The sequence below is a fragment of the Gorilla gorilla genome, chromosome 21, assembly GCF_029281585.2.
Source record: "Gorilla gorilla gorilla isolate KB3781 chromosome 21, NHGRI_mGorGor1-v2.1_pri, whole genome shotgun sequence".
Classification (NCBI taxonomy): Eukaryota; Metazoa; Chordata; class Mammalia; order Primates; family Hominidae; genus Gorilla; species Gorilla gorilla.
This window is the reverse complement of record NC_073245.2, coordinates 10,734,672-10,797,752: the sequence shown is the minus strand read 5'-3', so window position 1 is coordinate 10,797,752 and position 63,081 is coordinate 10,734,672. Positions and strand designations below refer to the sequence as shown.

At 48.5% G+C, this 63,081-nt stretch overlaps 2 protein-coding genes across 5 annotated transcripts; one reads left to right on the top strand and one right to left on the bottom strand.

Moving 5' to 3' along the window:
- Positions 1–23,172: 23,172 nt before the first annotated feature.
- FAM110A (family with sequence similarity 110 member A) lies at positions 23,173–35,769 on the bottom strand. 4 transcript variants are annotated; one of them, XM_004061650.5, is made up of 2 exons: positions 28,163–28,552; positions 23,173–24,742 (listed from the first exon to the last, which is right to left on the bottom strand). In XM_004061650.5, exons 1-2 carry the CDS (start codon positions 28,471–28,473, stop codon positions 23,758–23,760), a joined length of 1,296 nt encoding a protein of 431 aa, XP_004061698.3. In that variant the 5' UTR covers positions 28,474–28,552; the 3' UTR covers positions 23,173–23,757. The 4 variants fall into 4 exon arrangements, with proteins under 4 accessions (XP_004061698.3, XP_004061694.1, XP_063558567.1 ...); XM_004061646.5 differs by lacking the exon at positions 28,163–28,552 and adding an exon at positions 35,528–35,769 and having other exon boundaries at positions 23,758–24,742; XM_063702497.1 differs by lacking the exon at positions 28,163–28,552 and adding an exon at positions 35,528–35,769 and having other exon boundaries at positions 23,758–24,739.
- LOC101152403 (putative ribosomal protein eS10-like) lies at positions 28,485–30,063 on the top strand. Its single transcript, XM_055372381.2, has one exon. It carries the CDS (start codon positions 29,505–29,507, stop codon positions 30,027–30,029), a length of 525 nt encoding a protein of 174 aa, XP_055228356.2. The 5' UTR covers positions 28,485–29,504; the 3' UTR covers positions 30,030–30,063.
- Positions 35,770–63,081: the final 27,312 nt, after the last annotated feature.

Here is a 63,081-nt window from a genome sequence, read left to right as displayed (position 1 = left end):
AGCCTGAGGATCCTGGGCAGCACAAGGCACTGTAGAGGGCATGGCTGGTGTGGTCTCGAGCCTAGACTGGGTCTCCTGGGGGCCACAGCTCATAGGTACCAGCCTCTAGGATACCTGCATCTGCGGGTTCCTATGGAAAACCCTTGTCACCTCTCCCTGCACCAGGTTAGTTTTCTTCCCATTTCAGTGATGAAGAAATTAAGCACTGGGCACAGTGGCTCCTAGTCTATAATCCTAGCACTTTGGGAGGCCAAGGCTGGTGGGTTGCCTGAGCTCAGAAGTTCAAGACCACCCTGGGCAACATGGTGAAACCCCATCTCTACTAAAGATACAAAAACTAGCTGGGCATGGTGACACATGCCTGTAGCCCCAGCTCCTCGGGAGCCTGAGGCAGAAGAATTGCTTGAACCGGGAGGCGGAGGTTGCACTGAGCCGACATCTTGTCACTGCACTCCAGCCTGGGCGATAGAACCAGACTCTGTCTCAAAAAAAAAAAAAAAAGAAGAAGAAAAAGAAAAAAGAAATTAGGGCTCAGAGAGGGAAAGGGTCTCATCCAAGGCAACACAGCCAAGCACCACATCCAGCGTATTTGCATTTGTGAGCTGCCTTCCTCTCCCAGAGCACTCTGGGCATCTGGGCATCTACCACCAAACTCCTATACCGAGGGCAGGAGGAACTTCCTGGAAAGGCCTCCAAGACCACTCAGTCTCTCCCACTGGCCCTTGATGGATCCATCATTTCTGAGGTCTCTGCATTGTTCCCAGCAAAGGCAGTTTCCACACTGGGGAGAGAGTTCCCTGAGTACACCCCAGAGACAACCACCACGGGCGAGGTAGAAAGTGGCCATGTGCGGGGGGTGAGGGATGGTCCCCACCAGGATGGTTTGTCTCTGCGGCCGAGGGATTTGACCCTCTTTTCTGAGTTTTCCTCCCCCTCGATCTGTGTGGGCCTTCGCCTCTCCCATTTAAAGATGCTTCCAAAAGCTGACAGCGTCGCCTTGGCAACACCAGCATCAGCATCCTTAAATGAGAAGATGAGGTGAAGTGACTTGCCATGATTTGTTCACCCTACTTCCCCTCCTTAATAAAGCAGCTCACAAAGCTGTAATAATTAATCCAACATGGCACAGGTATAAGGATTAGCAAACGATGACCACAAATAATCCATGCAATATATGTGTATTATTTTTCTTGATCTCACTTAACCTTGAGAAAGAAAATAATTGACCAGACTTGCTTTCTGATGTGACACAAAGGACAAGCCCACATCAGCCCATAGGCTATAAAAACAACTTACAGATATAATAATGCACAACCACTCGATATCCATGTGACCTTAAACAAGTTGCACAACCTCCCTGTGCCTCAGGTTCCCCTCTGTAGCAAACTGGTAACACTGCTGCTTCATGGGGTCATTGAAGGATTGATCAATGAATTTTTCTTTGCTGTGGCATGGGCGTCTTTGGCATCTGGTGAAGCCATGGACCTCTCCTCAGAATGGTGTCTTCACATGCTTAAAATAAAATTAAATGCATTGGATTATGAATGAAACAAATTATATTAAAAACACAGTCATTGGCTGGGCGCGGTGGCTCATACCTATAATCCCAGCAATTTAGGAGACCGAGGCGGGCGGATCACGAGGTCAGGAGATCGAGACCATCCTGGCTAACACGGTGAAACCCTGTCTCTACTAAAAATACAAAAAAAGATTAGCCAGGCATGGTGGCGGGCAACTGTAGTCCCAGCTACTCGGGAGGCTGAGGCAGGAGAATGGCATGAACCCAGGAGGCAGAGCTTGCAGTGAACTGAGATTGTGCCACTGCACTCCAGCCTGGGTGACAGAGCGAGACTCTGTCTCAAAAAATATATGTATACTGTCATCAAAATATTTTAAGCTGGGCACAGTGGTGTGTACCTGTAGTCCCAGTTACTTGGGAGGCTGAAGTGAGAGGGTCACTTGAGCCCAGGGGTCAAGGCCACCCTGGGCAACATAGCAAGACTTCATCTCAAAAACACACACACACACACACACACACACACATATATATATATATATTTTTTAAAGAACACAGTTTTGATATTGTACTATATATGCTTCTTTGCTAATACATTAAATAACAAGATCAGTGGTAGGTCAAAACAAATGATGAGTGTTAATATTTGAGATATCTATAATCATTATAACAAGATACAAAAATAGCTATGATTTCTAATGGTGACAAAGTTCCAGGCACTCCTGACACTACTGTGGCTTGTGCCCTACATTCACAATTGAAAGAATGAATTTGTGAATTTGTGAATGCCCTACATTCACAAATGAAGAATGAAACAACTGAATTTAATTAAAGGTGAGTGAAGATACACTTCATCCATGGACCCCAAAAAGACACCAGGTTATGTATCCTTAAATTAATACATATATTAATTTAGAACATATGTGCTTAGAATAGTACCTGGCATATATATAGCAAGTACTTGACAAACATTGTTTTTATTAATATATCTTAGGCATAATATAACTCGTATATAGTTAATACTCTAAAATGATTGATTTATTAATATATAAATATGCCATTATGCCATATACATCTATCCTGATATTGCATATATGCACATATATGAACACATATGCACATTTGAAACACTGCATGGTTACCTGAATAGTAGCCACGTACATTGACATGTGCATGAACATGTATGTGCATTTCATACTTGTTGCTACAGATGCAAACATGGAGGTAAAAATACATCTTCCATGTACACATGCAGGTCTGTGAGGCACTTGCTCACGCACACAAGTGCTCACAGGCAGAGAGCCAGATCCACTAGAGATGCTGCCACTCAACTCAGCCTGTCAACAGGCTGACTCTAGAGACCCATTTGGACTCTAGATAGAAACCCCAGAAGTCTTCAGGATCCCTGTTCAAGTCTTGTCCTTGTAGGAGGGGTCCTTTCTAGCGATGGTCAACACCCTGTCTGACCCACATCTCAGAAGAGATGCTACACAGCAAGACCCTGAGCAGTGAGGGACATGAATCATGCCCTTTCCGTTTCCCTTCCTAATATCAGTCCCCAGCTCCAGGGCTAGGTCCTTTAGTCTGAAGGGGTCCCGCAGCCACTGATGTGTTCAGGGACAAAACTGCAGCCAGTCAGCACATGATATTCCCCTGGCCGTGGTTCCTACTGCCAGGGCTGGTCATGTGACTTCAATTAGTTCACTCATACTAAAGAGGAAGACTTAGCATTTCAGGGATACAGAAAAGTTACCTCTTCTGCTGGCTGGGCGTGGTGGCTCACGCCTGTAATCTCAGCACTTTGGGAGGCTGAGGCGGGTGGATCACCTGAGGTCAGGAGTTTGAGACCAGCCTGGTCAACATGATGAAACCCTGTCTCTACTAAAAATACAAAAATCAGCCAGGAGTGGTGGCAGGCACCCATAATCCCAGCTACTTGGGAGACTGAAGCACAAGAATTGCTTGAATACAGGAGGCAGAGGTTATAGTGAGCTGAGATCACACCACTGCACTCCAGCCTAGAAGACAGAGCAAGACTCTGTCTAAAAAAAAAGAAAGAAGAAAGAAAAGAAAAACAAAATTCTCTCTTCTGTTGATGGAGAAGACACTACACAGCATGGATGCTACTCCAGTGTGGACCACCAGGAGAACCACATTTGGGACCAATCTGACAGGGAGGTGGGAGAGTGAGTGGTTGAGTGGAGGGTCAGAAGGGGCCTGGAGCTTTACTGACATCATTGAGGTCCTGAGTCCTGTCATCCCTGAAGCCTATCTCTAGATGATCAATTTCCTTTTCATTTAAGCCAGCAGAGTTGGTGTTCTGTTACTTGCAGCCCAGAGCATTCCGAATGATGCAATGCTTACATTTCTGTTTCCTCACTGAACTCCATCCTTACTCTGAGAGAAGAGAACCATATTATATTGCAGAAAACTGAGTCTTAGAGAGGTCAATCAATTTGCTCAAGGTCACATAGACAGTAAACGGAGAAGACAGGCCTTTTATATCCAAAACATATCTACCTTCGCCTTTCCATCTTCCATCAGCTGGAAGTTATCAGTAAGGGCAGCCAGTTTGGGGTTTGACTCTTGATCCTTTTGTAGCATGCATGTGTTCCTGCTCTGTGCATACAAGCTCTGTGCACAGGTGCCCAGATGCGCACGTGTGTGCTGAGGTTCAACGCTGGAACTTATTCAGCTACAACAGATGTGTCTTCTGGGCCCTCGCAGCAACCTGGTATAACACACGTGCCTACAGAGGATGTGTTTGGCATCGCATTCTGCTGCTTTTCTGCTTCTTCGACCACATGAATTGGCTTAGGATGCTTAATGTAAGATTTTATATTTTCTTCCTTTCCCCAATTTCTACACTCCATCCCACAAAAAAAAAGCCAAACAGTATTTTCTGTCAAACTGGAAGAAAGGGACTCTGCCAGTCAGGTAAGGGAGGGCAGTTGATAATTGGAATGGCACACCTTGGGACCCAACACAGAGCCCTTCCCTCCTGGGTCTCAGTTCCCCCATCTGGATAATGGGGGCTGGACACCCTCTGGTGACCCTTAGGTGTGGCCTTTGGGAATCTTCAAATCCTCACCATCCGAGCCCAGGCCTCAGTGATCCACATGTGCCACCTTTCCCAGGATCCCACTGCGGATCTCTCACCTTCATTACTTCTTCCTGAGACCAGCTCAAGACCAAATAATGGGAAAGGAAAACTTCTGGGAGTAGAAAAGAATCTAAAAATGCCTGCCCAGTTTGAGCAGGAATGAGCTTGTTGCTCCAACTTAATATATGGAGAGCTTTAAAAGGAGGAAGGGATCCTCTCAGACCCACTAATGTTGACTGAAATTGAGAAAGAGGAAAGCAGCCCTGACATCCAGGGGCCATGCTGGATAGTCATCAGCTAGGACTGGGTGTTGCTGCAAGTCAGCCCAGCATGCACAGAGAACAGCTTATGTCCTGTCCAATGTTAATGATTCCCCAGAACACCAACATCAGATGAGGTCCTCAGTGATTGATGAATCAAGACAAAAAGTGGAACACTCTGTAATCGTGTCTGAACAAAGACAAATCATGCACATTTCCAAACCACGAAAATGACCAAACACCCCCCAGTCCCAGCTAATACAAGTGACCGCTGCTTCTTTCCCAATGACAGCATTAGCCTTGCCAGAGTCTGCCTTCTCTATAGACAAGACTTGTTAAGATCGCAACTGCATAATTACCCCCACTTCCTGAGAGCATACAATCTGAAGAAAAACCCCACATCCTCAAACCCTATTCAAGTCACCTAACACGAGACCAATCCTATAATAAGCCTTTTCTAACCCTCTTACTAAGACATTCCAGGGTTCCCCAAGGTGTGCACTTTCTTGTCCCAGTGAGTAATAGAACCACTTGTTTAACTACAGGTGCATTCCTGGTGATCTTAGGCCCTTAGGAGGGCATTGACGGTAAACTACTTATTTGTGTGCATTCATAAAGTGAGCTATCAACTCCTTAGGCTTATAGTTCCCAAACAACTAAAAAGACTGAAACAAAATTATCAATTAAATACTAATGCACTATACAACTAATAATAATAATTATTATTTATTTATAATTAAGTTATTAATAATCATGATTTTTTATTTGAGACAGAGTCTCACTCTGTCACCCAGGCTGGAGTGCAGTGATGCAATCATAGCTCACTGTAACCTCTGCCTTCCAGGCTCAACAGATCCTCCCACCTCAGCCTCCCAAGTAGCTGGGACTAGAGACATGTGCCACCATGCCCAGCTAACTTTTGTATTTTTTGTAGAGACAGGGTTTTGCCAGGTTGCCCAGTCTGGTCTCAAACTCCTGGGCTCAAGTAGTCCACTGGCTTTGGCCTCCCAAAGGGCTGGGATTATAGGCATGAGCCACCACACCTGGCCAACAATGATTATTGTTACTGTGTATTCACCCAAACACTGCTGTAGGTACTGTCCCTGCCTCTCTGATTCAATTATCACAACCTCCCTGAGAAATAAATTCTGCATCCATTTAAAATTGGGTTTGACTGCATGTAATAGAAAACCCAAATAACACAGATCTATGAAACAAAAGGGTTTGTTTATCTGTTAGCTTTTGCTACATAAAAAATACTTAATAGCTTAAGTAGCTTAAGTGCACCACCCTTCAGGAGGTGGAACATAACTCCCACTCCTTAAGCACGGGCTGCATGGAGTGACTTTCTTCCAAAGAGTATGGTGTGGAATGGAGGACAGAAACAGTGGCTTTGCAGTGGAGAAACGTGCCAGCAAGCAAGGTCAACATCCACAGTGAGAAGTCGTATTGATAGAATGTCCCCCCATCTGAAGCGACGACATTGACACTTCACCTCTGCGGTCTTCCTCCCTAAACACATCACCCCTGTCTAATCACAAGAAAATCACCAGAAAAATCCCTATTGAGGAACATGTTACAAAATACCTGACCAGTTGTCCTCAAAACTGTCAGGTTCATCAAAAACAAGGAAAGTCTTTGAAACCGTCACAACCAGGTGGAGCCTAAGGAGACACAACTAAATGTAATGTGGGATCCTGGATGGGATCCTGGAACAGAAAAGGGATATTAGGGAGAAACTGAGGAAATCTGAATGAAATATGGGCTTTTCAGTTAATAATGACAGTATGGCTCATTCATTGCGACATATGTACCATGCCCTAATACAAGATTTTTTGGTTTTAATATGTATCATACCCTAATATAAGATTTTCTGGTTTTGGTTTTTGGGTTTTTTTACAGACAGGGTCTTGCTCTGTCACCCACACTGGAGTACAGTGGTGCGATCATAGCTCACTGAAGCCCCAAACTCCTGGGCTCAAGTAATCCTTCCACCTCAGCCTCCTGAGTAACTAGGACTACTGGTATGCCATGACACCCAGCTAAATTTTTTATTTTTATTTTTGTAGAAAGAGGGCCTTGCTCTGTTGCCCAGGCTGGTCTCAAACTCTTGGCCTTAAGTGATCCTCCTACCTCGGACTCCCAAAGTGCTGGGATTACAGGTGTAAGCCACCTTGCCTGGCCTATAAGATGTTAATAATAGGAGAAACTGGGTGTGGGGTATGCAGGCACTCTCTGTACTATCTTTGCAATGATTCTTACATCTAAAACTGTCCTAAAATAAAAGGCTGACCTTAAAAAAAAAAAAAAAAAAAAAAGTCAGGGAAGAGGCAGCCCAGGGCTGCTGCAGTCTCTATGGTATCATCAATGTTTCAGGTTCCTTCCAGCCTCATGTTGCTTCATCCTTATCATGTGTCTTCATCCTGAAGGTCACCTCTTGATCCTAGATGGCTGCTGGGGCTGCTGCCATAATGCCTGAGTTCCATATAGGAAGAAGGAGAAAGAAGAGCAAATGGGCTTTCCTCCCAGATGCATTGGCCCCCTCTAGGGATAGTCCTCAGAAGTCTCTCACTGAATAACTTCCACTCGCTGGCCACCAGTAGCTGTAAGAGAGGCTGGGAATAAAGTCTTACTTAGCTAGATATATCACCATCGGGAATAAAATCAGGGTTTGGTCAACAAAAAACAGGAAAAGAAGGGAATTGCATAGGCAATCAGCAGTCTATCAGGTGCTATTACAATTCCATTTTAAAGATGAACAAAACTGAGGCTTAGAGAGGTTGAGTGATTTGCCCATAGTCTGAGGACTAGGCCAAGAGGAAAACACATTTGAAGTCAGAAATTATGAGTCTTAAGCCTGCATCCCTAAGCATTAAGCTATGCTGCCATATCATCAATGCAGCAATATTAATTAATTAATGATATGGTTGATGTTGCTTTGCTAAACCAGAGTTGCCACCAGCAGTGTGAATGTGGGACACTCAATTGCGATGCCATTTTGTTTGGGTTTGTCACGCACTTCCACCCAACTCTGCATGCTGATGATGGCTTTGTTCTCCCACCATTTGGCACCGTTTCACCCATGGTGAAATTTCTCCCCACCCTGTACTTCTGCATCACTGGCCTTCACTTAGCAGGAATTCATCTTTACATATCAAAGCCACCTCTGCCATTTTCTCCTCCGATTACAATGGTAAAGTGTAGTGGGCAAGATCACAGGCTCACTGTTAACATTGCTTCAAGTGACTTAACCTTAACCTCTCTGTGCCTTGATGGCCTGATCTGTGAAATGGGGATGCTGATGGCATTTATCTTATAGGGTTGTTGTGAGGATTAAATAAAATTTTAAAAAATAGATAAAAAACGCAAAGCGTAGTGCCTGGGCCATAGTTAGTTCTCGACAAATGCTATTCTTTGCTGCCAGTGTGATCCCAAGTCCAAACGCAAGCTCAGGCAGGACTTACTTGTGGCTCTGCAGATGATTCATGATATGCTTGAGTTACATTTTTAGGATTATCATCAAAATGAAAGCAAACAGTTTAAAAATTCCTCTGGAGAACTCATTAGCCACTACCCCCAATTCACCCTCCTTAAATTTAGAGCAAAAAGCAACAGTTTTTTAGATCTGGCCCAGACTCTAGTTCTGCCATGAACTTGTGGTATGACCCTGCACAAGACTCTGTCCCTCTCTGGGCTCAGTTTACTCAGCCCCCTCCTGGGCCATTGATGCTGTTGCCAAGGCCAAATGTGACAATTGGTTGGGAAAGAAATTTGTGATCTGCCAAATGCCTGGGGACCCTGTTCATCTGGGGTAAACAGATCCTGGTGATAATTAGAAATAAGCTTCCTAACCCGGGAAATTTTCCCTCTGAGGGCTGGGATTTGCAGGGCCCAGCTCTCCCGGGTCTGTCCTAAACCTGTTGTGTGGCTTTAAGTAAAGCCCTTCCTCTCTCTGATCCTTAGTGTCCCCATCTGCTTACTGAGGTGCCCCCTGGCTCCATCCCAGACAGAGAAGTTAAGTGATTTGCCCAAGGTCACACAGCAGTACATCATGGAGAACCAGACTCTGGGTCCAGTGCTCTTTCTGCCCAGAACTACTCCACAGAGGGCCACTGCTCTATTGCACAGTCTCCCCTTAACCCCCAGCAATGCTGTCTCCCTAGCCACCACATTGGCCAAGGTGAACTGGGTGGCAAACACCGAAAAACTGACTAATCAAGGAGCCCGGCAGTGGATTTATTGAAAGGCATTTCCAGGATGAGGGAAGAGCAAACCCCCAAAACGAGTACTCTTGTGGGAAGAACAGGAAAAGGCATCTCTGGGGAGCTCAGGGGCAGGGCCTGTGGCTTTCCTCTCTAGGGTGCTGGCCAGGAATGATGCATCTCCAGCCACTCTCTGTCTGTGTGCCCCATTCAAGTTTCAAATTTCCAGTAGAGACTGTTGAGTGCCCAGCCTGCCGTCAGGTGTCTGTTAACACCAGTGAATCAGCTATGGTCAGAGGATTGCGTGCACAATTCAGACATGGCCAGTGGGAACATCACAGTGATAACCACCCCAGTTTGTGTCCATGACACACATTCCCACCTCCAGGCATGTGCACAAGCCATTGCCTTCCTCTAGAGGGAAACAGGAAGTAGTTCTCAGAACTGGGAACAGAAATAAATGCATATTTTCATTTTCACAAACCTGCCTGTGGGTTTACCACTTATAAGCACTGTGATACTCAGAGCCTGGCTTTAGGTGGTTGCACAGGCAGGGATTTGGAGGGAAATGAACTAATTTTGTTTTCCCAGAAATGCGTGCATGCCTTGCTTAGCCTACAAACGTCTGTCTCTAAGAAAACCAAACTTTCTCACCCTGGGAAGCTCGGCCCTGTTGCCCCTTCCAGCAGGCACAACCAAACTCACACACTAGAAATGGTGATCATGATGATAACACAACTAGCTAACATTTTCTCAGTCACTCTACTAGGTATCTTACCTGCATCTCTCCTGTAATAGGAGGTATTATTAATAGCCCCGTTTTATGGGTGAGAAAACTGGGACTCAGAGAGCTTGAGTAACATATTCAAGGTCACACAGCTAGTGAGAAGCAGAGCCGGAATTTGAATCCTAATATAGTTAGAGCTGCAAGGGCCCCCCCCAAACACATCTAGAACACAAGACCATTTAGCAGATGGGGAAGCTGAGGCCCACGCAGAGGAAGAGGTTGGATACATGCATTTACAGTGCTCCCGCCAAGAGTTTCACTTTCATTAGCTCATTGACCATTGGAGGAAAGCATCCCTACTCCCATCTTACACATGTGGACACTGCAGCTCAGCAAAGGGGAGTCCCTCAACCAGGGTCACATAGCTGGTGAGTGGCAGAGTTGGGATTCTAGCCAGGCCCAAGGTTGTGATTTTTCCTCTCTTCCCTGGGGTCTCAGATTCAGGCCTGGCTCGTGCACCCTTGGCCCACGCTCTGCTGTGGGGGTGAGCACCTGCACCAGTGGGGAGCCTGCCTGAACTCGCTGCTTGGGGAGCTGAGGGTAGATAGTGGGTAGCCAGGAGCTGGCTCTCTGGGAGTCCTGATGAGCAGGGGTTGGCAGAGGGGCAGGTACTACAGCCTCCTAAGAGAGGAAAGGCTGGGACTCGCGAGACCTCCAGAGCTGGGACAGTTTCTGCCTGATGTCGCCTCCCTTCAGGAACCAGGCTTCAAGTCCTCTGTGCTCTCTGAGCCTCAGTTTCCCCACATGTACATGAGGGGGGTGGTGGGCTTAGTGGTTGCCAAGCACTCTTTTAGCTCTCACACTGTAGGATTCTAGTATGCCCATATCAGTCATCTGTTGCTACATAACAAATTATCACAAACTTAGTGACTTAGCACCCATTTATTTTCTTACAGTTTCTGCAGGTCAGAAGTCCTGGCATGAAATGATTGACTTCTCTGCTTAGGTCTCACCAGGCTGAAATCACCGTGTCAGCTAGGCTGTGATCCTTTGTGCGGCTCAGGGTCCACTCTAAGTTCCTTTGGTTGTCAGCACAGTTCAACTTCTTGTGGTTGCCGGTCTGAGGTGCATGTTTCCTTGCCAGCTGGGAGCTGGAGGGCCACTCTCAGTTCCTAGAGGTCACCTCGGGTCCTAGCCTTCTTTCATGTCCCTACTTTCCCCACATCCCACATCCAATACATCCCCTGTTGGCTCCACATTCGGGGTAGATCCAGAAAGATCCAGAATGCCACACCCCTCAGCCCCCACCGCCTCCACCCCAGTCCAGCTCCTTCATCTCCTGCCAGGACTATTACAGTAGCCTCCTCCCTGCAGCCCTGCAGCCCTGCAGCCCGTTCTCCACTTGGTAGCTGGAGATGGGGGAAGGTGTTAAAATGCAAGTCTGATCCTGTCCCACCTCTGCTCAGATTCCTCCCATGGGTTCTCAGAGGAAAAACCAATGTCCTCAGCCAGGTGCAGTGGCTCTCACCTGTAATCCCAACACTTCAGGAGGCTGAGGTGGGCGGATCACCTGATGTCAGGCATTTGAGACCAGCCTGGCCAACATGGCAAAACCCCATCTCTACAAAAATATAAAATGGGCACGGGGGCACGTGCCTGTAGTCCCAGCTACTTGGGAGGCTAAGCCGGGGAATTACTTTAATGCAGGAGGCGGAGGTTGCAGTGCGCCGAGATTGTGTCACTGCACTCCAGCCTGGGTGACAGAGCGAGACTCCATGTCAAAAGAAAAAAAACCCAATGTCCTCATCATGATGTATGTGACCCTATACCCTCTAGCCTCATTCCACATAGAGCACACCTCCTAGCCCTCTCCCCTCACGTCCTTCACTCCCACCCTGATGGCCTCCATGCTGTTCCTCAAACACTCCAGGCACATACTGACTCTGTTTCCTCAGCCCAGAACACTCTTCCCTGCAGACACCCCTTACCTCCTTCTGGCCTCTCCTGAAATAGCACCGAGCCGGTGACGCCTTATCTGACCATCCTGTTTAAAAGCATGAGATCTGCTTCTAATAAAGTTACCCTTACCACGAGGTCCAGCAATTCCACTCCGTGGTAGTTACCCAAGAGAAATGAAAATATGCATCCACACAAAGAGTTGTTCACAAATGTTTATAGTAGCTTTATTTGTAATAGCCAAGAAATGGGAACAACCTGTATGTCCGTCAACAAGTTGAATGAATAAACAAAATACGGTGCATCCACACTGTGGAATACTACTCATCAGTAAAAAGGAACAAGCTACAGATACACTCAGCAACACGGGTGAATCTCAACCAAGTCCATGATGCTGACTGAGAGAAGCCAGATTCCATTTGCATGAACTCTGGGAAAGACAAAGCTGATCTACAGTGAAAGAAAACTGATCTGTAGTTTCTTTGGGTGGGAGCGGGTGGGAGTCAGGGGTTGACTGTCAGGGGGCATGAAGGAACATGGTGGGATGATACAAGAATTCTAGCACTTGTTTGTAGTGCCATACAACTGTCAAAATGCATCCAACTGTACACCTAAAATGGGCCAATTTTATTGTTTATCAATTCAACCTCAATAAAAAAAGGAAAAAAAATCTCTAGTTCCCCGTCCTTCCCTGCTTCATTTTTCTCCTTAGCATTTTCACTCTGGCAAGTATTGTCTGTGTCCCCTCTGGAATGTCAGCTCCTCGAGGGCAGGGATGTTTATCTGTTTTGTTTTCTGTTGCATCTTCAGTTCCTAGAAGAGTGTTTGGCACACAGTAGGTGCTCAATGGATATCGATGAATGAAGGAATGAATTCAGTCCCTGCAGGCTGATTCATTGACAGGGATGGCTGTTTTGGAGTGTCCATACACCCACCTGGAGGCTGCAGAACAAAGGCGAGATGGGAGGGCCTGTGAGACTGTGGGCAGTGGCATCATTCCATCTGAGGCCGTGTCATTGCTCAGGCATTTGGACGACGCCATTCCCGGGGCGGTGTCATACCCACCAACCACCTTGGTGGGTGGCCCAGCCCAGAACCTGATGTGCGTTAGCTGGGATTTCCTTTGGGTGCTGTGCGTGTGGAAACCCAAATATGACCGTAGAGGGTGGAGCCACAAAACCAAGCTGGGCAGAGCCCACAATGTGGCATGAGGTTGCCCGGGGGCGGTAGGTGGCTGGGCCTGCAGGCTTGCTTGTCTGTCTCTGTTTCAGGTTTCTTGTCTACTTTCACTTTACTTTAAATGTATTTTTATTTTTTCTGCACAGATAACACATTCACATGATTCAAAATTCAAAAGGTGTGCAAAGTAAATAGTGAGTCTTGCCTCCCACCCTTGAGCCCAACCCTCGGGTTCCCCTCCCCAGGGGCAGCCAGCATGCAGGGTTCCCAGGATAATTCTCCAGGGTTCTGTGCCAGTACAAGAGTACATGGACATGTGTTCCTGCTTCCACAAGCAGCAGCACACTGTGGGTATCATGCCACAACTTGTTTTGTTCACTGACCTGTGTTGTGTATCTTGTGATTCCACATCAGGTGTTTGCAGGACGTCTTTTGAGGGCTGCCTAGGATTCCCTTGCATACCTGGGCCTGAGTTTCTTTAGCCATTTCTCAAATAATTTCCAATTATTTGCTATTGTAAACAATGATATAATAAATAACTTTATATGCTTGGTATATGGGGGTAATTTTACATGTAAGTTGTTACTTGCCCACATTTAAACGGTGAGAGAATAACATGCCAAACATTTTTTGCAGCCTCACTAATCAGGAGAACTTGGAAGCTTTGGCCCCACTGAGTCCGAGATCCTGGATTACAGCAGACTGGGCAGGGCCTCTCCATTTACCTCCGTCCCACCCTTGATTTGCCAACAGGAACACTGGAGACACAGACAGGGAGTGACACACGTACCCAGGGACACAACACATGCCAGCGGGGCTTGGACCCCAGAGGGGTGAGTGCCGGGGGCCTCTGCCCTCCCTGGCTGTAACCTCAGTCACATGGCTTCCTGCTTCTGAGACTACGCTGGAGGAAATGGGAACCACGCCCACTTCATCATGAGGCCCCCTCCCAGGAACGAACTCCCCTGGAGCAGCTGGCTCTGTACTGGACACCCAGTTGGTGCTTGGGGCTTGGTAGGTGTTCATTAGCTGGTTTATATATACATTATTCTTCCAATGGTTTAGATGTGTAAATATTGACAACAAATTACCTTTTCTTTGAGATGGAGTCTTGCTCTATTGCCCAGGCTGGAGAGCAGTGGCACAATCTCGGCTCAGTGCAACCTCAGCTTCCGGGCTCAAGCGATTCTCCTGCCTCAGCCTCCGGAGTAGCTGGGACTACAGGCGCCCGTCACCATGCCTGATGAATTTTTGGATTTTTAGTAGTGACGGGGTTTCACCATGTTGGCCAGGCTGGTCTTGAACTCCTGACCTCATGATCCACCCACCTGGGCCTCCCAAAATGCTGGGATTACAGGTGTAAGCCACTGTGCCCAGCCTACAAATTACATTTTTTAAAACCTGTGCAATGTATACAATGCTAGTCCTGATAGTGCCCCAGTGCCCAGGATTAAGGGATTTGTCCTATTAGCAGACACTGAGGTGGGGGTGGCCCAGCAATCCACACAGTGCAGAAGTAGCAAAGGTGGGATTTGAACCCAGGCCACCTGGCTCCAGGTGCTCATAATCATCACATCTTATCAGAGACCCGGGGCACTGGTGGTTAAGGGAGGGCACTGTTTGATAGTGAGACCACACACACACACACACACACACACACACACAAACACACACACGTGCACGCGGTGACAGGACAGGGCTGGGCAAGACTTGGGCCTGAATCATAACTGCAATGTAACCTCAGTGAGGCAGTTGTCATCTCTGAGCCTCAGCATCCCCACCAGTAAAGTAGCTACTGAGCAGGGGTGAAATTAGAAACAAACCAAGAAAAAGATTTGCAAGCTGCAAGGGCTGCAGGCCTGTAGAGGATTAAGGGATTTATCCTGCCGGTGGACACTGAGGGAGGAGGGACAGTAGGTGGGGAGGGAGGTCTGGGACATCCAGCAGGCCCTGTTTGCCCTTAAGAACCTTCCAGGACTGCCTGGCCCAGCTGTCAGGTGGCCTTGATCCCAGCCCAGCACCAGGCTGGCAGGCTCCAGACAGAGCCCCCTGGCTCCAGCTTGGCACCCCAGGGAGGGTAGGGGCCCAAGCTAGGGGCTGAGCTAGGCTATTTTCAAACGCCAGAAGGCCAAAGAGAAGGCCCCAGCTCCCTTCTTCCTACATAGGCCCCCTCCACAGCCTGGAGTACTCCTTTTCTGTCCTAGAACCTCCCTAGAGACCACAAATGCCTCACAGCTCAACTGGAGAAACCAAGGAACAGAAAGGATCACCCAGCTAGAACTTGAACCCAGACCTCCTAATTTCCAGGAGCTAGTTCTTTCCAGCATTCACTCACTCATTTTCACTCATTTCTTTATTCACAAATGTTTATGGAATGCCTACTCTTCCCCTGAGGCTGAGGACACAGCCTAGAGCAAGGCCAAGTCCCTGCCTGCTGAGCTGCACTCTAGTGAGAGATCCAGAAGAGAAACAGACAATGTGGCCTCTGGTTAATATAAGCCAGGAGGTGATATGTGCTAGGAAGAGAAATAAACCAGGCCAGGGAAGTAGAGACTGCTGGATGCTGACTGCTTAGCTGGAGGGGCAGGGGGGTTGTGGTGGGTTGGTAGGGAAGGCCCCTTTGAAGAGGCAGAGATGGAAATGAAGTGACAGAATGAGTCATCAGAATATCTGGGTAGGATCAATACTAGTAAAAGCAATGGCAAGTGCAAAGGCCCTGAGTTAGGAATGTGTCCAGGGTGTTCCTGGAACAGGAAGGAGGCAGCATGGCTGCAGCAGAGTAGGTAAAGGGGAGACTGGAGGAGTAACAAGGTCCCAGATCATGAGGGCCTTGTGGAGCAGTTAGGCCTTTCGGTTTTATTTTAGGCTGCCTGGCAAGACAGACCCTCACATTGTTCAAAGGCTCCAGCAGCCCCACACCATCTGGCCCTGGTGCTTCAGGCCCAGCCCCACCCACCTTCTCTGTGTTCCTGGAATCTACTCCTCCCACCACAGGGCCTTTGCACATGCCCTCCATCTAGAATCATTTTCCACTCCTATCTTTCTTCTCCTCGTTGTCTCCTACCTATCCTTCACATCTCAGCTTATATATCTTTGGCTTCTCAGATCAACCCGGCCAGGTCAGCAATCTCTCCTTCCGGAATCTACTCTCAATGGTCATAAAATTATTAGGATGATCAGTTAACGTCTGTCCACAACCTAGGCTGTGAGCTTCACAAGAGCAGGTGTTTTGGTCCATTTTGTTCACTGCAATATCCTCGGGGTGGGACCAGTAGTTGGTACATAGGAGGCCTCAATAAATATGTGCTGCATTTGTAAACAAATGAGTAGCACAAACTCTTTATAAAGATCATCTCGTTTCATTCAATTTTATCCAATTTATGGAAGCTCAGAGAATGAGGCAACTTGACTAAGGTCAGACAGCAAGGACAGAAGAGCTAGGACTGCAGCCCAGATTTTTTTTTATTTCTAAAACTGAGAACTGTCCCTAGTTCTTTACCTGCACACACAGGTAAGTTGTTTGAAAATCAGCTACAATAATTCCTCCATATCTGTACTCATGCTCTGTGTAATGTGACTAAGAGATGGATTCTAAGCCAGGCGCAGTGCCTCACGCCTATAATCCCAGCACTTTGGGAGGCCAAGGCGGGCAGATCACGAGGTCAAGGGATCGAGACCAGTCTGGCCAATATGGTGAAACCCCGTCTCTACTAAAAATACAAAAATTAGCTGGGTGTGGTGACACGCACCTGTAGTCCCAACTACTCAGGAGATTGAGGCAGGAGAATTGCTTGAACCAGGAGGCGGAGGTCACACTGAGCCAAGATTGTGCCAGGCTTGTTTTCAAAGAACAAAAACAAAACCAAGAGAGAGAGAGTCTATTTCTCCATCCTTTGAATCTGACTTGACATGTCACTTGGGCTATTAGGACATTTATAATCTTGACACAAGTAGAGGCTCAAAATGCACTGTGTGTTGGAGCTTATCTTCTCTTGCTGAATGTGGAACCCTGAGGTCACCATAAGAATGAGCCCAAGCCAGCCTCATCAAAGCAAATGGAGGCACCCCAGCAAACAGCCTGCCAACTGCTAAGCGTGTGAGTGAAGCCCTCCCAGAGCCCCCACCCTCAGCTGACTGCAGCAAGGCAAGTGAATCCAGGTAAAACCAGAACTGCCCAGCTAAGCCCAGGCCAGACTGCCACTTCACACAGGCTAATAAGTGGTTTTAGGCTTCTGGGCTTAGAGTGGTTTGTTATGCAGCAGAGCCTCACTGATCCACATACCTGGTGGACACACCCTCTGCAGACAACACACTCTCAAGAGTACACAGATATGCCTTCATAAATGGCCTCCACAGAAAGTCTGTTGCCGCCACACTGACACTCACACACCCCTTGCAGGCCACACACACACACACACACATACACACAGCCATCACTCAACCCCAAACACCCCTTTATTTAGACAACTTTCCTGGCCGCTTGCATGTCAATGTCAATGCCTATCTGGGAATGGGTGAGTCAATACTGCCCAAGCTCTATGTCCCTGGCACTGCCCAGCCCAGGGTTGGGCATGGAAAAGGCGCCCAGTAGATTTGTGTTGAATGAATGGATGAATAAAGCGAAGGGCATGGAATGAGCCAGAGGTTTGCACCAGTGGGTAGACAGGAGAGGACCAGGCAGATACAGGATGAGGTGGGGACAGGAGCTGGGCATCTGGATGTGAGAGACAGTGCAGTGTGTGGTTAAGAACCCAACTGCATGGGTTCAAATATTGCCTCTGCCGCTTATTAGCTGTGTGACCCTGGCCTTGGACTCTCTTGGCCTTAGTTTCCCCATCTATGAAATTGTGATAAAAATATGACCCCTTTCAATGGGTCTTTGGGAGGATTTGATGGGACAATACATGGAAGTTCTTCGCACAGCCCTTGGAACATAACAGCCGTTTACTACTCTTACCCACCAAGACCCTCTTCGTCCTATGATACTTCCTCTGGGAAACCCACTCCCTAGCTCCCCTTGCTCTGCTGCAATCCACAGCCTCCACTCTATCCCACAGCTCTTGTGAGCCCCTCAAGGGATGGGGAGATCATTGCTATATACCCAGCACCCACATCACAGCCCCAGACAACATGGTTAAGGAGTGATTGCAGAATGACAAAATGATCCTCATTTTACAAATAAGTAAATCTGGGCTCCCTGAGGTCCTGAGATTCCTAGAGGTGCTGAGGTGTTCCCCGGTAAATGCAGAGGCTGGGGGTGTGGAGCTTCAGTTTTCATCCCTCTTGGAAACCCACATGGGCAGGGATATCCCCTATTTGGCTATCTTCCCACTGTGCCTAGCACAGCTCCTGGCACATAGTGGATGCTCACAAATCTTTATTTTACAGATTGTATTTGAGATTCTATTTTAAAAATTGGCTCCAATTTTTTTTAAATGGATGGGGATGCTTCTTTAAAAGCACTTGAAGAGTTTCAGGATGTGTAATGTTAACTATGGGGAGACTGAGGGTGTCAACGAATTAAGAGAATTAAGGATGGGTTAAGAGGAAACAGCAAATGAAAAAAAGCAAAGCGAGTAGTAACTCCAGGAAGAACAAAGAGTTGTACAAGAAAGGAAATGTAACCAAAATATATGACTTGGCTTGAAAGGAAACAGTATTTATATAGTCATAATATAAATAACACTAAAATCCACTTCACAAAAAATTGTGATAAATGCCAATTGAAAGGAGGGGACCAAAAGCTAAATCTTTCTTGATAATAATGATTACGAGAAGAAAAAGTTTGACTGCTCACTGGGTGATGTTCATTATTCTCAGCCTTTTACATCTTGAATCCTTATAACAATCCAATAACCTCAGCACTATTATTATCACCCTCATTTTACAAATGAGAAAACTGAGGCCCAAGGAGGTTAAGTTACTGCCCAAGGTCATACAGCCAGAAAGAGGAAGGGCTGGGATCCAAAGCCAGGCAGCCAGGCAGTGGAGGCCACACTATGAAAACATCAGACCAGAAAGTCAGTCAATATGTGCCTAAAATTGGTCAGACACACTGGCTCACGCCTGTAATCCCAGCACTGTGGGAAGCCAAGGTGGGTGGATCACTTGAGGTCAGGAATTCAAGACCAGCCTGGTCAACATGGTGAAACCCCATCTCTATAAAAAATACAAAAATTAGCCAGGCGTGGTGGCACACACCTGTAGTCCCAGCTACTTAGGTGGCTGAGGCAGGAGAATCGCTTGAACCTGGGAGGCAGGGGTTACAGTGACCCAAGATCACACCACTGCGCTCCAGCCGGGGCAACAGAGCAAGATTCTGTCTCAAAAAATAAATAAATAAATAAATAAATATATATATATATATACATACACATGTATTATATATGTATATATATATATACACATATATTATATATATGTGTATATATATATATGCCTAAAATTGATCAAGAAAACAGCAGGAAAAGCAAGTTATTTAAAAATATGGAGGAAAGTACCAGAAGAAATAGTTTAAGAAGTTGTAAGTGGTTGCTTTTGGGGAGCGAGGCTGATGTAGAGGAAAGGACAAGCGATGCTGCTTGTTATTACTGATATATATGGATATAAAAATATGTCCATTTTGGGCAGGCAGGAATCGGCAGGAGAGTGATGCAAGGAAACTTTCTGAGGTGATAATGCTTGATACCCTGATAGGGGTTTGGGGTACAGTATGCATTTGTCTAAATTCAGCAAATGGCACCTTTAAGATCTGTGCATTTCATTCCATGTAAGTGTTACCTAGAGAGGAACAAGACAAACAAATATTGAATTCTAGCTAATGGCGTGCACACTAAAGTGACTGTAAGGGAAGTGTACTGATATGTGCAACTTACTTTGAAAAGCTTTATTAAAAAATAAGTTGTATTAATGGATGGAGAGATGGGTAGATTCCTGATAGAGCAAATATAGTGAAATATTAACAGGTGTGCATTAGTAGGTGGGTATATGAATGTTCACTGTATAATTCTTTCAACTCTACGTTTGAAATTTTTCTTAATAAAATGTTGGAAGAAATATATGAGTGAATTATCTGAAAAATAATATTACCTTTTATTTTATTTTTATTCTACTTTAAGTTCTGAGATACATGCGCAGGATGTGCAGGTTTGTTACATAGATATGTATGTGCCGTGGTGGTTTGCTGTACCCATCAACCAATATTACCTTTTTAAAAACCTGGATGGGGTGTTCACTCCTTTTTTTTTTTTGAGAGGGAGTCTCGCTCTGTCACCCAGGCTGGAGGGCAGTGGTGCGATCTCGGCTCACTGCAACCTCCACCTCCAGGGTTCAAGCGAATCTCATGCCTCAGCCTCCCAAGTAGCTGGGATTATAGGTGTCCGCCACTATGCCTAGCTAATTTTTGTATTTTTAGTAGAGACGGGATTTCACCACGTTGTCCAGGCTGGTCTCAAACTCCTGGCCTCAAGTGATCCACCCGCCTTGGCCTCCCAAAGTGCTGGGATTACAGACGTGAGCCACCGCGCCCGGCCGGGTGTTCAGCCCACCCAGATGGACCAGCCTGGATGGACCAGCACAACTGTAAGCCCTCCTATATGCACATCTAATTGGCAGCCAGCTGCAGCCACGCTCTCACCTATATCCTAGAGTCAAGGACCTATAGCCAAATTCCTCAACCCTTTCCTGGTCCCCTGTACACAGGATATCAGGTAAGATGGGGGGTGGGGGGTCTCCTTAAACGTTTCAGTAGCAGGAACAGAACTATTTAACCAAGGACAGGGAACAGGCCTCTGCAGCTACACTCCATCCTCTGCCAAAAGGGTAAACTGAGGTCTGTGGCGGGGGCGGGGCTGCCTTTCCCAGGGCCCATCCACCTTCATGGTAGAAGTGAGCAGCCAGGTTGCCTGGTTCCCAAATCCACGTGTATATAATTAGCTGGTGGGAAATGGATCAGAGAGCAGATCTCATCTCTGCCTAATTAGGGGCTAGGCAGCTGGGGCCAGGCTGGCCTGGGGGAGCTGCTTCGGAGGGCTGGGCAGCCCCAGGAGACACGGCAGCAGCTGCAGGCCCTCCGAGGGCTCACACTCCAACTGGAGGCAGAACAATAGAGGGGCTGTTTCCACAGATCCCCGAGGCTGCAGGGTTGGGGGAGGGAGGAGTGCAAAAGCCCCCCGCCCTGCTCCCTCCACAGAGGCCTGCAGGGAAGGCGGGAGGCTCCAGAATCCTGGAACAGGGGGAGCCCTCCCAAGACCAAGCCATAACCATTGGAGAAGACTCAATCTGGCACCTTCCCCACTTCCAAGAATCCCTCCCTGCTCTCTCCCCAACAGACCCTCCCAGTGGATTTATGGAAAGGCATTCTCTTTTCAGCTATCCCCTGGTCCAGCTCCTGGGAACAGCTCTGGTTTTAGGGCAGAAGTCCCTAAGTATACCTGCTTTACATTCTATGATTATTTATGTGCTGAATGTTTAGTTGTCCATTCTCTTCTCCAGACTAGGACAGGGGCCATGTCTGTCTTATCCACTGCTGGGCACCCAGTAGATGCTCAGTAATAAAGTGACCAGAAGAAAAGGCTGCCAAGATGAGGAAGAGTGGTGGGGTACATGCTGGGAGAACCAGGAATCCAGACTGCGATGTGTCTGGCAGGCAAGAGTGTGACCCCAGGCTGCCCTGCAGACCTGCTATGTGACAGTCTACAAGTCGCTATCCTTCCCTGAGCTCAACACCCTGCTCTGACAATATATCTGGTCCTCAAAAGGCTACCTTGAGGATTCAAGCACTGTACCCTCCTTCAGAAACAAGGTGTCACCCACCAGTCCTGTGACCTGAACCTCAATTTCTTCACATGTAAAATGCAGCCAGCCCATCCACCTTCCCGGGTTACTCGGAGGCTGCCAGGTCACAGCAAGGGGCAATGACTAGCCCTGAATTCTAGCAGGGTTGCCTAGGAAATCTAGTCTTTGACACCTCAAAGGGCACCACGTCTGCAGATCCTGCCTGGATTCTCTCTCCTGACACCATCACTCCTTCAGCATGGGGACCCTGGAGGCCCAGCTCCTGCATTGTCAAAACTGCTGGGCACCATGGGGGGTTGAGGGTAGGTCACCACCCTCCTCATGCTTGTCTCCCCACCAGTATCATGAGCTCCAGTCTCATGAGCTGGAACACCATCTTCTTCTAGAACCCAATTTTCCCTTCTTTCCCCAAACTGCCCAGGCCCATCCCAGGCCCCTGGGGGCTAGTTGTAGACAGGCAGACAGACAGAGAGATGGACAGCTGGGCTGATCTGGATGTTTGTCAACAGTCCAACGGAAATCTCCTCTTTATGCTTAAAATAAAACCTACATCAAACCTGTCACCAGGGCCCCCATTAGAGCTTCCTGTTTCTGAGTGCTGCAGCCAAGGCAGCCTGTGAAAGGAAGCGCCACCCACCCCCTCTCCACGCCCACCGTGGGGCACCAGAGAGGCCACCCCCGCTTTCGCCCTTTGTAGGCCCAGCCCTAGCCCTAGCTGCTCCACTAGCCAAGGTGGGGTGTCCTAGTAGGTAACTGACCTGGAGGGAGACTGGAAGAAGCTGAGGCCTCGAAGCCCGGTGCCAGCCCCTTCCTTCCCCTCTCCCCAGGTATTGGAATATAGCATGAAGGGCCCAGAATGCACCAGTGCCCCAACCCAAGGAGGACTGTGCTGCCTAACTCTCCCACTGAGGCCCAGAGGGAAACTGGCTTGTCCAAGATCACCAGGCAACGCCACTCATTTTGTGCCGTCCACCCCAAGTCTCTCTTCCTCCAAAACTCCCACTTCTCATCCTCACTCTATGGTCTGTGTGACCTCAAGTTCAGGATTTGCCCTCTCCGAGCTTCCTGCCCCCTTGGGAACTGGGCAGGGCTTGGATGGAACACTCCTGGTTGGGGAGAGTCTATGCACCCCATCGGCCTTTCCCCTGCAGGCTCCCTTTCTGGTGCAGGGGAAAGACCCCATTCCTACTCCCAGCTCTATTCCAGCTCACTCATGGCTGGATCTCAGTTTCCTCCTCGATGAGGCAGGCCTGCTAGCCTTCCAGGAGAGTTATGAGAACCCACCACGGGGACACGTCTCCAGCCAGGCCAGCCGCTATCATCATGCCCCACCACTAGATCTCGGGGTAAACAGTGACTGTTTCGATGGCCCCACCCCAAGACTTCTCTCACCCCTTCTCTTGTGAACACAGAAGAGTCTGGAGGCCCAGCCCTTGAGAAACAAGCATTTGTGTTTATTAACCAAGGAGAGGGAAGTCAAAGCAATGCAGACTCCTAACCAGTCCCTCCTATAGTCTGCCCACCTAGGCCAGCTGCCAAGGACTAGGAAGAGCAGTGGATAGGCCCCTCCCCACTGCCCCGACCCCAGGGTGAGTTCTGCTGGGTAAGGAAGAGGAAGTCAGCAAAGGACAGAGGCCAAGGAAGGAAGGAGGAAACAGAGCCGCTGGGGAGACAGGATTGAGGAGATCCCTTGGCCCCTCACTCACAGTGGGGAAGGCAAAGCACCCCAAATGCAGCCCCACAAGAGGAACTAAGCAGGAGTACACTCATGTCAAAAACTTTGTATTGGGGGAGGGGAGGAGGGGGTTCTCAGGTGTCCAGAGTCAAGAACAAAACCCTTCGAGAGTCAGTCCTTGCCCAAGAATGCCGGTCCAGCCTCTAAGCCTTTGCCTCCATACCAAGTTCACAACGGGGTGGAGCCTCTGACATGGCTGTCTAGAGAATGGATGCAAGAGAGGTCCAGGGACCACTTGCCTCTGTAAGATCTGTCCTGTGGCGAATTCCAGGCCCAGTGGTGCCTAGCCTTCAGCTGCTGGGCTCTCCCGAGCCTGCCTTAACCCATACAGCCACTTGATCACGCGGGCATTGCGCTCCACCACCGACACGCCATAGGGAACGCGCTCCCGGGCCCGCTCCTCAACAGTAACCGAGCTGCGGCGGGAGCAGCCCCCTTCAGAGCTGCCCGGCCCAGCACTGGGCCCTGCCAGGGACACGATATCCGAGCTGGCCCGTGCCAGGTGGGCCACACCCAACCCTCTCGCCTCCTCCGGGTCCAGGCCGCAGAAGTTAAAAAAGCGCTCAAGATCAGCGGCTGCCCTAGAAAAGCGCTCGCTCAAGTCCGACTTAGAGCGTTGCAAACCCGGCGGCCGGGCTGGGCTGGAGGCGGCGGCAGGGCCGGGTGATGGGCAGGGCCGGGCAGGCGAGGCAGGCAGGGGGCGGACGTCCACTCGGCGGACCGCAGAGGTACTGGGCGGCGGTCGTGGAGGGGTGGCTGGGGGAGGACGGCCAGCTCCCTCTGCCCGTCCAGGAGTGCGGCTGGCCTCGGCAGGGGACACGGGACTATCACACAAGTTGATGAGGCTGCTGAGGATGTCCAGGTCCAGCTGGGGCCGTCGGCAGGGGCCAGGCAGGGCTCGGCGGCTGGGCGTGAGCACTGTGCGGCGAGTCTCAGGGCTAAAGAGTGGCTGTTTGGACAGCAGGGGCTGCACAGGCTCCTGGCGGGTGTTGGCCACATGCAGGCTCTTGACGTACTTGGCCTTGTCGGCCTCCAGGCGCTCCACGGCGCTCGGTTTCCGGACTCCACCATCTGCCGGCCTCCGTAGCAGGTAGCCAGGGACCTTGGTCCGCAGGCGGCAAGGTAGGGCGGGGGCGGACGGGGCTCCAGGGCTCAGCGTGTCCACAGGCATGGCTGCTGCATATCCCGAGGGCTTTAGTCTGAGGAGACCGGAGAAATGAGGAGCCACAGATCCGGGCAGAAAGTAGGCAGCTGGACACCGGCAACTGCTGCAGTGAAGGAGAGAAAAAAAAAAAAAAGAAAAAGCCGAGCGCGCTCAGACAAAGAGGCTCAGCCACGGCTGAGAGGATAAGACGCCTTCCCTATTATAAGGTGGAGACCACGCCCCTCCACAAGGAGCCAATCAGCAGGCACAAGGCAACAGGGGCGGGGCTTCAGGCCCCACCCACACCCCCTCCCTCCTGCCCCGGGAGAACCAGGCCCAGCTGAGACTAAGAGAGGAAAAAAGGTGTTAGAGAAAAAAGACCTGGGCAACCTGAGCAGAAAAGACAGGGCAAGGCACGCGCTAAAGGGAGCAAGGGAGGCTCCAGGCTCTGTGCTACGCACCAGTCAACTGAACCTCAGGTCCTCTCAACAGCCCCATTTTTTGGATGGAGAAACTGAAGCCCAGAGAGGCAACCAACTTGCTTAAGTTAACCCAGCGAGTAGGTGGCTCTGCCCTTTACCACCAAAAAGGAAGGTGCTGGCACCGGGGTGTAGGGTTAAATGACCAAGAAAAAGGGCTCCAGCCCCACACCCCACCTGGACTCCCCACAGGGAGCCTGGTACCACCTCTACCCCTCACCCATCCAGGCAGGAAGCTGCCCTGTGCCATCCACCCGCCTAGACATGCCAGGCCCCAGGCAAAGGGCAGAGCTTATAGGGAAGGAGCAAAGAAAATCTCCACCCCCGCCCCAGTGGAGTCCAGACATCCGTCAACTTCCTGCATGGAACTGGATGGCCCACGGTGATCCACAAATGCCTGTCACGTGGAAACATCAGCCCTGAGCTATGCTGTGCTGAGAGAAGCTGGAAATGTCCAAAATCACACAGCCCTGCATGGAGGCATCCGGCAGACCCTCGATCTGCCTGCAGCCATGGAATGGGCACTCACCTGGGGGGAGGGCATACACCTGGATGCACAAGTGTCTACGTGGTCACCCAAGTGTCAGGGCCTGATGCCCCAGACATCAAGCCAACCCTGACCCTGTTTCCAAGGAAGGGCCAAGCCCACAGAGTCACCCCACAAGGCCCCTTGGAGATGGGACAGAAGAAAACCCACATACCAAGTCCCAAACATTCTCATCTGTAAAATGGAGGGGGCAGGTACTTAATCTGGGTGTTCCCCAAGAAGGCTTACAGTTCAAGCCATCTAGACCCGTGCTGTCCAGCTCAACAGCCAGCAGCCACATGTGGCTATTCAACCCTAACTTTAAATTTAAATGAAATAGAAACATAAAATTCAGTTCCTGAGCTACACTAGCGGCATTTCAAGTTCTCAATAGCCACATGTGGCCAGTTGCCACTGTGTTTGGCAGCACAGAGTACAGCATTTCCATCCATGGTAGGAAGCTACATTGGACAGCCCCACCTAGACATCCAAAAATCCAGAAGGGAGTGAGTCTGGATTGGGGTGGGGAGGCAGGGATCTCTGCTGGGTGCCATCCTCCCTATAACCTCCCACAAGCCTGTGGGTCGTTGTGCAGATGGAGAAACTGAGACTCAGAGAAGTGACTTTCCCAGGTCCCAGAATAGATAAATAAGGCACTGATTTCAATACCACATCCTGTTTCTCCCTGGCGCTCCTGACCCCCTCCCGCTCCTGACCCCCTCCCGGCACTATTCCTTTTCTCCTTATCCCCTGCACAAGTACTCTATTTGTGTATGGTTGTTTTACTCTTTGTTGTCCCCATCCCCCTAAAATATCAGCTCCATGAGGGCAGGGGTGTGTGTGTGGGGGCGGGGGTTGGCTATTTTGTTCACTATACCCCAGTTTCAAGATACTGCCCTAGACACATACTAGGGCAGAATATTCAACAAAAATTTATTGAACTGAAATATTTATGGGAGCCAGATGTGAACTGGGTGATCAGGAATGAACTAGAGACATCTAGGTACCCTGCCTGCTGCAGGCATATGGGTCCAAGGTGGTAGGTGTATTGTTCCAGGAAGCTGGAAATCCAGGAGTACATAAAAACTCCAGATTCTTAACTGTCAGCATATTCAATAATAATGATTAAAACATTGCATATACAGCAAACAAAATATGTCTGCAAACATATCTGTCCCCTCCTCCTCCATCTGGCCCCCAACCACCAGCTGGAGACCTCTGCAGCAGCCATGAGTTGGGAACAGATCCTTGGGTGCTGCTCCCAAGGCAGGAGAGATGGAGTGGATGGGAAAGGAAGCCTCGCTCCACCAGGGCCGACCCCCAGGAGACCTCAGGTGGGAAGGACCTGACAGGAAAGGAGCATAGTAGAGGCAGCCAAACTCTGCCCCACCCCCAGGCCGCCACCTCCCAAACCAGTCCAACCCGTCCGCAGTGGCAGTTCCCTTGCGGGCACCATCCGGATAAAGACGGAGAAGGAGGTCAGACGGGCGGGGCCGGGGCAGAAACCCCGTGCACGACCCCGATCGGGCCCCCAGCCCCTCTGGCCCCATCTGCTGGCCCTGGGGTCCCCTCTGGCGGGGCCGGGACAGATGCGAGAGCCAACCCCGGGTTTGGCGCCGCGGGACCGCCGGCCTTCGGCTCGCCCACCCGCCCGCTGTGCGCCTTGCGCAAGCAGCTTCGCCTCTTTACAGACTCGGATACCTTATCCGTGAAATGAGGTTAAAAATAGACCTTCCTGAGCCTCCAGGTCACGATAAGGATGGAGAGATCAAACAGGTCGAGGGCTTTCCTCAGCATCTGGCAAAAAGGCGGAGCCACGAACCAGGTTCCTGGTCTTTAAGAAGATTTCGACTAACCAAGTCCACAGACCACCCCCACGTAGGGGTCTCTAAGCAAGCCCCACGAGGGTCTGTCCCAGCCCACACCGCGGACAAAGCAGGCCCAAGACAGAGGTTGATCAGTGAGCTGACCTCAACAGCCCCATGTCACGGGTGGGCAAACGGAGGTGCAGCGGCTCCCGCCAGGTGAAGCCAGGGTCCCAAGTCCCCAAGCGGGACTCAACGTCCCCTCTGAGGCCTCCTCTCACCGCCCAATGCCCCACCCACGGATTCAAATGCCTCCCATGAATGCCCCCAACCGCCCGCCCTTCTGGCTTGCATCCCGGGGGCTCGCATCCCCCCCTGGCCCCCTCCCCACTAGCTCCCCAGCGTCAGCCTCCAGAGGCCGCGGGGCAGGGTTGGGGGGAACTCAGATCCCCAGTCTGGCTTTTGCTCTCCCTCAATTCCGGAAAAGCTTGAGGACTCCCGGTGGCGGGGGACGGGGGGTCGGCTAGCAGGGCGCTGTGTGACCCTTGCCACTCGCCGCCCCTCTGAGTCCGAGTTGGCCTGGCTCTCAAATGAGGGAGAGAGCGGCACGATCCCCGCGGTCCTCTTGAAGCCGAAAGGTAGATCCCTGCCCCGTTCCCGCCGTCCTGGGGTGGAGGGGTGCTCGGGCCGCCCCCTACCCCGGCTGGGCGCCCCCCGCCCCGGTCCGCACGTACCTGGCTGCGCCCGCGCCGCCGGCCTGCGCTCCTCCGGCCCGGCCCACCTGGGGCTCCGGCAACCTGAGTTTGCGCAACTTCCGGCGGCCGCGGGCAAGTGAACCCGCTGGTCCAGGTATTATCCGAAAAGGGTAAGGAAAGCCAGGCAGGGGCCAGAACCCGAGCCCCGGCCGCTGGCAGTTGGCCTGGCTCAGGAACTGGGTCCGACCCGCTCCAGGACCACCCAGGGAAGTTCTTCCGGGAGCCGAGACCCGCCCACCGCACACCTGGCGCGCGGAGTCCCCGTGGCTCTGGCAGGCAAGCGCACCCATCTTAGAGATGGACAAACTGAGCCCCCCTCCCTGACACTCAGAACGACCGCCAGGTAATGTTCACTGTGCCAGGCACGGAAAAGTGTTTTTCTTGGTATCGGGTAACCCATTTTAATCTTCCCAACAATCACTATCTGGTGAGTTCTATTGTTACCCCATTTGACTAATGGTAAACTGAGGCTGAGAGAGGCTGAGTCACTAGCCCAAAATCACTCTGGGGAGTCCAGCCTGCGCTCTTTCCCTCCAGACCAAGGCTTAACGCCACCACTTTCTAGCTGTGTGTCCCTGACCAGGCTGCGGGACCCTCCTGGTGCTCCATTCTGTCACGTGTAGAGTCCATCCCTCTGGAACAGGCTGAGCCTGAGGATGCCTTGGCTGCCTTGTGAAAACTGTTAACATCGGTAACAACAGCCGTCATAGTAACAACAATAACTAGAATTTTGGGGTGCCAGGCACCATACTCATTTAAATCCCCAGAGCCCCCTCATTTAATCCCATGAGACTGCAGCCCTGCAGGAAGGAATTCCCAGAGGGAGGTGACTGTCACCTCTTCCACCCCAAGTCCTATAACTCACTGCAGGTAGGAACATTTGATAGGCCATTTTTTCATGGGAATCCTGAGGCCCAGAGAAGGAGCTGTCCCCCAGGCCTCAGCCTCAGCCCTCTGCCCCACTCAGGCTGAAGAGGCTCCTGTTCCATGTCTGTGCCTGTGGGAGCTGGGCCAGGACTAGTGTACAGGGCATGAGGAGACCGGCAGTGATGCACATCAGCTTTCCTTCCCCCTCAGCACTGCAGCCTCCTCCAGTCCCTGACTTTACAGGGGACGGGGCAACAAGTCCATCATCCTCCAAGTGGCCTGCTGAGCCCTGCCTAGCCCTCCACTGAGGCAGAAATGGGGGATGGGGAGGGAAGGCTCCTTCAGGCACTAATAGTAACAGCAAAGCAACAATAATGATTTTCATAATAGCAAAGAAAAGAACAGTCCTTCCTTTCCAGCCTCGGCCCCGGACCCTACAGCTGCCAAGACGCTGATGCCTAAGAAGAACCGGATTGCCATTTATGAACTCCTTTTTAAGGAGGGAGTCATGGTGGCCAAGAAGGATGTCCACATGCCTAAGCACCCGGAGCTGGCAGACAAGAATGTGCCCAACCTTCATATCATGAAGGCCATGCAGTCTCTCAAGTCCCGAGGCTGCGTGAAGGAACGGTTTGCCTGGAGACATTTCTACTGTTACCTTACCAATGAGGGTAGCCAGTATCTCCGTGATTACCTTCATCTGCCCCCAGAGATTGTTCCTGCCACCCTACATCTGCCCCCCGAGATTGTTCCTGCCACCCTACACCGCAGCCATCCAGAGACTGGCATGCCTCGGCCTAAAGGTCTGGAGGGTAAGCGACCTGCAAGACTCACAAGACGGGAAGCCGACAGAGATACCTACAGACAGTGTTCTGTGCCCCCTGGTGCTGACAAGAAAGCCGAGGCTGGGGCTGGGTCAGCAACCGAATTCCAGTTTAGAGGCGGATGTGGTCGTGGACGTGGTCAGCCACCTCAATAAAATTGGAGAGGATTATTTCACATTGAATAAACTTACAGCCAAAAAAGAAAAGAACAAATCTCATCTGAGCACTTTCTTTGTACCAGACACTGTTCTAAGCTCTATAAAATGTTAACTAATTTAATCCTCACACCTACCCTGTGAGGGCTACTATTATTATGCCCATTTTCAGATGAGAAAACTGAGGCTCCAAGAGGTAAGGCCACTTGCCCAAAATTACACAGCTGATTAATGGTAGAGCCAGGATTGGAACCCAGGCTCACGTCTGGGGAGGGGAGGTGGAAGAGACGGTGTTTTCAGTGTTGGGCTTTGGCCACTCACCAGATGTGCCCCCCAAGGAAGTCCCAAGGAATCTACTGCCTCGTCGGCTGGACCCCAGAGGGAGAAACCACCTTAGGAAGCACTCCCTGGTTTTGGTTCTGAGTCTCGGTTTCCTCTGCTGTAAAATGGGGGCAATAACGGCAATGTTTTCCCAGCAGAAATAGTCTCATTACTGCTGTGTTTAAACCCTCCTGTGGCTCCCTTACAATAAAATCCAAGCTCCCTGCAGTGAGCTGAGATTGAGCCACTGCACTCCAGCCTGGACAACAGAGCGAGACTCTGTCTCAAAAAAAAAAAAAAAAAAAAATCCAAGCTCCCCACTTGGCCCTCAGGCCTTCCAGGACTCAGTCCTTGTCCAAATCTCCCATCTTATCTCCAACCTCTTTCCTGCTCTGGCCACAAAGCCCTCCCTGCTGTTCCTGAACACAAGGTCTTTCCTGCCTCAGGGCTTTTGCACCAGCTGTTCTCTGTCTGGAACCTCTTCCCTCACCCCCTTCAGATCTCATTTCAAATGTCATCTCCTCCAAGAGACCCCCCTCAGCAATTTCACCCATTTTATTCCCTTCCGAGCACTCATTACATCCTGTCATTTTAGATACTCTTTTATCTAGGACAGGAAATATAACTCGTTTCCTATCTCTCCCACTGGACCATGAGCTCCATCACACCCTTCCAATTTTCTTCCTTCAGGGACCAAACACAAGAGGAAATACCATTGAACAAGTGGCTGTTCTGGACCCAGGCCACCTCAAAGGCCAAGGCCACTCATCAAGAGGTATATATTAAATGTATAAAGCTTTTTCTTATATCAGTAAGAAAGAGAGAAGAAAGAAAGAGAGGAAGAAAGAAAGGAGAGAAAGTTAAACATATCTGTCAAGAATAACACAAAAGTGATGTTGTGTCCTTCTTAGTACATGGTATCAGAAGGCTTCTTTTTTCTTTTTTTAGAAATGAGGTCTCACTGTGTTGCCCAGGTTGGAGTGCACTCCATAGCTCACTGCAGCCTCAAATAGATGGGCTGAAGCAATCCTGCCACCTCAGCCTCCTGAGTGGCTGGGACTATAGGTACATTACCACACCCACTCATAACAACAGTTTGTCTTAATCTTAGTGATCAGCCAATTCCTTGGTTAAGGCAGTATCTGCCAAATTTCTCCACTGTACAGTTATTATTTTCCCTTTGTAATTAATAAATATCTTGTGAGAAGAAAAAAAAAAAAAAGGCCAGGGTCCCTAAGCACCAAGCCTCCTCCCCAAACCCTGACCGTGCTCCTGGCCTTTCCAGACCTGTCCTACTCTTCCTCCAACTTCAAGTCACCCCCATTCAAGCTGGGTTCTGATCACTTCTACCCAAGTCCTGTTCTTTCTCCAAAGCCACCATATACAAACCTCTGCACACACTGGTTCTGCTGCCTGCAGTGGTCTTCACGACTCCATCCCCCTGGCCATATCTGTAAGGTATAGCATGGACTCCAGAACCCATTCAAATCCTAGCTCCACCAATGATTAGCTATGAGACCTTGGATAAAATACTCAACTTCTCCATGTCTCAGTTTCCCTAACTGCAAAACAGGACTCACAACAGTGCCTCCCTCTCTGCATGAGGTCCATGCATGACAAATGTCACCAAAGTGCAGGCTATGATAACTATTCAACCAAATAGATCATCCAGTGCCCAGCTCCTGAGGGAGGCCTTCATCAGCCCAGAATGCTGATCCACTATTCTCAGAGGTTACAAATCTAAGAGAAGCACAGGTAATGGTTAAGAATGCAGAGTCATGGCTGGGTGCGGTGGCTCAAGCCTGTAATCCCAGCACTTTGGAGGCTGAGGCAGGTGGTTCACAAGGTCAGGAGTTCAAGACCAGACTGGCCAAGATGATGAAACCCCGTCTCTACTAAAAATATAAAAATTATCCCAGCATGGTGGCGGGGGCCTGTAATCCCAGCTACTCAGGAGGCTGAAGCAGGAGAATCATTTGAACCCGGGACACAGAGGTTGCAGTGAGCCGAGATGGCGCCACTGCACTCCAGCCTGGGCAACAGAGCGAAACTCTGTCTCAAAAAAAAAAAAAAAAAAAAAAAAAAAAACAATGCAGAGTCACTTGAACAGACATTTCTCCAAAGATATACAAATGGCCAACAGGCACAGGAAAAGATGCTCAACACCATTAGTCATTAGGGAAATGTAAATTAAAACCACAATGAGATACCACATCACACCTCTGAAGATGGCCATTACCAAAAAAAAAATACAAACAGAAAATAACAAGTGTTGGTGAAGATGTTGAGAAATTAGCACTTTGTGCACTGCTGATGGACACATAAAATGGTGCAGTCACTGTGAAACACAGTAAAGTAGTTCCTCAAAAAATTAAACAGAATTACCATAGGATCACCCAGCAATTCCACTTCTGGGTGTATACCCAAAACAATTAAAAACAGGAACTCAAACAGATATTTGTACATTCATGCTCAAAGCAGCATTAATCACAACAGCCAAAAGCAATCCAAGTGTCCATCAAGGAATGAATGGATAAACAGAATGTAGCATATACATAGAATATTAGAATAGATTATTCCGCCATAAAAAAGAAAATTCTAACACATACGACAACATGGGTGAAACTTAAAGGCATTATGCTAAGTGAAATAAGCCAGACACAACAAGACAAATACTGTTATGATTCCATTTATAATACCTAGAGGTACCCAAAGTAGTCAAATTCACTCAAACAGAAAGTAGAATGGTGATTGCCAGGCACTGGGGGGAGAGGCAACGGGGAATGTACTTAATGCCACTGAACTGTATACTTAAAAGTGGTTACAATTGGTAAATTTTATTTTATATACATTTTAATTCACTCACCGCCCCACCCCACCCCCCGAAAAAAATGTAAAATTTAGAGCCAGACTCTCTGGGTTCAAACTCCACCTCTAGGTTATCTTATGCAAATTATTAAACCTCTCTTGTGCTCAGTTTCCCCTCTGCAAGATGGAAATAAGAACAGCAGTAATTACCTTATATCACAGAGTTGAGGGAATTAAATGAGTTCATACTTGTAAAGTACTTAGAACACAGTAAATGCTCAAGAGGTGTTAGTGATTTTTATTCTTTGGTGAGGGGGTGGGAGGTGTGGTTTCCAAAGGTTATAATTTTCATGACATTCTACACCCAACCCGCCCCCTTCCTCCCACCTGCTTCTTTCTTTCCCTTCAGCAGAAGCCTGGCCTAGATTTGGGGAGGCCCTTGCCTGCCCCAGAGGAGATTGGGAAGGCTCCAGGCAGTGGCAAGGGGCCAGCCAGCAGGGCAGCCCCAGCTCAATTTCAGCCCAGCTGTCCAGGTCAGGGACACCCAGCTGGGCCACCTCCAGAGCCACACCAGGCCCTGAGCTATTTCTGGAGGCCTCCCAGACGCTGGTGCCCTGGCCTGCCCAGGAGTCAGCCTTGCTCAGGGTGGCCTTGCACTAACATTAGGAAGGGAGAAGGGAGTAGGCTGTGGAATGGGTGTGGATGTGGACATCTAGGCCCACTGATACCAAGTTGATCTTCTAGGCCTAGGTCTGCACTTGAGGTTGCAAAATGGGGATGAAGGATTTTGCAGTGGGGACAGAATGAAAGGTAACACATGCAAGGTCTTGGGGAGGGGCCTGGCACGCAGGACTAGAAAGGTGAGGGGGAGGCAGATCCACAGCCACGCCCACTTCCTATCCTAGACTGCCCTCTGCCCAGGCCTGAGTGCACCATCATGACTTCTTAGCTCAGCCCAGAGACTGAAGAAACTTACTCAATGTCACAGAGCAGTCAGGGACAGGGCAGTGGTTTCATGATTTATAAATATGCATATATATACACATATATACATATATACATATACATACACATATATACATATACACATATACATATATATACATATATGTGTGTGTGTATATATATATGTATATATATATAGAGAGAGAGAGAGATGGGAGGACTGCACTTCATGAAGGCTGTGTGAGTTAACCTCCTGCCTGCAGAACACACAAATGGTCCATGAACGTTAGTTTCAGTTATCTTGATTACTGAGGTTTTGGGCATCCCTAAATTTTGCACTGGCTCAATTGCCTCAGCCCCTGCCTTGCATCACTGTGGGAGAAGATGATAAATTTGCTAATAAGTAAAAAAACCAAAACATGCAAGAACCAGAGCAGGGCTTATGAAGTCAATAAATAATATTTGTTGAAAGAATAAAGGAAAGCCTTGTTTTCTTTCTGAGTCCTCGGAGATCCTGTCCCCCAAAGCCAGGGGGAGGCTCCAGAGGAGAGAGGATATGGAACTCCCTTATGAAGAGATTCAAGGCTCTCAAAATGCATGATTCTGTGTGTCAAGGATTCTAAGATTGAAGCCAGAGGGACTAGGAGCTAACCACTGCATTGTCCGACTGTGACTTCGAAAAGGGGCTTAACTTCTTAGAAGCTCCGTTTCCCCACCTACAAAAGGAGACTGACAATAGCAACCTAGGGGGCAGGGGGTGTCCCCAGGAGACACAGCAGGGTCTGGCCTAGGTCAAGCTGCTCCACCTGGGGGGATTCCGGCCCCACTCCCAATTCCAAAGTCTCTGGTGACTAGTGGCTTTGGTTTAGGGACTGGCTCTATTCCCTTCCCCAAACTGGGGATGATTCCCAAGAGGCCAGCAGCGACTCTGGGGGCTGGAGAATCTGCTGCCCCTGCATCCAGCCCAGAAATGTCAGTCCCGTCCGATCCCCAAAGAGTGGTCCTCTGTCCCCGTAGACAGAAAGGCGCCAAATGAGCCGAGTCCAACCCCAGACTGCGGAGAAGGAAAGACAGACGCCCAAAAGGGGTATCCCGAGGACAGTGTGGGGCGCGGGGATATGTGATCCAGCCAGGGGTCTACAGGTCCCTGCCGATAAAACGCTGGGAAAAACCAGTTGCCCGTCTGGGCCTCTCAAGGCAAGTCCAGATGTGACTAGACTAGGGGCTGCGAGGTGGGGCAGAAAGACTTGAACTGGATTCTCCGCCAGAGCTCGCCGGGCCGGGACACTTGCCTCTCTGAGCCTCAGAGTCCTCATCTGTGAAATGACACGCAGGTACGACGCGGGGAGAAAGCAGACAGCAGACGCTCGGGGAACGGAGCCCCCCAGACCCGGGGTCGCACCCGGAACCACCCGCGCCCTCACCTGGAGCCCGCGCTAGGCGTGTCCCGGCTCCTCTCGCGCAGGCTTTGGAGAGGCTGACAGCTCGGACCCGGGCCGGTAGTGGCCGCCCCCAACGACGCCCAGGAGGCCCCAGCCCCGCGTGGGCACCTTTGGGGTCCCCTTTGGAGCTGCCCTCCGCAGTCGAGCTGAGCGGGTGGCCCTCACTGTCGAAGGCCCCCACCGCCGGGAGAGTCCGTGGGGCGCCGTGGAAGGGGAAGTGAGCACGCCGCCCCCCTTCACACCAGAATGGTTCGCCCCGGACTTCCTGATTGGTTCCTGGCTTCCGTTCGAACGGCGCGCCGCCAGGGTTGCCAGGCGACCGCTTAGCTTCAGCCGCCCGAAGGAGAGGCGCTGCTCAGCAGCTCCGCCCGCTCCTCCCAGCCGGCCCCACCTTCTTCCTGCCGCCGCTTCAGCCCCGGCGCCTGGTTCTTTCCCTTCCTCCTCCTCCCTCCCGCGTCCAGCTGGGACTTCCTCTAGGACCCCAGCTGGAAGAGCTCCAGTTGGAGGACCCTGGCTGGTTCCTAGTCCTGACTTTGACGCTAACTCCCTATGTGACCCGGTGCAAGCCCCTTCCTTTCTCTGTTCTCCTAACTGCATGATGATGAGTGAGTTAATTTTAAAATGTGCATACCCAGCAGTCCCGAAATTTACAAAGGAAATGACCAAAGATATGAGCAAAGATTAATATTGCTCAGCCTTATTCATCATAGCAAAATAATGGAAACAACTTCAATGCCTCTTGGAAGGGATTGGTTATATAATTCCATCCTGTGGAGGAGCTAACTTAATTGAGCTTTTTACATGCCAGGTAGCTTTACAGAACAACTCTTGTCAAGGCTTATGACATAACCCTCTAAAAGCACTTTTAATTATTAACACTTTATTTATTTCTTTTTCTTTTCTTTTTTCTTTTTTTTTTTTTTTTTTGAGATGGAGTCTCACTCTGTTGCCCAGGCTGGAGTGCAGTGGCAGGATCTCAGCTCACAGCAGCCTCAATCTCCTGGGGTCAAGCAATCTTCCCACCTCAGCCTCCCAAGTAGCTGGGACTACAGGTGTGCACCACCACACCCGGTATTTTCTGTATTTTTTGTAGAGATGGGGTTTTGCCATGTTGCCCAGACTGATCTTAAACTCCTGAGCTCTAGCAATTCTACCAACTCAGCCTCCCAAAGTACTAGGATTACAGGCATGAGCCACGCCACCTAGCCTAATTTTTCCCACTTTCTGATGAGGAATATTATGCAGCCATTAAAAGTGAAGTAGCTACCAGGAGCAGTGGCTCACACCTGTAATCCCAGCACTTTGGGAGGCTGAGGCGACCAGATCACCTGAAGTCAGGAGTTCAAGACCAGCCTGGCCAACGTGGTGAAACCTCGTCTCTACTAAAAATACAAAAATTAGCCAGGCGTGGTGCCACATGCCTGTAATCCCAGCTACTCAGGAGGCTGAGGCAGGAGAATAGATTGAACCTGGGGTGTGGGGGATGCAGTAAGCTGAGATCATGCCACTGCACCCCAACCTGGGCAAGAGATCATCTCAAAAAGATAAAAATAAAAGTGAAGTAGCTAAAAGATATTTAAAGATAGGGGGAAATGCTAAGTATTAAACATTGGTTTATTTATGTTTTTTAGAGACAGGGTCTAGCTCTGTTGCCCAGGGTGGAGTGCAGTGGTGCAATCATAGCTCACTGTAACCTAGGTTGAAGCAATCCTCACACCTCAGCCTCCAGAGTAACTTGGACTACAGGCCCACATCACCATGTCAAGCTACAGGTCTCGCTATGTTGCCCCAGGCCAGTCTAGAACTCCTGGCCTCAAGTGATCCTCCTGCTTTGGCCTCCTGAATTGCTAGGATTACAGGCATAAGCCAATGCACCCCTCCCAAATTTTTTTGAAGTACAGTATGCTTCAAAACACTATGTACAGCATAAATATGTATTAAATACATATGTATATGTGTATAATCATCTATAATCACAGCAGTTAATTTCTTCTTTCTGTTTTTGTGAATTTTCCAAATTTCCAATACTTGAACATGTCAAAAAAGTATATTTTTAGGGGGATTAGAATGAATTAACTCTAAGGGCCTTTAAGGTGAGGAAATTTTATAGCAGTCAGTCTGAATTGCTCAATTTGGAACCAGCTTCTCTGTTTTATTCCAGCTGGTGTCTTTTATTCTTTGTTTGGATTGCCAATAATTGAGAACTTACTGCGTAAACCCCTGGGTGGGCAGGGGAGGGAGCTAATAATATATCAATAGCTAATAATGATTGTACACTCTGGCATGGACACCAACCAAATCAGAGCCAACCACTGTCATAAACAGGGAGTCTGCTGTATCCGTGAGGACCAGCTAAATATCAATCCTGGCCCTGTGCCCTCTGCTACATTGTGTTAGGGCTTTATACACATCATCTCATTGGACTTCATGACTATCTAAGGCGAGAGATCCTGCTATTATTCCCATTATATAGATGAGAAAACTAAGGTCGGTCTGGATCCAGAATGAATTCTCTGATCCACTCTGTTACATTCCCTTGTAAACATGTGAGAACTGTTTGGGAGTAACAGTGAGGAAAGGCAAGGGGGATCCTGTGATCCTGTAAGACACAAGAGAAAATTGAGCAGGTGGCTTCAGCCTAGGGAGACTTCTTTTTTTTTTTTTTTTTTTTGAGACAGAGTTTCACTCTTATCGCCCGGGCTGGAATGCAATGGCACGATCTCAGCTCCCTGCAACCTCTGCCTCCCGAGTTCAAGTGATTTTCCTGTCTTAGCCTCCTGAGTAGCTGGGATTACAGGTGCCCGCCATCATACCCGCTAATTTTTTGTATTTTTAGTAGAGACAGGGTTTCAGTATGTTGGTCAGGCTGGTCTCGAACTCCTGACCTCAGGCGATCCACCCACCTCGGCCTCCCAAAGTGCTGGGATTACAGGCGTGAGCCACCACGTCCAGCCCTAGGGAGACCTCTTTAAGAAAAAATTACAGATATGAAATTAAGTAATAAAGTGAAGATTTGATTAGAAAGAGACAAGAAACCACAATAAGGTGGCTCATGCCTGTAATCCCACCACTTTGGGAGGTTGAGGTGGAAGGATTGCCTGAGCCCAGGGGCTTCAGACCAGCCTGGGCAACAAAGCGAGACCCCCAGCTCTACAAAAAAATTTTAAAAAGAAATTAGCTGGCCAGGCACGGTGGCTCATACCTGTAATCCTAGCACTTTGGGAGGCCAAGGCTGGTGGATCACCTGAGCTCAGGAGTTTGAGACCAATCTAGACAACGTGGCAGAACCTCATCTCTACTGAAAATACAAAAAATTAGCTGGACGTGGTAGTGGGCACCTGTAATCCCAGCTACTTGGGAGGCTCAGCCAGGAGAATCACTTGAATCTGGGAGGCAGAGGTTGCAGTGAGTCAAGATTGCACTACTGCACTCCAAGCTGGACGACAGTGAGACTCCGTCTCAAAAAAAAAAAAAAAAAAAGGAAAAAAGAAATTAGTCAGGCATGGTGGCACGTGCCTATAGGCCTATAGTCCCAGCTACTCAGGAGGCTGAGAGGGAGGATTGCTTGAGACCAGGAGGTTGAGGCTGCAGTAAGCCATGATTTCACCACTGCATTCCAGCCTAGACGACAGAGCAAGACCCTGTCTCAAAAAAAAAAAAAGAGAGAAATTGCACAAACGTTACAAAACCCAGAAAAATAACATTCTTTTTATTAGCTGCCTGTCTGACAAACACATCTGTAATACTTTCCATAAACTAGCTGCTGGCTCCGTGTATACATTCAAACCTCTCCTTCACATTCTTGTGGAACTGAGTGCTGTAGGACCATTCATATATCTTGAGATATAACCTCTGATCCTGAATCTTGACGCCACAACAAGTTGAGTCAGCTCAGTAGGCTCGGTATGGATATATTCCTGGAAGCCATTTCAATACCAGGTCAGTTAGTAATGATTTTTCACAAAAGTGACTGGAAACAATATAAATATATCCCACTAAACCCAAAGTAAATGTTAAGGTCCTTTTAGCAAGATGCCCAAACTGCTCACACCAACCCCAACATCATCTGATGCAAAGGGAAGTTGGAATGAAAGGAGATAGTGGTTTTAACAGAATGCGGTTAAGATGCCTTACATTGGTGAATTTTACAGAAGCACATGGCCATGTGAACACATCACTAGGGTGCTTCCCAGACCTCAACTTCCCTGTTACTAACCAGGAATGACAACAATGGTGTTGACCAAATTCTTCTCTGAGATATGTAACTTTAATCAGGGGTTGGGAGATATTTGAGATACCTGGATAAAGGCCCTGCTCACTGACCCTTGCATCTTCAAGTTTGCCTCTGCCATGCACAGCCCAGAGCTTAAAACTAGACAAAACAAAAACCGAGAGGCCCATTCCTAGATTGAGAAAGTGAGGCAGAGGGCAGAAGGAACTTTGTCAGGATCCCAAATTAGGCCATGTAAAGAGAGATCATCTGGGCGCACTCAGATTCTAGAATTGTAGGCATCTTTACGTGCCAACAGCATATTGGTCTTCTATTTTCAGGACTATATTAAGCACCTGGTGCCAATTCAGAGTATTCAAGTCCTCCCAGTCCTTCTCCTCCCCCACCATGGGGAGTGGTGAGAGAGAAGAAAAAGGTGGATAAACTGTCATTAACTACACCCAGATCAGAGAGAACTGGGCGGTCTGTATGGCCTTATCCTGACCCAGCACATGAGCAATGATAACATCTCGCCTTGTTGACAGGCCTATGGCTGGTTCCGTGTGTGGGTTTTGCCTCCTTCAGAACGTTGACCTTAGCAGTATTTTTGCCACTCAGCTCGAAACCAAGATGAAATCAGCCCCAGATGTCAGCTCTCTGTCTCCTGTGCACCTATGGCTCTGTTTTCTTTAGTTTCATTTAATTTAAAGGGTGTTGTCTCTCTATGAGTTTACTTGCACCTGAACTTTTCTGGATTTATCCACCAGAAACTGGTCCCAGTGGTGGCTACTTGTGCTGACTGAGGGCAAAGGGGCGGGGGAAAGACTTTTATAAAATATTTTTGGCCGGGCGTGGTGGCTCATGCCTGTAATCCCAGTACTTTGGGAGGCCAAGGTGGGTGGATCACCTGAAGTCAGGAGGTCAAAACCAGCGTGGCCAACATGGTGAAACCCCATCTCTACTAATAATACAAAATTAGCAGGGCATGGTGGTGGGCACCTGTAATTCCAGCTACTCGGGAGGCTGAGGCAGGAGAATCACCTAAACCCGGGAGGCGGAGGTTTCAGCGAGCCAAGATCGCACCATTGCACTCCAGCCTGGGCGACAAGAGCGAAACTCTGTCTCCAAAAAAAAAAAAAGAAAATATTTTTATACTTTTTGGATTTTGTACCTTGTAAAGGTATTATCTATTTTTTTAAAGTAACATTTTAAAGGCATTCTATGAGAGAACAAAATAAGGTAGTGAAATAAAAGAAAACTCATCCCAAAATATGTCATTCCAAACACTGTGCATGAGAAGGTAAATTGAGACGTTGCTACTGAAGGAGAATATAGTTACATTTATTTATTTTTTAAATTTTTTTGAGACAAGGCCTCACTCTGTTGCCCAGGCTGGAGTGCGGTGGTGCAAACACAGCTCACTACAGCCTCGACTTCCCAGGCTCAGGTGATGCTCCCACCTCAGCCTCCCACGTAGCTGGGACTACAGGTGTCTGCCCCCATGCCCAGCTAATTTTTCTGTAGAGACAGGGTTTTGCCATGTTTCCCAGGCTGGTCTGAAACTCCTTGACTCAAGCAATCTGACCATCTTGCCTCCCACAGTGCTGGGATTACAGGCATGAGCCACCACGGCCAGCTATAGTCACATTCTTTTTTTTTTTTTTTTTTTTCTTTTTGAGACGGAGTTTCACTCTTGTTGCCCAGGCTGGCGCCCTCTCAGCTCACCGCAACCTCTGCCTCCTGGGTTCAAGCAATTCTCCTGCCTCAGCCTCCCGTGTAGCCGGGATTACACGCGTGCACCACCATGCCCAGCTAATTTTGTATTTTTAGTAGAGACGGGGTTTCTCCATGTTGGTCAAACTGGTCTCCAACTCCCAACCTCAGGTGATCCGCCCGCCTTGGCCTCCCAAAGTGCTGGGATTACAGGGATGAGCCACCATGCCCGGCCCAGTCACAATTCTTTGAAAAAATTAAATGCTGTATCAATGGACTTGTACTCTGATCCAGCAACTGTGCATTTAGAAATTGACCCTAAGCAAATAATTAAGCTGATTCAGAAGGGCTTAATTAGAAGAATATTTACTATGGCATTGCTACTTTTTTTTTTTTTTTTGAGATAGTCTCACTCTGTCGCCCAGGCTGAAGTGCAGTGGCACAAACACTGCTCACTGCAGCCTCAGCCTCCCGGGTTCAAGTGATTCTCATGCCTCAGCATGAGGCATGAGAAGAATCACGCCCTTCTACTTGGGAGAAGTAGCTAGGATTACAGGCGCACACCACCACATCTGGCTAATTTTTGTATTTTTAATAGAGACAGGGTTTCACCATGTTAGCCAGGCTGGTCTCAAACTTCTGACCTCAGGTGATCCACCCACCTCGGCCTCCCAAAGTGCTGGGATTACAGGCATGAGCCACTGAGCCCAGCCTGGCATTGCTATTAATGGCAAAAAGAAAAAAAGAAACGAAAACCACCACAAGCTGATTAGCTGGCCACAGGGCAACAGGAATGGTGAACGGGACAATAAGACTCTCTCAGGGCCTCTCATGAGGTGTCATCTGAAGGCTGGACAAGGGTAGTTCACTAACATGACTGGCAAGTTGGGACAGATGTTGCCTGGGGGCCTCAGTCCCTCCCCAAATGGCCTACTCCACAGGGCTTCTTGAGTAACCTCAGGACATGGCAGCTGGCTTCCCTCAGAACTAGCAATCCCAGAGATCACGGTGGGGGTTGTGATGGCTATTATGGCCTAGCTTTAGAAGTAACCCACTGTCACATCTGTCATATGCTATTGGCCAAGCATGTGGGATGTGAGATGTATTGGTGTGGCCATCCTGGGGAGACGCACTTTGCCACCCCAGGTTATTCCAGTGTGTAGTAGCCAGGGTTGAGGACCATGGAGCCTGCAAGCTTCATAAACAAGGAAACAGAGCAGGTAGGAACAATGCATCAGCCAGAGGGAACGTTCGGGGTCACAAGCAAATTCTTTCATCTTTCTAAGCTTCAGCTTCCTCACCTGTAAAATGGGAGTTAACCGTGCGGTATTAGTTTGTTTTCACGCTGTTGATAAAAACATACCTGAGACTGGGCAATTTACAAATGAAAGAAGTTTAATGGACTTCCACAAGGCTGTGGAGGCCTCACAATCATGACTGAAGGCAAGGAGGAGTAAGTCACATCTTACGTGGATGGTGGCAGGCAAAAAAGAGAGCCTGTGCAGGGAAACTCCAATTTTTATAACCATCAGATCTCGTGAGACCCATTTTCACTATCACAAGAACAGCGCAGGAGAGACCTGCCCCCACAGTTCAATCACCCCCTACCGGGTTCCTCCCACGACACATGGGAATTGAAGCAGTTACAAAACAAGGTGAGATTTGGGTGGAGACACAGCCAAACCATATCACATGCCTACTTCCCAGGCTTGTGAGAGGCACCCTGAATGACCCTCTGCACCCTGTGGCTGTTGTTTCTGCTGCTATTTTGGGTGGTTTGTTTGATCAGTATGAGCTCATGAGGCTGTGTGTCCCAAGGTATCACTGTCTGTCCAAACCCACTAAGGGCTCTCCAGTATGCTCTGAATTCCATGGCGTTTGGGAGCGGACCCTGGTCAACCTCATCCATTATCACCCTCCCACTCAGCCCACCTGGCTCCAGCCAATGGCGCTGGTCTGCTTGTCAAATGCACCAAGCAACCTTGGGCCTCAGGACCTTTGCGCTTGCTGTTCCCTCTGCTTGGGTTTTTCTTCCCCCAGACAGTCATACAGCTCTCCCTTACCTCTTTCCACACTTCCTTTGCATCTTTGTTCAAATGTCATCTCCTCTGGGAAATCCCTCCCCACTTCCCCCATGGTTCCTGTGGTCTCTCTGCATAGCATTCCAACCTCCAGACATGTGGTGTGGCCCGTGCTTGCATGTTGGCTGTCTCCTCCACCAACTGTGAGTGCCCAGAAGGCAGTATCCACACTTCTCTTGCCCACTTGTCCTGCAGTGAGAGATTAGCCATGCCTATCTCCACATTAAAGTCTCTGAGAAGTATTAGAGTGGAAACTTCTTTCTCTTTGCTTACACCACATTTCCCAAACACATTTAACCCTGGAGCCCTATGTCCACACAACACTTATGAAACGGTCCATAGAAATAGTGAAAACATGGCCAGGCATGATGGCTCATGCCTGTAATCCCGGCACTTTGGGAGGCCAAAGCAAGCAGATCATTTGAGGTCAGGAGTTTGACACCAGCCTGGCCAACGTGGTGAAACCCTGTCTCTACGAAAAATAAAAAAATAAAAATCAGCTGGGCGTGGTGGCGGGTGCCTGTAATCCCAGCTACTCAGGAGGCTGAGGTAGGAGAATTACTTGAACCTAGAAGGCAGAGGTTGCAGTGAGCTGAGATCGTGCCACTGCACTCTAGCCTGGGTGACAGAGTGAGACCCTGTCTAAAAAAAAAAAGAAAGAAAAGAAATCGTGAAAACACTGTCTCCAGAGGGTGGGTCTCCAGGATGTGATGAGGGACACTTCCTTCTCTGCCAGTGCCCCCCTTGAAAGCACAGAGTGCTTCCCCTGAGACACAGGGACTGCCCTCAGTATCCAGCTCCCCACAGCCCATGCCTCTCAAAGCACCATCACTGCCTCCAGCTCCCACCTTCAGAAAGAATCGGGCCCAGCTTCCTATGGGAGCACTTCAGGTCTGAGGACATGCCCCACTGGCTTAGCCATACTGTGGACCCATCTTTAATGGGAACGATAATTTCCCCTACGATGTAAGATGTCACATCAAGTCTCTGAAATGATGCTGGCAAAGCTTTTAGCACAGAGCCTGCCCAGAGCATGGTTCTATAAACAGGCATTGTGCTAATGATGACATCAGAGGGCATAAGTCTGCTCCGGCTGCCAAAACAAAACATCAGAGACTATGTGGCTCAAACAGCACACATCTATTTCTCACAGCTCTGGAGCCCAGAGGTACCAGATGGAGGTGCCAGCTGACCAGCTGATTCAGTCCCTGGTGAAGGCTCTCTTCTTGGCCTGTGGCTGGCCACCTTCTCCTATGTCCTCACATAGCTTTTCCTTGGTGCATGGAACTAGGGAGGGTTAGAGAGTTGGTGAGAGACAGAGAGAGAAATCCCTCTTTCTCTTCCTTGTTTGTTTGTTTTTTGAAATGGAGTCTCTTGCTCTGTTACTCAGGGTGGAGTGCGGTGGTGCAATCTCGGCTCACTGCAACCGCCTCCCAGGTTCAAGCAATTCTCCTGCCTCAGCCTCCTGAGTAGCTGGAATTACAAGTACGCGCCACCACGCCCAGCTAATTTTTGTATTTTTTGTAGAGACAGGATTTCACCATGTTGGCCATGGCTGGTCTTGACCTCCTGACCTCAAGTGATCCTCCTGCCTCAGCCTCCCAAAGTGCTGGGATTACAGGCATGAGCCACCATGCCTGGCCTTCTATTTGCTAATTTGTTTAACAGAGAGGAAGCCTCAGAGTTGGGGCTAAACTGGCATTTTTCTTTGTTTTCTTCTCTAAAATTTGTCTTTTTGAGGTGGTTTATACATAAAATAAAACTCACCAACTTTGAATGTACACTTTGGTGATTTTTGGCAAATGTATACAATCTGTAACCACCATCATCATCAAAAAACAGTTTGGATCACCCTAAAAAGTTTCTGCACCCCTTGATATTGTCAGCTCCCTCTCCCCAACCCTGGCAACCAGTGGTCTGTTCTTTCTCTATAGTTTTGCATTTTCTAGACAATCATATAAATGTAACCTTTTGTGTCTGACTTTTTTCACTGGAGGCTGGACTAGAGTAACATTGTTTTATTTCCATTTCATTATTTTTTCCTATTATGTTTCTACTTGTGGCAGATGAAACTGGTTTTCCATTTCCAGAGCTGGTATAACATTTCTTTTTAAATTAAATCCATTTAAGTGAAGGAGAGTAAGTACACTTAAGAAATAGTAAGTGGAGTTGGCTACAATTACAAAAGTGGACTGACAAAAGTCACTGGTATTTGGGAAAGCCACATTGGACACGTGGGGGAACCAAGGCCCAGAAAGCGGAGGTGACCTGGCCTGGATCACACGGAGCAGGTGGCAGAAGCCGAAGAGGACAGATGGAGAAGGCTGGGGGGAGAGGCTTGGGTCTCCCCTAGGGTTGGGGGTGGGGACCCTCCCCTCCCCTCCCCTCCCCTCCCCTCCCCAACACTGCAGCCTGTGCTGACAGAGAGGTCGAAGGTCAGAGGCTGAGCCTGACAGATGGGATTTTGCTGGGGAAGGAGGTTCCCGAGGGTGGGGATTTGGCCTTTGTCCTCATAGCATGCAGACCTCTCCTAAAAGGAAACGACCTTGTCCCCGTGGGCACTGCCCAGCCCCAGATGGCAGGGCCAGGCCGGAGGGGCGTTGGAGGCAAGGGAAGGCAGAGCCCCTCCTGAACAGGAAGGTCATGGCCTGGGGACAGAGTCTTTGTGGGAACTAACACCCAAGACCCTCTACCCAGGGCTGGCACAGGCCTTCCCAGCTTTCAACCTCACTCTCTGCTTCACATGCAAATCAGATGCAAATGAGTCAACAGGCACTGGGAGCCCCGCCTCCCTTCCTCTCTGCGGGGCCCACAGGCAGGCGGGTCCAGACACCCAGGACTTCCAAAGCCGGGGCCTGTCTGCTCAACACCCTCAGACCCTCCACAGGGGCCGGATATGAAATGGGCTTCCCTGGTCCATCTCTGCCTGGAGGCTGCATCAGAGCCTGGGCTGCTCCTGCCTGTCCCCACCCATCCTCCACCCAGCACAGGCGGACCTTTCAGAATATAACTCCTATCCCATCCTCTTCCCACTCAGAACCTTCCACTGGCCTTCTGCGGCTCAGGCCTGCCCTCCCATCCTTCCCCTCTCTTGTCTCCTCTGGGACCTCAGACCTCCTCTAACCGACCCTGTGCCTGGTTCTGTCCCTCAGCGCCCAGCTGGTGCTCACTTTGGGGCCTTAGCACAGGCTGTTGCTCCATCAGGGACACCCTTCCCCTGGTTCTTCTTCCCCTGCAGGTGCCTTCTCATCCACCTCTCAGCTGAAATAAAGTCACCCCTCAGCAAGGCCCTCCTAATGCTCTCTTCCACAGCAGCTCCTGTCAGTCCCTCCCACCACGAGTGGCATCTTAAATTATTTCATATGTATGTTTGCTTGTTTTTCTTTGCCTCCCACACCCCAGTATAAGTTCCACAGAGGCAGCAGCCTTGCCCCATTTCCAGTGCCTAGAATACTGCTTGGGACATAGTAGGTGCTCAGTAAATATTTGTGATGAGCCAGGCACGGTGGCTCATGCCTGTAATCCCAGCACTTTGGGAGGCTGAGGTGGGTGAATCACCTGAGGTCAGGAGTTCGAGACCAGCCTGGCCAACGTGGTGAAACCCTATCTCTACTAAAAATACAAAAATTAGCCAGGCATGGTGGCTAGTGCCTGTAATCCCAGCTACTCGGGAGGCTGAGGCACGAGAATCGCTTGAACCTGAGAGGCAGAGGTTGCAGTGAGCCGAGATCACACCATTGCACTCCAGCCTGGGCGACAAGAGTGAAACTCCGTCTCAAAAAAAAAAAAAAAAAAAATTGTGAGTAAATGAGTTAACGAAGGACCAAATGTGCATTCTGAGCCCCCTGAAGAGGCAGACATTTATGAGTGGGAAGCGTAGTAGTAATGATCCCTTATTCATTCAACAAGTGTGCTGTGCTACTGCTATGTGCCAGGTGCTGCAGTAGGGGCTGGGGGTACAGTGGTGAGCAAGACAGACTCGCTGTCTGCTTTGTACGTCCAGAGCTGGAGGGAGGCAAAGGCCAACAGGGCACTACAGTGCTGAGTGATCCTAGGCAGCTGTGGGGCCCAGGAGAGAGTCCCTTAATCCATTCCAGGGACCAAGGCAGGCTTCTAGGAGGAGGTAACATCCTGGCTGAGGCTCAAAGATCAAGCAGGAGGGAGGGAGGGGAACAAAAACAGGCTTGGGGCTGGGGTAGGAGGGAAGCTGGGTCATGGAGGTCGCGAGAGTCCTCAAGGCCCTGTTTGGTGTGGGAGTGGGGACAGAGTAGGAGACCCTGTCCTGGCCTCACATATCCCCTTCTTACAGGCAAAAATGCAGTGCCCAAAATCAGAGCAGGGACAGGCCCACACCCTCCAGCCCCACTGTCTAGTGCCCTTCCCCCTGCCACTGGCCTTGTAGGAACACCAGATCTTTCTCTGGAAACTTCTGGAGCCTCAGCCACCTCCATCACCTAGGGAAGGGGTCACCTTCTGGCTCCCCACGCTGCAGATGAACCCTGGCTTAAATAACAGTTACCCCAACCTGGAGAAAGTGACCCCCTTTCTGAGTCCCTTTCAAGTCTCATCACATCAGTGAGGAAATGTTCTTTGCTGCTGCCCTGTCTTCAGATTTAGAAGCCACTGATCTCCTATTTATGTCAAACAGAGAGCAGGTCTCCACCCACAGCTCTGGGCCTGACACCGTGTCCATTTCCAGGGATCCTTTCTATTTATAACAGAAGATAACTTGCTTGTCACTTGGTATATCGAGTTTCCTTTTACAATAAATCCACTGTCAACCGTAAAACACAATTTAGGGGAATTGCCACTGGGGAAATCCATTGTGGATTAAATATTAGATATCTTTGACTGATGCAGACTAAAGTATTTGGGGATGAAAATTCATGATATCTGCAATTTACATTAAAATATTTCAGAAAGAAATAGATGAAGCAAATATGGCAAAATGCTAATGTTATATCTGAGTGTTGGGTATATAATTCAAAATTACATAGACACACTCTTCTGTGTGTCTAAAATTATTCTAATTCAACCTAAGTGAGTTGATTTAAATAAAACATTGGCCAGGTGTGCTGCTCCTGCTTGTAATCTCAACACTCTGGAAGGCCAAGGCGGGAGGATCACTTGAGCCCAGCAGTTTAAGACCAACCAGAGCAACACAGTGAGACCAACACAGTGAGAGCAACACAACTCTACAAAAAATTAAAAAATCAGCTGGGCATGGTGGTGCATACCTGTGGTCCCAGCTACTCAGGAGGCTGAGGCGGGAGGATCACTTGAGCCCAGGAGGTCAAGGCTGCAGTGAGCAGTGATCGTGCCAATGCACTACAGCCTGGGTGACATAGTGAGACTCTGTTTCAAAAAAAGAAAGAAGAAAGAAAGAAAAGAAGGAAGGAAGGAAGGAGAGAGAGAGAGAGAAAGAAGAAAAGAAAAAAGAAAGAAAGAAAAGAAAGAAAAAGAAAAAGAAAGGAAAGAAAGAAAGGAAGAAAGAAAAAGAGAAAGGAAGGAAGAAAGAAAACATTCTGAGAACAATCTTCATGGCTGACCCTGGGTATGGCCAAAAGTGTGAACATGAAATGAGAATGGAAGAAGACTGGGAAAGGCAGAAAGAACCTTCTGGGCTGGGAAAGCCAGCCCTGTATCTGGGAGGCACAGGCCCTCTATCTATCTCCTCCCTCATCTGCAGCCCCTTCCCCTGGGCCCCCCTGATTCTCCACCGCAGGCCTGGCACCTGGTGCTCTGAGAAGCTCTTCTCCGGTACATCTGCTCTTGGGTTTGGGGCCAGGGAGGAGTCCAACAGCTTAGCTGTCCCCAAGCCCTGGGAGGCCTAGCCACTCCGCCAGTGTCTAGGCTGGGGAGGGGGCAGAGGGCCCAGCCACCTTTCATCAGCTGGTTCCACCCCCTTGGATCTGGGTCCAGGCATTTGTCCTCTCACTGTCCACCTCATGGGACAGGCAGGGAAAGTGAGGTCCAGGCCTGACCCAACTTCCCTGTCCTGGGGCCTGGACTCTTCCTAAGGACCCAGGACAGAGTCCTGCAGAGGGAAGAGGAAGGAGAAGGCTGAGGGCATAGAAAGAGCCAACAGCAAGCCTTCAGCCCTCAGCCAGCTAGGGTCATACACAGAGGTAGGGGACAGGGCCCCAGAAGTCTGAGGTCCCTGAGACCAGAGAATCGCAGTGCAGGCTGTAACCCGCAGCCCCGGCAGGAGAGGGTTCTCCCCTCTGTAGCTGTGTCCCCCTCCGTCAGTGCTGCCCCAGTTTCCCCAGCTCAGGAGAGGCACCCTCCACTCATTGCTCAAGCAGAAGCCTCAAAGTCACTCTCAACTCCACCTTCACCCCCAAATCCAGTCGGGTCCCCCTCTTCAATGTCTCCCCTTTTATTCACTTAGTCAACAAATGAATCTTAGTTTGGGAGGCTGAGGCAGGCAGATCACTTGAGGTCAGGAGTTTGAGACCAGCCTGGCCAACATGGCAAAACCCCGTCTCTACTAAAAATACAAAAATTAGCCAGGTGTGTTGGCAGGCGCCTGTAATCCCAGCTACTCGGGAGGCTGAGGCATGAGAATCACGAACCCCGGGAGGCAGAGGTTGCAGTGAGTGGAGATCATGCCACTGCACTCCAGCCTGGGTGACAGAGTGAAACTTTGTCTCAAAGAAAGAGACAGAGAGGGAGGAAGGAAGGGAGGGAGGGAGGGGGAGAGGGGGAGGGGGAGAGAGAGAGAGGGAGGGAGGGAGAGACAGAGAAAGGGGGGGGGAGAGAGAGAGAAAGAGAGAGAAAGAGAGAGAGAGAGAGGGAGAGAGAGAGAGGGAGAGAGAGGGAGAGAGAGGGAGAGAGAGGGAGGGAGGGGGAGACAGAGAAAGAGGGGGGAGAGAGAGAGAAAGAGAGAGAAAGAGAGAAAGAGGGGGGGAGAGAGAGGGAGAGAGAGAGAGAGAGAGGGAGAGAGAGAGAGGGAGAGAGAGGGAGAGAGAGGGAGAGAGAGGGAGGGAGGGGGAGAGAGAGGGAGAGAGAGGGAGGGAGGGGGAGAAAGAGAGAAAGGGGGGGAGAGAGAGAAAAAGAGAGAGAGAGAGAGGGAGAGAGAGAGGGAGAGAGGAAGAGAATCGCAGGCTCAGGTTCCCCTTTCCCACCGGAATGGATTTTTTGGTCAAATCCGTCAGAAGGCGACCTCTGCTGGCGAACTTTTAAACTGCAGCCCCTCAGGTTACGGGCCTTAAAGGACCAAAAGCAAGATCCCGCCAGCTGCATAAAATCCGAAACCGGGCCCGGCGCGGAGGCTCACGCCTGTAATCCCGGCGCTTTGGGAGGCCGAGGCGGGCGGATCACGAGGTCGGGAGATCGAGACCGTCCTGGCTAACACGGTGAAACCCCGTCTCTACTAAAAATAAAAATAAAAAAAGATATTAGCCGGGCGTGGTGGCGGGCGCCTGTAGTCCCAGCTATTTATTCGGAAGGCTGAATAAAGGCCCGGGAATGGCGTGAACCCGGGAGGCGGAGCTTGCAGTGAGCCGAGATCGCGCCACTGCACTCCAGCCTGGGCGACAGAGCGAGATTCCGTCTCAAAAAAAAAAAAAGAAAGAAAAAAAGAAAATCAATCAGAAACTGGTGGGGCACGGTGGCTGACGCCTGTAATCCCAGCACTTTGGGAGGCCAAGGCGGGCGGATCAAGAGTTCAAGACCAGCCTGACCAACATGGAGAAACCTCGTCTCTATTAAAAATACAAAATTAGCCGGGCGTGGTGGCACATGGCTGTAATCCCAGCTACTCAGGAGGCTGAGGCAGGAGAATCGCTTGAACCTGGGAGGCGGAGGTTGCGGTGAGCCAAGATTGCGCCATTGCGCTCCAGCCTGGGCAACAGGAGCGAAACTAAGTGTCAAAAAAAAAAAAAAAAAAAAAAAAATCTGAAACTACGCCCCACCCCTCACTCATTCTACAGATGAGGCTATTGTGACTCACCTAGAATTAAGCTCTGGTCTCCTCCACCACTGCCCCTGCCGGCCTCCCAGCTATTGTTTTCCACAGCTGCACAACACCCTCTGGAAGGATGCTGCCATGCTGCCTGGCTTGCGCCTATCTCAGGCTTCGGCACTCCTGACACCCCAGAGTATCCCCTACCCGCCCTCCCTAGCTGGGTGGGAAAACTCTGCCCCATCCTGGGCTGGACTTTCCATCCGCTGCACCCCTGGATTCCTATCCTAAAGCCTGGCATCCATTTGCCATCCACACACCTGGAAGCTGCTCACCCACCCAGTTTCTCCCGCCTGGGTAAAGGGACTCTTCCTGGATCTGTATCATGTGCAGATGGCCCCAGCCTCCCCCCACCTCCAACCCCCAGCATGCCTTAGGCTGTCATTATTCTTCTCACAGGACAGGGCCAAGAAGAGGAAAGGAGGTCCCAGGTGTGGTCTGAGCAGAGCAGAGGGGGCTGTCACCTCCCTTGAGCTGCATGTAAGACTTCTATTGATGCAACACAAGATAGCATTTAATTTTTTTTGTTGTTGTTGTTCCTTTTTTTTTCTCTTTCCTTTTTGTTTTTTTCTTTGAGCCGGAGTCTTGCTCTGTTGCCCAGGCTGGAGTGCAATGGCGCAGTCTAGGCTCACTGCAACCTCTGCCTCCTAAGTTCAAGCGATTCTCCTGCCTCAGCCTCCTGAGTAGTTGGAACTGCAGGCATGTGCCACCACACTCTGTGAATTTTTGTATTTTTAGTAGAGGCAGGGTTTCACCATTTTGGCCAGGCTGGTCTCAAACCCCTGACCTCGTGATCCTCCTGCCTCAGCCTCCCAAAGTGCTGGGATTACAGGTGTGAGCCACCGCTCCCAGCCTTTTTTTTTTTTTTCGTTTTTTAAAGTAATTTTTAATTTGTGGTTATATAATAGCAGGGTTACAGATTCCTGGAAAGTTAAAATGTTTCAGTTTAGTCTAAAGTCCCCTTTGGGGGCCCGGTGCAGTGACTCACGCCTGTAATCCCAGCACTTTGGGAGGCCGCAGCAGGCAGATCACCTGAGGTCAGGAGTTTGAGACCAGCCTGGCCAACATGGTGAAACCAAAACCCTGTCTCTACTAAAATAAAATACAAAAATTAGCTAGGCGTGGTGGCAGGTGCCTGTAATCCCAGCTACCTGGGAGGCTGCGGCAGGAGAATCACTTGAACCTGGGAGACAGAGGTTGCAGTGAGCTGAGACTCTGTCTCAAAAAAATAAAAAGAAAATTAAAGTCCCCTTTGATCACTCCTCATTTTCCTTTTTGTCCCCTGCCCCTCTCTACTAACACAATAACCAAAGTAACCACTGTTGTCAATTCGACATTTACCTTTCCGGATTTTCCCTATAGATGTGTATGTGGTAAATACACACACCCCAAACTAATATGTAGAATTTATGGGAGGCTGAGGCGGGCAGATCACGAGGTCAGGAGTTCGAGACCAGCCTGACCAACGTGGTGAAACCCCGTCTCTACGACAAATACAAAAATTAGCTGGGTGTGGTATCACACGCCTGTAATCCCAGATACTCAGGAGGCTGAGGCAGGAGAATTGCTTGAACCTGGGAGCCGGAGGTTGCAGTGAGCCGAGAACGCGCCACTGCACTTCAGCCTGGGCGACAGACTGAGACTCCGTCACACACAAACACACACACACACACACACACACACACACACACACACACACACACAAAGGAATTTATTTGTGGAGATTTTTTTTTCACATAAATGGGATTATACTGTACATATTTATCCTGGAAATTCCTTTTCTTATTTTTTTTTTTAGATAGAGTTTCCCCTGTCAGCCTCCCAAAGTACTTGGGATTACTTGACCTCCCCAAGTTTTGGGATTACAGGCGTAAGCCACTTCACCTGGCCTATCCTGAAATTTATTTTTCCCCTCTGTTCTGGGCTTTTGGGCTCAACTGTGGGCATAAGGGGGTTTTGGCTTTGCTGGGGTCTGCATCAATGCTGCAGGCTCTTATGGGGAGCTAAATGGACCTTACCTGGCGTGGAGACCCCCTCAGAAGGCCCTCTCTCTGCCTTCTTCTCCCACATGTCCTTTTACCCACTCCCCTTTCTTCCATCTCCCACCTTTTTCTCACCCTAGCATTAAGGCCCCACACAAGCCATTGGTGAAAAGGTCGTTAAGTCACCAGATGCTTTTTTTAAAAGGTTTGTCTCCAGAATGTGGGCTCCCTGCGCCTCCTGGTGGCTCCTTTGAGTAACTGCAGCGGCACTGTCAGCCCCTAATCCATTCATTCATCCTTCAATCCCTCCACCCATCAATGCCTTCACCAAGCACTGCCCACCTACTGCCTACCGCGTGAACCCTCTGTGCGAGCCCTGGGAGAAAAGACAGGGAATGGAATATCTCTGCCCTGGACACTCTCCCGCTAGAATGTGAGCTCCACCGTGACCTGCCAGAAGAGTCTTCAAGTAGGGGGAGCAGCACTTTGTACTGAAACCCATGGTCCAGGCACAGCTCCTTTGGAAGGCAATTGGGTGATCTCTCTCAAGTTCACTGCCGGGAATTAATTCTGCAGATATTCTGCCCATGGGCAAAATGACAGACTGACAGAATGTTTATTGCAGTATTGTTTTTGTTTGTTTTTTGAGACAGATTTTTGCTCTTGCCCAGTTGGAGTGCAATGGCGAAATCTAGGCTCACTGCAACCTCTGCCTCCTGGGTTCAATAGAGTCTCCTGCCTCAGCCTCCCAAGTAGCTGGGTTTACAGGAGTGCGCCTCCACGCTAGGCTAATTTTAGATTTTTAGTAGAGACCAGGTTTCACCATGTTAGCCAGGCTGGTCTCGAACTCCTGACCTCAAGTGATCCACCCATCTTGGCCTCCCAAAATGCTGGGATTACAGGCGTGAGCCACCGCACCCGGCCTGCGGTATTGTTCTTGATGGCATATGGTAAGCACCTAGTAATGGCAGTGGGCGACATTTGTCCTGGTGCATCTGGATAATGGAACACCATGCGCTAGCGGAAGGAGCCCACCTGCCCTGCAGGTTCACCTCTGACCTCGCCTTTCCCTCACTCTACTCCAGCTATCCTGCTCTCAGAGCCAGAACCAGAGACAGCTTGCCACCTTTAGGTCTTGCCAGTCGTCCTCCTGTGATCCACTCCTCCTCAGAGGGGCTCTACTAGCTGCCCCCACCCTGCACCTGTCCCCACTCGGTCCTCCCTCCACTCCAGGTCCCTCTCACTTTTTTCCTACAGAAAGCATCTTATAACATACTAAATCATGTATTTATTTGTTGTATTTGTTATCTATTGTCTATCTCCTTACACTAGAATGTCATCTCTCCAATGGAAAGGACTTTGTCTATTTTGTTCAGTTTTATATCCCAAGCACTTCTCATAGTGCCTGACATAGAGCTGACGATAAATATCTGTTGAACAAAGGAATGAATTCAAATGAATGAGTGAAGCCAATGAATGAATGTCTCAATGTACAGAACACAGAAAGATCTGTAAGACATAGAAGAGGAGAAAGGAAGCTGCAAAGTGATGTGTGTGGTGTGCTCCCCTGCATAAATAACATGGGTGGAATTCTGTTCTGGAAACCTAAGGCCGGGCTCAGTAGCTCACGCATGTAATCCCAGAACTTTGGGAGGCCAAGGCAGGCAGATTGCTTGAGCTCAGGAGTTCAGGATCAGCCTGAGCAACATGGCAAAACCCTGTCTGCACTAAAAATATAAAAATAGTAGCCCAGCGTGGTGGTGCACGTCTGTGGTCCCAACTACTCAGGAGGCTGAGGTGGCAGGATCACTTGAGCCTGGGAAGCAGAGGTTGCAGTGAGCTAACATCGTGCCACTGCACTCCAGCCTGGGCAAGAGGTGACAATGAGACCCTGTCTCAAAAATAAATAAATAAATAAATAAATAAAAATAAACTTAAAATCGCTCAAAAAAATAAAGTATATTAAATAAATAGCAACAGGCCGGGCACGGTGGCTCACGCCTGTAATCCCAGCACTTTGGGAGGCCAAGGCGGGTGGATCACCTGAGGTCAGGAGTTTGAGACCAGCCTGACCAACATGGTGAAACCCCATTTCTACTAAAACCACAAAAATTACCTGTGCATGGTAGTGCACACCTGTAATCCCAGCTACTCGGGAGGCTGAGACAGGAGAATCTCTTGAACCCAGGAGGCAGAGGTTGTGGTGAGCCGAGATCATGCCATTACACTCCCACCTGGGTGACAAGAACAAAACTCCATCTCCAAATAAAAATAAAAAAATAAAACAAACAAATAAACAACAACAAAGTTTATAAACATTTCTGGAGATTACAAGGAAGGGAGAAATACATTGGTTTGGGGTTCATTCATTTATGTATGCAACTAGCATTTCTTAGGCTCCCAATATATACTGTTTGTATTAGATAAAGATATCAGGATAGGTTTCCTTGGAAAAGGTGGCATTTGAGACTGGCTTTGAAATATGGATCAGATCCTGCCAGAAAGAGACAGGCAGAAAGGATATTCTAATGGAAGGATCAGTATGGAAATTTTGGTGGCTCAGACGTACTATAAATACTTACAGAATTATTACCAGAAAGGGGTACCAAACCAGACCCCAAGACAGGGTTTCTGGACCTCACGCAAGAAGGAATTTGGGGTGAATCCATAGAGTAAAGTGAAAGCAAGTTTATTTAAGAAAGTAAAGGAATAAAATAATGGCTACTCCATAGGCAGGGCAGCGGCATGGGCTGCTCAGCTGAATATACTTATAGTTACTTCTTGATCGTATGCTAAACAAGGGGTGGATTATTCATTGTTTTACCAGGAAAGGGATGGGCAATTCCCAGAACTGAGGGTTCGTCCCCTTTTTAGACCATGTAGGGTAACTTCCTGACGTTGCCATGGCATTTGTAAATTCTCATGGTGCTGGTGGGAGTGTCTTTTAGCATGCAAATGCATTATAATTCCTATATAATTAGCAGCGAGGAAGAATCGAGGTCACTTTCATCCCCATCGTGGTTTTGATGGATTTTGGCTGGCTTCTTTTACTGCATCCTGTTTTATCAGCAGGGTCTTTGTGACCTGTACTTGTGATACCAGTCCTGCCAAACTCCTATCCCATCCTGTGACTAAGAATGTCTGACCTTCTGGGAAAGCAGTTCAGTGGGTCTCAGCCTTATTTTACCCAGGCCCTATTCAAGATGGAGTTGCCCTGGTTGGAAGGCTTCTGACAGAATGGTAAGCAGTTCTGGTTGTAAGTAGCAACGCCTAAAGTACAAGAAAAACATGGGCCAGGCATGGTGGCGCATTCATATGATCCCAGTAATTTGGGAGGCTGAGGTAGGTGGATCACTTGAGGTCAGGAGTTCGAGACCAGCCTGGCCAAGATGGTGAAACCCGTCTCTACTGAAAATACAAAAATTAGCTGGGCGTCATGGTGCATGCCTGTAATCCCAGCTGCTCGGGAGGCTGAGGCACGAGAATCACTTGAACCTGAGAGGCAGAGTTTGCAGTGAGCTGAGATTACGCCACTGCACTCCAGCCTGGGCAACAAAGCGAGACTCCATCTCAAAAAAGAAAAGAAAAGAAAGAAAGAAAGAACACGTGAGAAAGTGTGGGGAAAAGAAGAGAAATCAGACTGTTACTGTGTCTATGTAGAAAAGGAAACATAAGAAACTCCATTTTGATCTGTATTAAGAAAAATTGTTTCTGCTTTGAGATGCTGTTAACTTGTAACTTTAGCCCCGACCCTGTGCTCACAGAAACATGTGCTGTATTGAATCAAAGTTTAATGGATTTAGGGCTGTGCAGGATGTGCCTTGTTAATATGTTTGCAGGCAGTGTGCTTGGTAAAAGTCATCGCCATTCTCCATTCTCTGTAAACCAAGGACACAATGCACTGTGGAAAGCCACAGGGACCTCTGCCCAAGAAAGCCTGGGTATTGTCCAACGTTTCCCCCAACTGAGACAGCCTGAGATATGGCCTCATGGGAAAGGAAAGACCTTACCATCCCCCAGCCCGACACCCATAAAGGGTCTGTGCTGAGGAGGAGTAGTGAAAGAGGGAGGCCTCTTTGCAGTTGAGATAAGAGGAAGGCTTCTCTCTCCTGCTCATCCCTGGGAATGGAATGTCTCTGTGTAAAGCCAACCATTCCCATTCATTCTATTCTGAGATAGGAGAAAACCGCCCTGTGGCTGGAGGCGAGATATGCTGGCAGCAATACTGCTCTGTTGCTCTTTGCTACACTGAGATATTTGGGTAAAGAGAAACATAAATCTAGCCTTCGTGCACATCCGGGCACAGTATCTTTCCTTGAACTTACTCATGATACAGATTCCTTTGCTCACATGTTTCCCTGCTGACCTTCTCCCCACCTGTTGCCCTGCTACACTCCCCTTGCTAAGATAGTAAAGATCATGATCAATAAATACTGAGGGAACTCAGAGGCTGGCGCTGGTGCGGGTCCTCTGTATGCTGAGCGCCAGTCCCCTGGGCCCACTGTTCTTTCTCTGTACTTTGTCTCTGTGTCTATTTCTTTTCTCAGTGTCTCATCCCACCTGACGAGAAATACCCACAGGTGTGAAGGGGCTGGCCCCCTTCAATAAAGCTGTCACGGTTTATTGGTCCCAGTTGAGAAAGGAATTATACGTGAGGTTTAAGTAGTTTTCTTAACTTGGTAAGCAACAGGGAGTCTTTGAAGGTTGATGTTAAGAATGTATTCTTAAATTTAAAATTGAAATAATATAAGACCAGGCACGGTGGCTCACACCTGTAATCCCAGCACTTTGGGAGGCTGAGGCAGGCAGAACACTTGAGGCCAGGATTTCGAGACCAGCCTGGTCAACATGGCAAAACCCTGTCTCTACTAAAAATACAAAAATTAGCCAGGCATGGTGGCGGATGCCTGTAATCCCAGCTACTCAGGTGGCTGAGGCAGGAGAATCACTTGAACCTGGGAGGCAGAAGTTACAGTGAGCCAAGATCACACCACTGCACTCCAGCCTGGGCGATAAGAGCGAGACTCCATCTAAAAAAAAAAAATTAATTTAATTTAATTAAAATTAAAATTAAAATAATATAAGAGGCCCCTGTGAGAATATGACCTGCAGTGAGACCACAGCAGCAGGGCTGTGGGTCTGACCTAAGGAGGAACTTCCTGCTGTGGTTTGGAGGGGAGCATCCCTGGGAGTCAGGGATTGGGGACAGGAGAGGCCTCCCTACTAGGGGCCTGATGGAGAATAAGCAATCCCTACCAGACCTCCAGCTCCCCTAAGGAGCAAGTTCTTGTGTCCCTGAGCCCTGACAACCCAAAATAATCAAAAGTGGCTGCCCAGCGAGGTGTCAGAGCCTCAGCATTGGAAAGTGGTCCACTCGTGGATTAGTAAGGAGAATTTACTGCTGGGCATGGTGGCTCACACCTATAATACCAGCACTTTGGGAGGCCAAGGCAGGTGGATCATTTGAGGTCAGGAGTTCAAAACCAGCCTGGCCAACATGGTGAAACCTCATCTCTACTAAAAATACAAAAATTAGCTGGACGTGGTGGTGGACATCTGTAATCCCGGCTACTCTGGAGGCTGAGGCAGGAGACTCACTTGAGCCCAGGAGGTGGAGGTTGCAGTGAGCCAAGATCACGCTACTGCACTCCAGCCTGGGCAACAAAGTGAGATTCCGTTTCAAAAAAACAAAAAAAGAAGAAGAAGAATTTATGGATAATAGTATTGGTTTGAAAAAAGGAAAGTTTTATTAGAAAGAAAGAACTCTATAGAAGAGTGCAGGCGAGAATCTCAGCAAGATAGGATGGAGAGTGCCAAGGTGGATTTTTCCTCAGGGGCATTTATGCACCTTAAAGCAGGAGCTTAAGGATAATTTGGACCACATTAGCCACATAGGTCACGCTAAATGATTACATTTGTAGACATTTTCCTGCCTTGATGTCAGCAAGGGTTGCATAATGAGTTTCAATATGCATGCATTCCAGAGATGTTTAGAAATGCTACTTACTGCAAATCAAGAGTTATCTGAGACAAGTCTCAATCAATTTAGAAAATTTATTCTACCAAGGTCAAGGACACACCAGTGACACAGCCATAGGAGGTCCTGATAACATGTGCCCAAGGTAGTTGGGGCACAGCTAGGTTTTATACATTTTAGGGAGACATGAGACATCAGTCAGTAAATACATAAGATGTACATCAATTCCATCCAGAAAGGTGAGACAACCTGAAGTGGGGAGGGGTTTTCCAGGTCATAGGTAGATAAAGGACAAATTGTTACATTCTTTTGAGTTTCTGATTAGCCCTCCACTGAATATGCAACTTGCAGGAATAGTCACTTATGCCTTAGTCTGGCTTAGTGAAACAATAGGGCAAAGGAAGCCATCAGATGTGCATTTGTCTCCCATGAGCAGAGGGATGACTTTGAGTTCTGTCTGTTCTATGTACACAAGGAATTTCCTTGTGGGAAAGTTGTGAGGGAGGTATGTAGCTTTTTAAAATCTTTGTAGCTATCTTATTTAGGAATAGAACGGGAGGCAGGTTTGCCCAATGCCGTTCCCAGCTTGACTTTTCGTTTTGGCTTAGTGATTTGAGGGTCCCAAGTTTATTTTCCTTTCACATTTCCCCCCTTTTCTTTTTAAAAGCATTTTAGAAGAAAATTAGTCTCTGGTCTCAGGTTTTGTCTGATCTCTCACGACTAGGACAGTTCATTCATAGACAGGTAGGTTCCACATTATTAGGAAAGCTCACTTTAGCAGGTTGTGAAGTCTCACGTCCTAAGAGAAAATGGGGGAGGAAAGGAGAAAAACAACAACAACAACAATAATCCTGGAAAATCAATATAGGCCATATTATTCTGAAGTTCATACACCAGTAGGCAGGTATGAAAGTAGCTTATGTATGTAAATAGATTGTCTAGCTTTAGTTCACAGGGCTTTAGGAAAGCACAGTTTAATGTTTAGTGATTTCTAATCAGGAAAAAATGTGGGGGGGAAGGAAAGGAAAAAAGAAAAAAAATGAAAAAAATTATTTTGGAGACTTGTAACCAGGAAAAATTTTAGAGTTTAGTCCAAACTATAGAAAATAATAAAAATTTAAAAACATTAAGCGAGACTAAAATCTAACAACAGGTGTACTATAGGTGATTTTGAAACATAATTTTTTCTCTCTCCAGTCCCCTTTCACTGAGGACAAATTATAGAACAAAATTCATTTGCAAAATAAGTTTCTGTCTTATTATATTTGGCTGGAGTATTTGCATAAAATCATCAAGAATAATTATTTGCCATATAGGCTCCTTGTTTTTTTTTTTAATTGGCTTTGCTGGAACTTTATTCCATAAGTAATCTCACATTCGACTTTAATGTCTTAAGCCCGGCCTGTGCCTGCAAATACCTGTATTAATTGGATGAATTCCTCACCTCAGGAAGACTTTGGGCTCCTGGGCCTGTTAGAAAGTGACATTCTTTACTTACCACAGGTCAGGAACCTGTACAGGCACTGTGTAGACAAGATAGGAGGCCAGCTTTCCCAAGGTGCTTTTATTAGCTCTGTAAGTCAACTTTGATTCCTTAAAGGAGTCTGCATCTGACAGCATGTTGTTCCAGTCAAAACCTTGGTAAAATCACCACTGTCCCCAATTATGTCCTCTTACAAAGGAAAACAGATTCTTATTGTACTTGTGCAGATAACTATATTGCTGTAAGTTAAGAATACTCCCAACTAGTTTCCAAATTTTAGAGAAACCAGATAGAAATATGCTCCAAATTTTGTTTATAGGAGTATAATTTCCTCAATTGTTAAAAGCTGTAAATACAGAACTTGCCCTGCAGAGAAAAGATAAAAGAAAAAAAAGAAAGATTATTTATTTGTAAATAATAATAATAAAAATAAATTTTTTAAAAGCTCAAAATAAATGTTTTCTTGGCTCTGAAAAACAAAGAAAGGATTAGCAATGTTTTAAGCAAAAAGTCATAAAAGGATTATTTCAGTCTTCTATTAGTTCAATCCATGTAGTTAACTCCTCTTCTGCTTGATATTCATGTATATTTCAGCTCTCTATGGGAGTGTTGGATTTTTTTTCTCTATTTTAGTGTCACTATCTCCAAAACCTGCATTCAACAGCAACTGTCAGAGTCCTATGCTGATTATAAAATCATCCTTTTGAAAAGGATAAAAGTAAAACAACTGTGGATGACAAAAGTTTTAGAAAAGTCATACTTAAAGACACAATTGACAAAGAAACTTGGTTACTTCTGTAGAATACAACAATTTTACATAATAATTATAATGATTAATAACATATACTAAGTCATTCAGAATTATAGGATTTTCCCATAATTTTGGAACACATGCCAATAACATATTTATACAAATACAGCCCAAAGAAAGCCAAACACTATTACATATTTGACAATGCTTCCTGTATGATTTTTATACCAAATAAGCTGACTGTGTCTCTTTTGGACTTCAGGGGACTAACATCAAAAAATCATTGAGGAACCAAGTTAGAATTTGACTTTGGAAAGTTTGTCAAATATAAAAAGTTGAAAGGCCAGGCACAGTGGCCTTTAAACACCTTTCACGCCTGTAATCTCAGCACTTTGGGAGGCCAAGGCAAGTGGATCACCTGAGGTCAGGAGTTCAAGACCAGCCTGGCCAACATGGTGAAACCCTGTCACTAGTAAAAATTGAAAAATTAGCTCGGTGTGGTGGCACATGCCTGTAATCCCAGCTATTCATGAGGCTGAGGCATGAGAATTGCTTGAACCTGGGAGGCAGAGGTTGCAGTGAGCCAAGATTGCAACACTGCACTCCAGCCTGAGTGACAGAGAGAGACTCCATCTCAAAATATTAAAATTTTAAAAATAAAAATAAAAAGTTTAAAATGCTTGATTTGGCTGGGCACAGTGGTTCATACCTGTAATCCCAAAACTTTGGGAGGCCAAGGTGGGTGGATCGCCTGAGGTCAGGAGTTCAAGACCAGCCTGGCCAACATGGTAAATGCTGTCTCTATGAAAAATACAAAAATTAGCCGGGTGTGGTGGCGGGCACCTGTAATCTCAGCTACTTGGGAGGCTGAGGCGGGAGAATCGCTTGAACCCAGGAGGTGGAGGTTGCAGTGAGCCAAGATCATAGCACTGCACTCCAGCCTGGGCAACAGAGTAAGACTCCATCTCAAAAATAAATAAATAAATAAATAAATAAATAAATAAATAAATAAATAAATAAAATGCTTGGTATCACAAAATAGGATCACGGATCAAGTCATTATAAAATAAGTCTTTCATTTACTCAACCTGATAACTCAAAGATTTCAAAAAAAAAGGGCAAAAACTTTGATTCTTTGAGAGAGAAGACTTAATTGCCTAAACAATAAGCCCTAATAAAAACAACATGAGGCCAATTAAATTTGTTTTTCAAAATGTATAAACAATCTATAAAATTGTAATCATCCTGACCACAAGATAAAAATTCCACAAGCCTTTTTATAACCTTTATAACTTTTTATTAAGGAGTGGGTTAATTCTCCAAGAAAACCTTGTTAATGTGACACAGCAGCCCATATGCTAGTCTTGCATCAG

Bases quoted from the DNA above. Each gene is read 5' to 3' on its own strand.
- LOC101152403 (XM_055372381.2), top strand. From the start codon at position 29,505: ATGCCTAAGAAGAACCGGATTGCCATTTATGAACTCCTTTTTAAGGAG.
- FAM110A (XM_004061650.5), bottom strand. From the start codon at position 28,473: ATGGGTGCGCTTGCCTGCCAGAGCCACGGGGACTCCGCGCGCCAGGTG. The intron at 24,743-28,162 runs GTACGTGCGGAC...CCTTCACTGCAG, and splicing joins GGCGGCGCGGGCGCAGCCAG to CAGTTGCCGGTGTCCAGCTG.